General features: G+C 56.6%; 5 protein-coding genes across 5 annotated transcripts; 4 read left to right on the top strand and 1 right to left on the bottom strand.

Annotated features, from left to right (window-relative positions):
- The first annotated feature begins 31,515 nt into the window (after positions 1 to 31,515).
- LOC142821176 (olfactory receptor 11H6-like) lies at positions 31,516 to 33,871 on the top strand. Its single transcript, XM_075911991.1, has 2 exons — positions 31,516 to 31,779; positions 32,303 to 33,871. The coding sequence occupies exons 1-2, from the start codon at positions 31,534 to 31,536 to the stop codon at positions 33,245 to 33,247; spliced, it is 1,191 nt and encodes a 396-aa protein (XP_075768106.1). The 5' UTR covers positions 31,516 to 31,533; the 3' UTR covers positions 33,248 to 33,871.
- Positions 33,872 to 39,640: 5,769 nt separating this feature from the next.
- LOC102461101 (olfactory receptor 11G2-like) lies at positions 39,641 to 40,573 on the top strand. Its single transcript, XM_006110221.2, has one exon. It carries the CDS (start codon positions 39,641 to 39,643, stop codon positions 40,571 to 40,573), a length of 933 nt encoding a protein of 310 aa, XP_006110283.2.
- A 6,242-nt stretch (positions 40,574 to 46,815) lies between these two features.
- Positions 46,816 to 47,745, bottom strand: LOC102461340 (olfactory receptor 13G1-like). Its single transcript, XM_006110222.2, has one exon. It carries the CDS (start codon positions 47,743 to 47,745, stop codon positions 46,816 to 46,818), a length of 930 nt encoding a protein of 309 aa, XP_006110284.2.
- A 6,557-nt stretch (positions 47,746 to 54,302) lies between these two features.
- On the top strand, positions 54,303 to 55,238 carry LOC102460853 (olfactory receptor 13G1-like). Its single transcript, XM_014571057.3, has one exon. The coding sequence runs from the start codon at positions 54,303 to 54,305 to the stop codon at positions 55,236 to 55,238; it is 936 nt and encodes a 311-aa protein (XP_014426543.3).
- Positions 55,239 to 67,891: 12,653 nt separating this feature from the next.
- LOC102461581 (olfactory receptor 13G1-like) lies at positions 67,892 to 68,823 on the top strand. The gene has a single exon (XM_075912277.1). It carries the CDS (start codon positions 67,897 to 67,899, stop codon positions 68,821 to 68,823), a length of 927 nt encoding a protein of 308 aa, XP_075768392.1. The 5' UTR covers positions 67,892 to 67,896.
- Positions 68,824 to 69,165: the final 342 nt, after the last annotated feature.

Genomic DNA, 69,165 nt, shown 5'->3' with positions numbered 1-69,165 from the left:
AGTGCCAATAGAGGGGAATAACCACTTCCCAAGATCTGCTGGCAATGCTACACTCTAAGGGTATGTCTACACTACCCTCCTAGTTCGAACTAGCGGGGTAATGTATGCATACCGCACTTGCTAATGAAGCCTGGGATTTGAATTTCCCGGGCTTCATTAGCATAAGTGGGGAGCCGCCATTTTTAAAACCCCGCTGGTTCGAACCCCGTGCAGCGCGGGGTGTGTTTCTCTGCACCCTTCTGCAGGTCGTCCACGCCATCGACGACGTCCTGCTCCCGAGAGTCATCCGCCTCCATGACTTAGATGCTGCGGTGGCCGGCTTCACTGCCCTCGGGTTCCCCAACTGCAGGGGAGCCCTGTATGCAACCCACATCCCCGTCCGGGCCCCGGAGCATCGAGCGGCCCATTTTGTGAACAGCAAGGGGTACTGCTCTATCGTACTCCAGGCCCTTGTGGACCACCGTGGCTGCTTCCTGGATGTTTATGCGGGCTGGTCTGGCAGGGCACATGACTCCAGCATCCTATGCAACTCTGGCCTGTTTCACAGGCTGGAGGTGGGCACTGACTTCCCCCGGCGGGAGTTGACTGTCGGGGATGTGCCGATGCCCATCTGCGTCATGGGGGACGCGGCCTCCCCCCTGCTGACCTGGCTAATGCGGCCCTACACGGGGCAGCCGGACCAGAACCTGGCCCAGTTCAACGACCACCTCAACCGGGCCTGCAACCAAGTGGAGTGCGCCCTTGGCAGCTTGAAAGCCTGGTTCCGTTGTTTGCTCACCCGTCTGGAGATGGGTGAGCGGAATGTCCCGGAGGTACTGGCCGCGTGCTGCGTGCTCTACAATCTTGTGGAGCGGAGCGGGGAGGCCTTCCTCTCCGCATGGATGGCAGGTGAGGGCCAGGACTACCAACAGCCCAGCACAGCTGCCATCCACCAGGCACACCAGGATGGGGTGTGCATCCGGGAGGCCCTGACCGACATGTTCTCCCAGGCCCCATAGTAGGGTCACCTCGGTCTCCCTTTACAACTCCCTCCCCTCCCCTCCCCTTCCCTCCCCTCCCCTCCCCTTCCCTCCCCTCCCCTCGCAATAAACCACAAACGCAGTTTTTTCTTGAACACAAAAACTTGTACTTTTTATTTACAATGGGGAGAGGGGAGATCTAGGATGGGAGGGGAAGGAGACCTTGAACGGGGAGGGGAGGAGCTACACCTGGGAGGGGTGGCCCCTGCGACTGCTCCTGCAGGGGCGGACCTGCACATAGGGGACAGGCCGCGTTGGGGCAGGCAACACGGAGAGGTGGGCAGGAGGGGCAGGGACAGGAGCAGGAGGGGCCATTGCAGGAGAGGGCAGGGGCAGTGCTAGGGGAGGGATGGTGGGTGCACGGGGCAAGGCCGTGCCATAGTGGATGACATGGCTAATGTGTGCAGTGAGAGTGGCTATTGAATCCGCCATGTGGACGCACTGGGCCTGGAAGGCGCCCCAGGCCTCCTGGTGCCAATGCAGGTCCGCCTGCACGCGCCGAGTGCTGGCTGCCTCGATGCGCTCAACGGCCTGCACATGGTGCCGAAGGAGCTGGTCCCGGTGGCGGAGCTGTCGGCTTGGGGGTTGGGCGGCTGGGGGTGCTGCCGCTGCTGCAGGGCTAGAGGGACCCGGCTTGAGCTTGGTCCTGCTACAGGGAAGAGAAGAAAGGGTGGGTCAGTCAGGCAGGCCGGCCATTGTCCCCACACCTCATGCCCCCACCCATGAGCCAGGTGACACCACAGTTGTGTGGCTTGGGCCCACTTGGTAACCCCCCTCCCTCCCATGTTGTATGTTTGCATACAGGACTGCCCTTAGAGTAGGGTCCTCCTCCATGTATTGGAACCACCGGTCTGTGTCCTGGCCCCGTGGAGGCGGGAGGGTGCTTGTGTTGTGTTAACCTGTGGAACTCCCTGCTGGTGGAGGCTGTGAGGCTTTGGGCTAATCACTGGTGTTAGACAGGGAGCGAGATGAATCCCCACACAGTGCCTGGGAGCGCATCTGGCAGACGTGGTCTGGGCTCTCAGATCGCCTCGCGTGGGATATCTCCTGGACGGAACCAGGAGAGTGACTGGGGAGTGTCCCATCCTTGCAGCAAAACTCAAGTGGCCCTAGGGCCGGCCAGAGCGCTTCCCCCCTCCCCCTCCCACTAGCCCTCACACACGTAGCCCAGGGATATGTGTGGCCGCAGTGGGGACTTCCCTCAGGGAGCCAGCCAAGGCACCGGGAGCAGGCGAGGGGCTCGGTGGGGGCCACGCTCACGGGCTGTGATGCTGTGGTTTTCCCAGGAGCAGCTGGCTGTGCCTCACACCAGGCATGGGACAGTGTGCCGTTCTGTGTGCCTCACACCAGGCATGGGACAGTGTGCCGTTCTGTGTGCCGCACACCAGGCATGGGACAGTGTGCCGTTCTGTGTGCCGCACACCAGGCATGGGACAGTGTGCCGTTCTGTGTGCCTCACACCAGGCATGGGACAGTGTGCCGTTCTGTGTGCCGCACAGCCAGGCATGGGACAGTGTGCCGTTCTGTGTGCCTCACACCAGGCATGGGACAGTGTGCCGTTCTGTGTGCCGCACAGCCAGGCATGGGACAGTGTGCCGTTCTGTGTGCCTCACACCAGGCATGGGACAGTGTGCCGTTCTGTGTGCCTCACACCAGGCATGGGACAGTGTGCCGTTCTGTGTGCCTCACAGCCAGGCATGGGACAGTGTGCCGTTCTGTGTGCCTCACAGCCAGGCATGGGACAGTTTGCCGTTCTGTGTGCCGCACACCAGGCATGGGACAGTGTGCCGTTCTGTGTGAAGCACACCAGGCATGGGACAGTGTGCCGTTCTGTGTGCCGCACAGAAAGGCATGGGACAGTTTGCCGTTCTGTGTGCCGCACACCAGGCATGGGACAGTGTGCCGTTCTGTGTGAAGCACACCAGGCATGGGACAGTGTGCCGTTCTGTGTGTCGCACACCAGGCATGGGACAGTGTGCCGTTCTGTGTGCCGCACACCAGGCATGGGACAGTGTGCCGTTCTGTGTGCCGCACACCAGGCATGGGACAGTGTGCCGTTCTGTGTGCCTCACAGCCAGGCATGGGACAGTGTGCCGTTCTGTGTGCCGCACACCAGGCATGGGACAGTGTGCCATTCTGTGTGAAGCACACCAGGCATGGGACAGTGTACCGTTCTGTGTGCCGCACACCAGGCATGGGACAGTGTGCCGTTCTGTGTGCCGCACACCAGGCATGGGACAGTGTGCCATTCTGTGTGAAGCACACCAGGCATGGGACAGTGTACCGTTCTGTGTGCCGCACACCAGGCATGGGACAGTGTACCGTTCTGTGTGCCGCACACCAGGCATGGGACAGTGTGCCGTTCTGTGTGCCGCACACCAGGCATGGGACACTGTGCCATTCTGTGTGAAGCACACCAGGCATGGGACAGTGTACCGTTCTGTGTGCCGCACACCAGGCATGGGACAGTGTGCCGTTCTGTGTGCCGCACACCAGGCATGGGACAGTGTGCCGTTCTGTGTGAAGCACACCAGGCATGGGACAGTGTGCCATTCTGTGTGCCGCACACCAGGCATGGGACAGTGTGCCGTTCTGTTTGCCGCACACCAGGCATGGGACAGTGTGCCGTTCTGTGTGCCGCACACCAGGCATGAGACAGTGTGCCATTCTGTGTGCCGCACACCAGGCATGGGACAGTGTGCCGTTCTGTGTGCCTCACACCAGGCATGGGACAGTGTGACGTTCTGTGTGCCTCACAGCCAGGCATGGGACAGTGTGCCGTTCTGTGTGCCTCACACCAGGCATGGGACAGTGTGCCGTTCTGTGTGCCTCACACCAGGCATGGGACAGTGTGCCGTTCTGTGTGCCGCACAGCCAGGCATGGGACAGTGTGCCGTTCTGTGTGCCTCACACCAGGCATGGGACAGTGTGCCGTTCTGTGTGCCGCACAGCCAGGCATGGGACAGTGTGCCGTTCTATGTGCCGCATACCAGGCATGGGACAGTGTGCCGTTCTGTGTGCCTCACACCAGACATGGGACAGTGTGCCGTTCTGTGTGCCGCACACCAGGCATGGGACAGTGTGCCGTTCTGTGTGCCTCACAGCCAGGCATGGGACAGTGTGCCGTTCTGTGTGCCGCACACCAGGCATGGGACAGTGTGCCGTTCTGTGTGCCGCACACCAGGCATGGGACAGTGTGCCGTTCTGTGTGCCTCACAGCCAGGCATGGGACAGTGTGCCGTTCTGTGTGCCGCACAGCCAGGCATGGGACAGTGTGCCGTTCTGTGTGCCTCACAGCCAGGCATGGGTCAGTGTGCCGTTCTGTGTGCCGCACACCAGGCATGGGACTGTGTGCCGTTCTGTGTGCCTCACACCAGGCATGGGGCAGTGTGCCGTTCTGTGTGCCTCACACCAGGCATGGGACAGTGTGCCGTTCTGTGTGCCGCACACCAGGCATGGGACAGTGTGCCGTTGTGTGAAGCACACCAGGCATGGGACAGTGTGCCATTCTGTGTGCCGCACACCAGGCATGGGACAGTGTGCCGTTCTGTGTGCCGCACACCAGGCATGGGACAGTGTGCCGTTCTGTGTGCCGCACACCAGGCATGGGACAGTGTGCCGTTCTGTGTGCCTCACAGCCAGGCATGGGACAGTGTGCCGTTCTGTGTGCCTCACACCAGGCATGGGACAGTGTGCCGTTCTGTGTGCCGCACACCAGGCATGGGACAGTGTGCCGTTCTGTGTGCCTCACAGCCAGGCATGGGACAGTGTGCCGTTCTGTGTGCCGCACACCAGGCATGGGACAGTGTGCCGTTCTGTGTGCCTCACAGCCAGGCATGGGACAGTGTGCCGTTCTGTGTGCCTCACACCAGACATGGGACAGTGTGCCGTTCTGTGTGCCGCACACCAGGCATGGGACAGTGTGCCGTTCTGTGTGCCTCACAGCCAGGCATGGGACAGTGTGCCGTTCTGTGTGCCGCACACCAGGCATGGGACAGTGTGCCGTTCTGTGTGCCGCACACCAGGCATGGGACAGTGTGCCGTTCTGTGTGCCTCACACCAGACATGGGACAGTGTGCCGTTCTGTGTGCCGCACACCAGGCATGGGACAGTGTGCCGTTCTGTGTGCCGCACACCAGGCATGGGACTGTGTGCCGTTCTGTGTGCCTCACACCAGGCATGGGGCAGTGTGCCGTTCTGTGTGCCTCACACCAGGCATGGGACAGTGTGCCGTTCTGTGTGCCGCACACCAGGCATGGGACAGTGTGCCGTTGTGTGAAGCACACCAGGCATGGGACAGTGTGCCATTCTGTGTGCCGCACACCAGGCATGGGACAGTGTGCCGTTCTGTGTGCCGCACACCAGGCATGGGACAGTCTGCCGTTCTGTGTGCCGCACACCAGGCATGGGACAGTGTGCCGTTCTGTGTGCCTCACAGCCAGGCATGGGACAGTGTGCCGTTCTGTGTGCCTCACACCAGGCATGGGACAGTGTGCCGTTCTGTGTGCCTCACAGCCAGGCATGGGACAGTGTGCCGTTCTGTGTGCCTCACACCAGACATGGGACAGTGTGCCGTTCTGTGTGCCGCACACCAGGCATGGGACAGTGTGCCGTTCTGTGTGCCTCACAGCCAGGCATGGGACAGTGTGCCGTTCTGTGTGCCGCACACCAGGCATGGGACAGTGTGCCGTTCTGTGTGCCGCACACCAGGCATGGGACAGTGTGCCGTTCTGTGTGCCTCACACCAGACATGGGACAGTGTGCCGTTCTGTGTGCCGCACACCAGGCATGGGACAGTGTGCCGTTCTGTGTGCCTCACAGCCAGGCATGGGACAGTGTGCCGTTCTGTGTGCCGCACACCAGGCATGGGACAGTGTGCCGTTCTGTGTGCCGCACACCAGGCATGGGACAGTGTGCCGTTCTGTGTGCCTCACAGCCAGGCATGGGACAGTGTGCCGTTCTGTGTGCCGCACAGCTAGGCATGGGACAGTGTGCCGTTCTGTGTGCCTCACACCAGGCATGGGACAGTGTGCCGTTCTGTGTGCCGCACAGCTAGGCATGGGACAGTGTGCCGTTCTGTGTGCCTCACAGCCAGGCATGGGACAGTGTGCCGTTCTGTGTGCCTCACACCAGGCATGGGACAGTGTGCCGTTCTGTGTGCCGCACAGCTAGGCATGGGACAGTGTGCCGTTCTGTGTGCCGCACACCAGGCATGGGACAGTGTGCCGTTCTGTGTGCCTCACAGCCAGGCATGGGACAGTGTGCCGTTCTGTGTGCCTCACAGCCAGGCATGGGACAGTGTGCCATTCTGTGTGCCTCACACCAGGCATGGGACAGTGTGCCGTTCTGTGTGCCTCACACCAGGCATGGGACAGTGTGCCGTTCTGTGTGCCGCACACCAGGCATGGGACAGTGTGCCGTTCTGTGTGCCGCACAGCCAGGCATGGGACAGTGTGCCGTTCTGTGTGCCGCACACCAGGCATGGGACAGTGTGCCGTTCTGTGTGCCGCACACCAGGCATGGGACAGTGTGCCGTTCTGTGTGCCGCACAGCTAGGCATGGGACAGTGTGCCGTTCTGTGTGCCGCACACCAGGCATGGGACAGTGTGCCGTTCTGTGTGCCGCACACCAGGCATGGGACAGTGTGCCGTTCTGTGTGCCGCACACCAGGCATGGGACAGTGTGCCGTTCTGTGTGCCTCACAGCCAGGCATGGGACAGTGTGCCGTTCTGTGTGCCTCACACCAGGCATGGGACAGTGTGCCGTTCTGTGTGCCTCACACCAGGCATGGGACAGTGTGCCGTTCTGTGTGCCGCACACCAGGCATGGGACAGTGTGCCGTTCTGTGTGCCTCACAGCCAGGCATGGGACAGTGTGCCGTTCTGTGTGCCTCACAGCCAGGCATGGGACAGTGTGCCGTTCTGTGTGCCTCACAGCCAGGCATGGGACAGTGTGCCGTTCTGTGTGCCTCACACTAGGCATGGGACAGTGTGCCGTTCTGTGTGCCGCACACCAGGCATGGGACAGTGTGCCGTTCTGTGTGCCTCACACCAGGCATGGGACAGTGTGCCGTTCTGTGTGCCTCACACCAGGCATGGGACAGTGTGCCGTTCTGTGTGCCTCACAGCCAGGCATGGGACAGTGTGCCGTTCTGTGTGCCTCACACCAGACATGGGACAGTGTTCCGTTCTGTGTGCCTCACAGCCAGGCATGGGACAGTGTGCCGTTCTGTGTGCCTCACAGCCAGGCATGGGACAGTGTGCCGTTCTGTGTGCCGCACACCAGGCATGGGACAGTGTGCCGTTCTGTGTGCCTCACACCAGGCATGGGACAGTGTGTCGTTCTGTGTGCCGCACACCAGGCATGGGACAGTGTGCCGTTCTGTGTGCCTCACACCAGGCATGGGACAGTGTGCCGTTCTGTGTGCCTCACACCAGGCATGGGACAGTGTGCCGTTCTGTGTGCCTCACAGCCAGGCATGGGACAGTGTGCCGTTCTGTGTGCCTCACAGCCAGGCATGGGACAGTGTGCCGTTCTGTGTGCCTCACAGCCAGGCATGGGACAGTGTGCCGTTCTGTGTGCCTCACAGCCAGGCATGGGACAGTGTGCCGTTCTGTGTGCCGCACACCAGGCATGGGACAGTGTGCCGTTCTGTGTGCCTCACACCAGGCATGGGGCAGTGTGCCGTTCTGTGTGCCTCACACTAGGCATGGGACAGTGTGCCGTTCTGTGTGCCTCACAGCCAGGCATGGGACAGTGTGCCGTTCTGTGTGCCGCACACCAGGCATGGGACAGTGTGTCGTTCTGTGTGCCGCACACCAGGCATGGGACAGTGTGCCGTTCTGTGTGCCTCACACCAGGCATGGGGCAGTGTGCCGTTCTGTGTGCCGCACACCAGGCATGGGACAGTGTGCCGTTCTGTGTGCCTCACACCAGGCATGGGACAGTGTGCCGTTCTGTGTGCCTCACACCAGGCATGGGACAGTGTGCCGTTCTGTGTGCCGCACACCAGGCATGGGACAGTGTGCCGTTCTGTGTGCCTCACACCAGGCATGGGACAGTGTGCCGTTCTGTGTGCCTCACACCAGGCATGGGGCAGTGTGCCGTTCTGTGTGCCGCACACCAGGCATGGGGCAGTGTGCCGTTCTGTGTGCCTCACACTAGGCATGGGACAGTGTGCCGTTCTGTGTGCCTCACACTAGGCATGGGACAGTGTGCCGTTCTCCGTGCTTCACCCTTGCGGAGCTGTGGGCTCTGGGCTGAGTCCCTGGGGCCCTGGCCGGTTCCAGCCGGCATCCACCCTTCCCCCTGGTCCCGCCGGATGTGTGTGAGCAGCACGGTCCCAGGCGTGCCCTGGAGCTGCCTGCCGCAGCCACGTGGTTGCACGTGCTGCATAGTGCATAATGCTACACAGCCCGTGCAGCTCACGTGGCCTGAGTGACCTGCTCTCCCCCTCAGCGCTGGCCTCGTCCTCTGACCCGCTGCTGCTGTCTCCGTCCCCCACCTCGGTGGTCCTGGTGACAGGGGGGCGCATGCACGTGTCCACAGGGACGGCCGGTCCCTGCGGTGCTGGCTGGCCCAGGGTGGTGTGGAGCCTTCGGTAGCGGGGGCAGGTGTCGGCTCCTGCCCCCTGGCCCTCACTGGCTCGGACATAGCCCAGGCGCAGCTCTTTCACTGTAGCCCCGACTTGCTCCAGGGTCCGGGCTGGATGTCCCTGCTGGGCAGGTGCCTGGGCAAGTCGGCATTCCGGCACCGGGAGCGGGTGACGTGCAGGGCCTCCTCCTCCCAGAGGTCCAGCTCCCCCGAGGACCAGGATGTGTGTGTATTGTGGTATGGCCATGGGGGGTGCTGCCTGTGGCGGGGTGTGTGTGTATTGTGATAGGGCCATGAGGGGGCTCTGTGTGGTGTGTGTGTATTGTGATGGGGTCGGGGGGGCTATATGTGATGGGTGTGTGTGTGTGTATTGTGGTATGGCCATGGGGGGTGCTGCCTGTGGCGGGGCGTGTGTGTATTGTGGTATGGCCATGGGGGGTGCTGCCTGTGGCGGGGCGTGCGTGTATTGTCATAGGGCCATGGGGGGTGCTGCCTGTGGCAGGGGCGTCTGTGTATTGTGATAGGGCCATGGGGGGGTGCTGCCTGTGGCGGGGCGTGCGTGTATTGTGATAGGGCCATGGGGGGTGCTGCCTGTGGCGGGGCGTGCGTGTATTGTGATAGGGCCATGGGGGGTGCTGCCTGTGGCGGGGCGTGTGTGTATTGTGATAGGGCCATGGGGGTTGCTGCCTGTGGCGGGGCGTGCGTGTATTGTGATAGGGCCATGGGGGGGTGCTGCCTGTGGCGGGGCGTGCGTGTATTGTGATAGGGCCATGGGGGGTGCTGCCTGTGGCGGGGCGTGTGTGTATTGTGATAGGGCCATGGGGGGTGCTGCCTGTGGCAGGGGCGTGTGTGTATTGTGGTATGGCCATGGGGGGTGCTGCCTGTGGCGGGGCGTGTGTGTATTGTGATAGGGCCATGGGGGGTGCTGCCTGTGGCAGGGGTGTGTGTATTGTGATAGGGCCATGGGGGGTGCTGCCTGTGGCGGGGCGTGTGTGTATTGTGATAGGGCCATGGGGGGTGCTGCCTGTGGTGGGGCGTGCGTGTATTGTGGTATGGCCATGGGGGGTGCTGCCTGTGGCGGGGCGTGTGTGTATTGTGATAGGGCCATGGGGGGTGCTGCCTGTGGCGGGGCGTGCGTGTATTGTGGTATGGCCATGGGGGGTGCTGCCTGTGGCGGGGCGTGCGTGTATTGTGATAGGGCCATGGGGGGTGCTGCCTGTGGCGGGGCGTGCGTGTATTGTGGTATGGCCATGGGGGGTGCTGCCTGTGGCGGGGCGTGCGTGTATTGTCATAGGGCCATGGGGGGTGCTGCCTGTGGCGGGGCGTGCGTGTATTGTGATAGGGCCATGGGGGGTGCTGCCTGTGGCGGGGCGTGCGTGTATTGTCATAGGGCCATGGGGGGTGCTGCCTGTGGCGGGGCGTGTGTGTATTGTCATAGGGCCATGGGGGGTGCTGCCTGTGGCGGGGCGTGTGTGTATTGTGATAGGGCCATGGGGGGTGCTGCCTGTGGCAGGGGTGTGTGTATTGTGATAGGGCCATGGGGGGTGCTGCCTGTGGCGGGGCGTGTGTGTATTGTCATAGGGCCATGGGGGGTGCTGCCTGTGGCGGGGCGTGTGTGTATTGTGATAGGGCCATGGGGGGTGCTGCCTGTGGCGGGGCGTGTGTGTATTGTGATAGGGCCATGGGGGTGCTGCCTGTGGCGGGGCGTGTGTGTATTGTCATAGGGCCATGGGGGGTGCTGCCTGTGGCGGGGCGTGTGTGTATTGTGATAGGGCCATGGGGGGTGCTGCCTGTGGCGGGGCGTGCGTGTATTGTCATAGGGCCATGGGGGGTGCTGCCTGTGGCGGGGCGTGCGTGTATTGTCATAGGGCCATGGGGGGTGCTGCCTGTGGCGGGGCGTGCGTGTATTGTGATAGGGCCATGGGGGGTGCTGCCTGTGGCGGGGCGTGCGTGTATTGTGATAGGGCCATGGGGGGTGCTGCCTGTGGCGGGGCGTGCGTGTATTGTCATAGGGCCATGGGGGGTGCTGCCTGTGGCGGGGCGTGTGTGTATTGTGATAGGGCCATGGGGGGTGCTGCCTGTGGCGGGGCGTGCGTGTATTGTCATAGGGCCATGGGGGGTGCTGCCTGTGGCGGGGTGTGTGTGTATTGTGATAGGGCCATGGGGGGTGCTGCCTGTGGCGGGGCGTGTGTGTATTGTGATAGGGCCATGGGGGGTGCTGCCTGTGGCGGGGCGTGTGTGTATTGTGATAGGGCCATGGGGGGTGCTGCCTGTGGCGGGGCGTGCGTGTATTGTGATAGGGCCATGGGGGGTGCTGCCTGTGGCGGGGCGTGTGTGTATTGTGATAGGGCCATGGGGGGTGCTGCCTGTGGCGGGGCGTGCGTGTATTGTGATAGGGCCATGGGGGGTGCTGCCTGTGGCGGGGCGTGCGTGTATTGTGATAGGGCCATGGCGGGTGCTGCCTGTGGCGGGGCGTGCGTGTATTGTGATAGGGCCATGGGGGGTGCTGCCTGTGGCGGGGCGTGTGTGTATTGTGATAGGGCCATGGGGGGTGCTGCCTGTGGCGGGGCGTGCGTGTATTGTGATAGGGCCATGGGGGGTGCTGCCTGTGGCGGGGCGTGCGTGTATTGTGATAGGGCCATGGGGGGTGCTGCCTGTGGCGGGGCGTGTGTGTATTGTCATAGGGCCATGGGGGGTGCTGCCTGTGGCGGGGCGTGCGTGTATTGTGATAGGGCCATGGGGGGTGCTGCCTGTGGCGGGGCGTGTGTGTATTGTCATAGGGCCATGGGGGGTGCTGCCTGTGGCGGGGCGTGCGTGTATTGTGATAGGGCCATGGGGGGTGCTGCCTGTGGCGGGGCGTGTGTGTATTGTGATAGGGCCATGGGGGGTGCTGCCTGTGGCGGGGCGTGCGTGTATTGTGATAGGGCCATGGGGGGTGCTGCCTGTGGCGGGGCGTGCGTGTATTGTGATAGGGCCATGGGGGGTGCTGCCTGTGGCGGGGCGTGTGTGTATTGTCATAGGGCCATGGGGGGTGCTGCCTGTGGCGGGGCGTGCGTGTATTGTGATAGGGCCATGGGGGGTGCTGCCTGTGGCGGGGCGTGTGTGTATTGTCATAGGGCCATGGGGGGTGCTGCCTGTGGCGGGGCGTGCGTGTATTGTGATAGGGCCATGGGGGGTGCTGCCTGTGGCGGGGCGTGCGTGTATTGTGATAGGGCCATGGGGGGTGCTGCCTGTGGCAGGGGTGTGTGTATTGTGATAGGGCCATGGGGGGTGCTGCCTGTGGCGGGGCGTGCGTGTATTGTGATAGGGCCATGGGGGGTGCTGCCTGTGGCGGGGCGTGTGTGTATTGTCATAGGGCCATGGGGGGTGCTGCCTGTGGCAGGGGTGTGTGTATTGTCATAGGGCCATGGGGGGTGCTGCCTGTGGCAGGGGTGTGTGTGTATTGTGATAGGGCCATGGGGGGTGCTGCCTGTGGCGGGGCGTGCGTGTATTGTGATAGGGCCATGGGGGGTGCTGCCTGTGGCGGGGCGTGTGTGTATTGTCATAGGGCCATGGGGGGTGCTGCCTGTGGCGGGGCGTGCGTGTATTGTCATAGGGCCATGGGGGGTGCTGCCTGTGGCGGGGCGTGCGTGTATTGTCATAGGGCCATGGGGGGTGCTGCCTGTGGCGGGGCGTGCGTGTATTGTCATAGGGCCATGGGGGGTGCTGCCTGTGGCGGGGCGTGCGTGTATTGTGATAGGGCCATGGGGGGTGCTGCCTGTGGCGGGGCGTGTGTGTATTGTCATAGGGCCATGGGGGGTGCTGCCTGTGGCGGGGCGTGTGTGTATTGTGATAGGGCCATGGGGGGTGCTGCCTGTGGCGGGGCGTGTGTGTATTGTCATAGGGCCATGGGGGGTGCTGCCTGTGGCGGGGCGTGTGTGTATTGTCATAGGGCCATGGGGGGTGCTGCCTGTGGCGGGGCGTGCGTGTATTGTGATAGGGCCATGGGGGGTGCTGCCTGTGGCGGGGCGTGTGTGTATTGTGATAGGGCCATGGGGGGTGCTGCCTGTGGCGGGGCGTGTGTGTATTGTCATAGGGCCATGGGGGGTGCTGCCTGTGGCAGGGGTGTGTGTATTGTGATAGGGCCATGGGGGGTGCTGCCTGTGGCGGGGCGTGTGTGTATTGTGATAGGGCCATGGGGGGTGCTGCCTGTGGCAGGGGTGTGTGTATTGTGATAGGGCCATGGGGGGTGCTGCCTGTGGCAGGGGTGTGTGTATTGTGATAGGGCCATGGGGGGTGCTGCCTGTGGCGGGGCGTGTGTGTATTGTGATAGGGCCATGGGGGGTGCTGCCTGTGGCGGGGCGTGCGTGTATTGTCATAGGGCCATGGGGGGTGCTGCCTGTGGCGGGGCGTGCGTGTATTGTGATAGGGCCATGGGGGGTGCTGCCTGTGGCGGGGCGTGTGTGTATTGTGATAGGGCCATGGGGGGTGCTGCCTGTGGCGGGGCGTGCGTGTATTGTCATAGGGCCATGGGGGGTGCTGCCTGTGGCGGGGCGTGTGTGTATTGTCATAGGGCCATGGGGGGTGCTGCCTGTGGCGGGGCGTGCGTGTATTGTGATAGGGCCATGGGGGGTGCTGCCTGTGGCGGGGCGTGCGTGTATTGTCATAGGGCCATGGGGGGTGCTGCCTGTGGCGGGGCGTGCGTGTATTGTGATAGGGCCATGGGGGGTGCTGCCTGTGGCGGGGCGTGTGTGTATTGTGATAGGGCCATGGGGGGTGCTGCCTGTGGCGGGGCGTGCGTGTATTGTCATAGGGCCATGGGGGGTGCTGCCTGTGGCGGGGCGTGTGTGTATTGTCATAGGGCCATGGGGGGTGCTGCCTGTGGCGGGGCGTGTGTGTATTGTGATAGGGCCATGGGGGGTGCTGCCTGTGGCGGGGCGTGCGTGTATTGTCATAGGGCCATGGGGGGTGCTGCCTGTGGCGGGGCGTGCGTGTATTGTGATAGGGCCATGGGGGGTGCTGCCTGTGGCAGGGGTGTGCGTGTATTGTCATAGGGCCATGGGGGGTGCTGCCTGTGGCGGGGCGTGCGTGTATTGTGATAGGGCCATGGGGGGTGCTGCCTGTGGCGGGGCGTGTGTGTATTGTCATAGGGCCATGGGGGGTGCTGCCTGTGGCGGGGCGTGCGTGTATTGTGATAGGGCCATGGGGGGTGCTGCCTGTGGCGGGGCGTGTGTGTATTGTGATAGGGCCATGGGGGGTGCTGCCTGTGGCAGGGGTGTGTGTATTGTGATAGGGCCATGGGGGGTGCTGCCTGTGGCGGGGCGTGTGTGTATTGTGATAGGGCCATGGGGGGTGCTGCCTGTGGCGGGGCGTGCGTGTATTGTGATAGGGCCATGGGGGGTGCTGCCTGTGGCGGGGCGTGCGTGTATTGTGATAGGGCCATGGGGGGTGCTGCCTGTGGCGGGGCGTGTGTGTATTGTGATAGGGCCATGGGGGGTGCTGCCTGTGGCAGGGGTGTGTGTATTGTCATAGGGCCATGGGGGGTGCTGCCTGTGGCGGGGCGTGCGTGTATTGTCATAGGGCCATGGGGGGTGCTGCCTGTGGCGGGGCGTGTGTGTATTGTCATAGGGCCATGGGGGGTGCTGCCTGTGGCGGGGCGTGTGTGTATTGTGATAGGGCCATGGGGGGTGCTGCCTGTGGCGGGGCGTGTGTGTATTGTGATAGGGCCATGGGGGGTGCTGCCTGTGGCGGGGCGTGCGTGTATTGTCATAGGGCCATGGGGGGTGCTGCCTGTGGCGGGGCGTGTGTGTATTGTCATAGGGCCATGGGGGGTGCTGCCTGTGGCGGGGCGTGTGTGTATTGTCATAGGGCCATGGGGGGTGCTGCCTGTGGCGGGGCGTGTGTGTATTGTGATAGGGCCATGGGGGGTGCTGCCTGTGGCAGGGGTGTGTGTATTGTGATAGGGCCATGGGGGGTGCTGCCTGTGGCAGGGGTGTGTGTATTGTGATAGGGCCATGGGGGGTGCTGCCTGTGGCGGGGGTGTGTGTATTGTGATAGGGCCATGGGGGGTGCTGCCTGTGGCAGGGGTGTGTGTATTGTGATAGGGCCATGGGGGGTGCTGCCTGTGGCAGGGGTGTGTGTGTATTGTGATAGGGCCATGGGGGGTGCTGCCTGTGGCGGGGCGTGTGTGTATTGTGATAGGGCCATGGGGGGTGCTGCCTGTGGCGGGGCGTGTGTGTATTGTGATAGGGCCATGGGGGGTGCTGCCTGTGGCGGGGCGTGTGTGTATTGTGATAGGGCCATGGGGGGTGCTGCCTGTGGCGGGGCGTGTGTGTATTGTCATAGGGCCATGGGGGGTGCTGCCTGTGGCGGGTCGTGCGTGTATTGTGATAGGGCCATGGGGGGTGCTGCCTGTGGCGGGGCGTGTGTGTATTGTGATAGGGCCATGGGGGGTGCTGCCTGTGGCGGGGCGTGCGTGTATTGTGATAGGGCCATGGGGGGTGCTGCCTGTGGCGGGGCGTGTGTGTATTGTGATAGGGCCATGGGGGGTGCTGCCTGTGGCGGGGCGTGTGTGTATTGTCATAGGGCCATGGGGGGTGCTGCCTGTGGCGGGGCGTGCGTGTATTGTGATAGGGCCATGGGGGGTGCTGCCTGTGGCGGGGCGTGTGTGTATTGTGATAGGGCCATGGGGGGTGCTGCCTGTGGCGGGGCGTGCGTGTATTGTGATAGGGCCATGGGGGGTGCTGCCTGTGGCGGGGCGTGTGTGTATTGTGATAGGGCCATGGGGGGTGCTGCCTGTGGCGGGGCGTGCGTGTATTGTGATAGGGCCATGGGGGGTGCTGCCTGTGGCGGGGCGTGTGTGTATTGTGATAGGGCCATGGGGGGTGCTGCCTGTGGCGGGGCGTGCGTGTATTGTCATAGGGCCATGGGGGGTGCTGCCTGTGGCGGGGCGTGTGTGTATTGTGATAGGGCCATGGGGGGTGCTGCCTGTGGCGGGGCGTGTGTGTATTGTGATAGGGCCATGGGGGGTGCTGCCTGTGGCGGGGCGTGTGTGTATTGTCATAGGGCCATGGGGGGTGCTGCCTGTGGCGGGGCGTGTGTGTATTGTGATAGGGCCATGGGGGGTGCTGCCTGTGGCGGGGCGTGCGTGTATTGTCATAGGGCCATGGGGGGTGCTGCCTGTGGCGGGGCGTGCGTGTATTGTGATAGGGCCATGGGGGGTGCTGCCTGTGGCGGGGCGTGCGTGTATTGTGATAGGGCCATGGGGGTGCTGCCTGTGGCGGGGCGTGCGTGTATTGTCATAGGGCCATGGGGGGTGCTGCCTGTGGCGGGGCGTGTGTGTATTGTGATAGGGCCATGGGGGGTGCTGCCTGTGGCGGGGCGTGTGTGTATTGTCATAGGGCCATGGGGGGTGCTGCCTGTGGCGGGGCGTGTGTGTATTGTGATAGGGCCATGGGGGGTGCTGCCTGTGGCGGGGCGTGCGTGTATTGTCATAGGGCCATGGGGGGTGCTGCCTGTGGCGGGGCGTGTGTGTATTGTCATAGGGCCATGGGGGGTGCTGCCTGTGGCGGGGCGTGTGTGTATTGTGATAGGGCCATGGGGGGTGCTGCCTGTGGCGGGGCGTGCGTGTATTGTCATAGGGCCATGGGGGGTGCTGCCTGTGGTGGGGCGTGCGTGTATTGTGATAGGGCCATGGGGGGTGCTGCCTGTGGCGGGTCGTGCGTGTATTGTGATAGGGCCATGGGGGGTGCTGCCTGTGGCGGGGCGTGCGTGTATTGTGATAGGGCCATGGGGGGTGCTGCCTGTGGCGGGGCGTGTGTGTATTGTGATAGGGCCATGGGGGGTGCTGCCTGTGGCGGGGCGTGTGTGTATTGTGATAGGGCCATGGGGGGTGCTGCCTGTGGCGGGGCGTGTGTGTATTGTCATAGGGCCATGGGGGGTGCTGCCTGTGGCAGGGGTGTGTGTATTGTGATAGGGCCATGGGGGGTGCTGCCTGTGGCAGGGGTGTGTGTATTGTGATAGGGCCATGGGGGGTGCTGCCTGTGGCGGGGCGTGTGTGTATTGTGATAGGGCCATGGGGGGTGCTGCCTGTGGCGGGGCGTGCGTGTATTGTGATAGGGCCATGGGGGGTGCTGCCTGTGGCAGGGGTGTTTGTATTGTGATAGGGCCATGGGGGGTGCTGCCTGTGGCGGGGCGTGTGTGTATTGTCATAGGCCCATGGGGGGTGCTGCCTGTGGCGGGGCGTGTGTGTATTGTCATAGGGCCATGGGGGGTGCTGCCTGTGGCGGGGCGTGCGTGTATTGTGATAGGGCCATGGGGGGTGCTGCCTGTGGCGGGGCGTGTGTGTATTGTGATAGGGCCATGGGGGGTGCTGCCTGTGGCGGGGCGTGTGTGTATTGTGATAGGGCCATGGGGGGTGCTGCCTGTGGCAGGGGTGTGTGTGTATTGTCATAGGGCCATGGGGGGTGCTGCCTGTGGCGGGGCGTGTGTGTATTGTGATAGGGCCATGGGGGGTGCTGCCTGTGGCGGGGCGTGCGTGTATTGTGATAGGGCCATGGGGGGTGCTGCCTGTGGCGGGGCGTGTGTGTATTGTGATAGGGCCATGGGGGGTGCTGCCTGTGGCGGGGCGTGCGTGTATTGTGATAGGGCCATGGGGGGTGCTGCCTGTGGCGGGGCGTGTGTGTATTGTGATAGGGCCATGGGGGGTGCTGCCTGTGGCGGGGCGTGTGTGTATTGTGATAGGGCCATGGGGGGTGCTGCCTGTGGCGGGGCGTGCGTGTATTGTCATAGGGCCATGGGGGGTGCTGCCTGTGGCGGGGCGTGTGTGTATTGTCATAGGGCCATGGGGGGTGCTGCCTGTGGCGGGGCGTGCGTGTATTGTGATAGGGCCATGTGGGGTGCTGCCTGTGGCGGGGCGTGTGTGTATTGTGATAGGGCCATGGGGGGTGCTGCCTGTGGCGGGGCGTGTGTGTATTGTGATAGGGCCATGTGGGGTGCTGCCTGTGGCGGGGCGAGTGTGTATTGTGATAGGGCCATGGGGGGTGCTGCCTGTGGCGGGGCGAGTGTGTATTGTGATAGGGCCATGGGGGGTGCTGCCTGTGGCGGGGCGTGCGTGTATTGTGATAGGGCCATGGGGGGTGCTGCCTGTGGCAGGGGTGTGTGTATTGTGATAGGGCCATGGGGGGTGCTGCCTGTGGCGGGGCGTGCGTGTATTGTGATAGGGCCATGGGGGGTGCTGCCTGTGGCGGGGCGTGTGTGTATTGTGATAGGGCCATGGGGGGTGCTGCCTGTGGCGGGGCGTGTGTGTATTGTGATAGGGCCATGGGGGGTGCTGCCTGTGGCAGGGGTGTGTGTGTATTGTGATAGGGCCATGGGGGGTGCTGCCTGTGGCGGGGCGTGTGTGTATTGTGATAGGGCCATGGGGGGTGCTGCCTGTGGCGGGTCGTGCGTGTATTGTGATAGGGCCATGGGGGGTGCTGCCTGTGGCGGGGCGTGTGTGTATTGTCATAGGGCCATGGGGGGTGCTGCCTGTGGCGGGGCGTGTGTGTATTGTGATAGGGCCATGGGGGGTGCTGCCTGTGGCGGGGCGTGTGTGTATTGTGATAGGGCCATGGGGGGTGCTGCCTGTGGCGGGGCGTGCGTGTATTGTGATAGGGCCATGGGGGGTGCTGCCTGTGGCGGGGCGAGTGTGTATTGTGATAGGGCCATGGGGGGTGCTGCCTGTGGCGGGGCGTGTGTGTATTGTGATAGGGCCATGGGGGGTGCTGCCTGTGGCGGGGCGTGTGTGTATTGTGATAGGGCCATGGGGGGTGCTGCCTGTGGCGGGGCGTGTGTGTATTGTGATAGGGCCATGGGGGGTGCTGCCTGTTGCAGGGGTGTGTGTGTATTGTGATAGGGCCATGGGGGGTGCTGCCTGTGGCGGGGCGTGTGTGTATTGTGATAGGGCCATGGGGGGTGCTGCCTGTGGCGGGGCGTGTGTGTATTGTGATAGGGCCATGGGGGGTGCTGCCTGTGGCAGGGGTGTGTGTGTATTGTGATAGGGCCATGGGGGGTGCTGCCTGTGGCGGGGCGTGTGTGTATTGTGATAGGGCCATGGGGGGTGCTGCCTGTGGCGGGGCGTGTGTGTATTGTGATAGGGCCATGGGGGGTGCTGCCTGTGGCAGGGGTGTGTGTATTGTGATAGGGCCATGGGGGGTGCTGCCTGTGGCGGGGCGTGTGTGTATTGTGATAGGGCCATGGGGGGTGCTGCCTGTGGCGGGGCGTGTGTGTATTGTGATAGGGCCATGGGGGGTGCTGCCTGTGGCAGGGGTGTGTGTATTGTGATAGGGCCATGGGGGGTGCTGCCTGTGGCGGGGCGTGCGTGTATTGTCATAGGGCCATGGGGGGTGCTGCCTGTGGCGGGGCGTGTGTGTATTGTGATAGGGCCATGGGGGGTGCTGCCTGTGGCGGGGCATGTGTGTATTGTGATAGGGCCATGGGGGGTGCTGCCTGTGGCGGGGCATGTGTGTATTGTGATAGGGCCATGGGGGGTGCTGCCTGTGGCGGGGCATGTGTGTATTGTGATAGGGCCATGGGGGGTGCTGCCTGTGGCGGGGCGTGCGTGTATTGTCATAGGGCCATGGGGGGTGCTGCCTGTGGCGGGGCGTGTGTGTATTGTCATAGGGCCATGGGGGGTGCTGCCTGTGGCGGGGCGTGTGTGTATTGTCATAGGGCCATGGGGGGTGCTGCCTGTGGCGGGGCGTGTGTGTATTGTGATAGGGCCATGGGGGGTGCTGCCTGTGGCGGGGCGTGCGTGTATTGTGATAGGGCCATGGGGGGTGCTGCCTGTGGCGGGGCGTGTGTGTATTGTGATAGGGCCATGGGGGGTGCTGCCTGTGGCAGGGGTGTGTGTATTGTGATAGGGCCATGGGGGGTGCTGCCTGTGGCGGGGCATGTGTGTATTGTGATAGGGCAATGGGGGGTGCTGCCTGTGGCAGGGCGTGTGTGTATTGTCATAGGGCCATGGGGGGTGCTGCCTGTGGCGGGGCGTGCGTGTATTGTGATAGGGCCATGGGGGGTGCTGCCTGTGGCGGGGCGTGCGTGTATTGTGATAGGGCCATGGGGGGTGCTGCCTGTGGCGGGGCGTGTGTGTATTGTGATAGGGCCATGGGGGGTGCTGCCTGTGGCGGGGCGTGTGTGTATTGTCATAGGGCCATGGGGGGTGCTGCCTGTGGCGGGGCGTGCGTGTATTGTGATAGGGCCATGGGGGGTGCTGCCTGTGGCGGGGCGTGTGTGTATTGTGATAGGGCCATGGGGGGTGCTGCCTGTGGCGGGGCGTGCGTGTATTGTGATAGGGCCATGGGGGGTGCTGCCTGTGGCGGGGCGTGTGTGTATTGTGATAGGGCCATGGGGGGTGCTGCCTGTGGCGGGGCGTGTGTGTATTGTGATAGGGCCATGGGGGGTGCTGCCTGTGGCAGGGGTGTGTGTATTGTGATAGGGCCATGGGGGGTGCTGCCTGTGGCGGGGCGTGTGTGTATTGTGATAGGGCCATGGGGGGTGCTGCCTGTGGCGGGGCGTGTGTGTATTGTCATAGGGCCATGGGGGGTGCTGCCTGTGGCGGGGCGTGTGTGTATTGTGATAGGGCCATGGGGGGTGCTGCCTGTGGCGGGGCGTGTGTGTATTGTCATAGGGCCATGGGGGGTGCTGCCTGTGGCGGGGCGTGTGTGTATTGTCATAGGGCCATGGGGGGTGCTGCCTGTGGCGGGGCGTGCGTGTATTGTCATAGGGCCATGGGGGGTGCTGCCTGTGGCGGGGCGTGTGTGTATTGTGATAGGGCCATGGGGGGTGCTGCCTGTGGCGGGTCGTGCGTGTATTGTGATAGGGCCATGGGGGGTGCTGCCTGTGGCGGGGCGTGCGTGTATTGTGATAGGGCCATGGGGGGTGCTGCCTGTGGCGGGGCGTGTGTGTATTGTGATAGGGCCATGGGGGGTGCTGCCTGTGGCGGGGCGTGTGTGTATTGTGATAGGGCCATGGGGGGTGCTGCCTGTGGCGGGGCGTGCGTGTATTGTGATAGGGCCATGGGGGGTGCTGCCTGTGGCGGGGCGTGTGTGTATTGTGATAGGGCCATGTGGGGTGCTGCCTGTGGCGGGGCGAGTGTGTATTGTGATAGGGCCATCGGGGGTGCTGCCTGTGGCGGGGCGAGTGTGTATTGTGATAGGGCCATGGGGGGTGCTGCCTGTGGCGGGGCGTGTGTGTATTGTGATAGGGCCATGGGGGGTGCTGCCTGTGGCGGGGCGTGTGTGTATTGTGATAGGGCCATGGGGGGTGCTGCCTGTGGCGGGGCGTGTGTGTATTGTGATAGGGCCATGGGGGGTGTTGCCTGTGGCGGGGCGTGCGTGTATTGTGATAGGGCCATGGGGGGTGCTGCCTGTGGCAGGGGTGTGTGTATTGTGATAGGGCCATGGGGGGTGCTGCCTGTGGCGGGGCGTGTGTGTATTGTGATAGGGCCATGGGGGGTGCTGCCTGTGGCGGGGCGTGTGTGTATTGTGATAGGGCCATGGGGGGTGCTGCCTGTGGCAGGGGTGTGTGTGTATTGTGATAGGGCCATGGGGGGTGCTGCCTGTGGCGGGGCGTGTGTGTATTGTGATAGGGCCATGGGGGGTGCTGCCTGTGGCGGGTCGTGCGTGTATTGTGATAGGGCCATGGGGGGTGCTGCCTGTGGCGGGGCGTGTGTGTATTGTCATAGGGCCATGGGGGGTGCTGCCTGTGGCGGGGCGTGTGTGTATTGTGATAGGGCCATGGGGGGTGCTGCCTGTGGCGGGGCGTGTGTGTATTGTGATAGGGCCATGGGGGGTGCTGCCTGTGGCGGGGCGTGTGTGTATTGTGATAGGGCCATGGGGGGTGCTGCCTGTGGCGGGGCGTGTGTGTATTGTGATAGGGCCATGGGGGGTGCTGCCTGTGGCGGGGCGTGTGTGTATTGTCATAGGGCCATGGGGGGTGCTGCCTGTGGCGGGGCGTGTGTGTATTGTGATAGGGCCATGGGGGGTGCTGCCTGTGGCGGGGCGTGTGTGTATTGTGATAGGGCCATGGGGGGTGCTGCCTGTGGCGGGGCGTGTGTGTATTGTGATAGGGCCATGGGGGGTGCTGCCTGTTGCAGGGGTGTGTGTGTATTGTGATAGGGCCATGGGGGGTGCTGCCTGTGGCGGGGCGTGCGTGTATTGTGATAGGGCCATGGGGGGTGCTGCCTGTGGCAGGGGTGTGTGTGTATTGTGATAGGGCCATGGGGGGTGCTGCCTGTGGCGGGGCGTGTGTGTATTGTGATAGGGCCATGGGGGGTGCTGCCTGTGGCGGGGCGTGTGTGTATTGTGATAGGGCCATGGGGGGTGCTGCCTGTGGCAGGGGTGTGTGTATTGTGATAGGGCCATGGGGGGTGCTGCCTGTGGCGGGGCGTGCGTGTATTGTGATAGGGCCATGGGGGGTGCTGCCTGTGGCGGGGCGTGCGTGTATTGTGATAGGGCCATGGGGGGTGCTGCCTGTGGCGGGGCGTGTGTGTATTGTGATAGGGCCATGGGGGGTGCTGCCTGTGGCAGGGGTGTGTGTATTGTGATAGGGCCATGGGGGGTGCTGCCTGTGGCGGGGCATGTGTGTATTGTGATAGGGCCATGGGGGGTGCTGCCTGTGGCGGGGCGTGCGTGTATTGTGATAGGGCCATGGGGGGTGCTGCCTGTGGCGGGGCGTGCGTGTATTGTGATAGGGCCATGGGGGGTGCTGCCTGTGGCAGGGGCGTGTGTGTATTGTGATAGGGCCATGGGGGGTGCTGCCTGTGGCGGGGCGTGCGTGTATTGTGATAGGGCCATGGGGGGTGCTGCCTGTGGCGGGGCGTGCGTGTATTGTGATAGGGCCATGGGGGGTGCTGCCTGTGGCGGGGCGTGTGTGTATTGTGATAGGGCCATGGGGGGTGCTGCCTGTGGCGGGGCGTGCGTGTATTGTGATAGGGCCATGGGGGGTGCTGCCTGTGGCGGGGCGTGTGTGTATTGTGATAGGGCCATGGGGGGTGCTGCCTGTGGCGGGGCGTGCGTGTATTGTGATAGGGCCATGGGGGGTGCTGCCTGTGGCAGGGGTGTGTGTATTGTGATAGGGCCATGGGGGGTGCTGCCTGTGGCGGGGCGTGTGTGTATTGTGATAGGGCCATGGGGGGTGCTGCCTGTGGCGGGGCGTGTGTGTATTGTCATAGGGCCATGGGGGGTGCTGCCTGTGGCGGGGCGTGTGTGTATTGTGATAGGGCCATGGGGGGTGCTGCCTGTGGCGGGGCGTGTGTGTATTGTCATAGGGCCATGGGGGGTGCTGCCTGTGGCGGGGCGTGCGTGTATTGTCATAGGGCCATGGGGGGTGCTGCCTGTGGCGGGGCGTGTGTGTATTGTCATAGGGCCATGGGGGGTGCTGCCTGTGGCGGGGCGTGCGTGTATTGTGATAGGGCCATGGGGGGTGCTGCCTGTGGCGGGTCGTGCGTGTATTGTGATAGGGCCATGGGGGGTGCTGCCTGTGGCGGGGCGTGCGTGTATTGTGATAGGGCCATGGGGGGTGCTGCCTGTGGCGGGGCGTGCGTGTATTGTGATAGGGCCATGGGGGGTGCTGCCTGTGGCGGGGCGTGTGTGTATTGTCATAGGGCCATGGGGGGTGCTGCCTGTGGCGGGGCGTGTGTGTATTGTGATAGGGCCATGGGGGGTGCTGCCTGTGGCGGGGCGTGTGTGTATTGTGATAGGGCCATGGGGGGTGCTGCCTGTGGCGGGGCGTGTGTGTATTGTGATAGGGCCATGGGGGGTGCTGCCTGTGGCGGGGCGTGTGTGTATTGTGATAGGGCCATGGGGGGTGCTGCCTGTGGCGGGGCGTGTGTGTATTGTGATAGGGCCATGGGGGGTGCTGCCTGTGGCGGGGCGTGTGTGTATTGTGATAGGGCCATGGGGGGTGCTGCCTGTGGCGGGGCGTGCGTGTATTGTGATAGGGCCATGGGGGGTGCTGCCTGTGGCAGGGGTGTGTGTGTATTGTCATAGGGCCATGGGGGGTGCTGCCTGTGGCGGGGCGTGTGTGTATTGTGATAGGGCCATGGGGGGTGCTGCCTGTGGCGGGGCGTGTGTGTATTGTGATAGGGCCATGGGGGGTGCTGCCTGTGGCGGGGCGTGTGTGTATTGTGATAGGGCCATGGGGGGTGCTGCCTGTGGCGGGGCGTGCGTGTATTGTGATAGGGCCATGGGGGGTGCTGCCTGTGGCGGGGCGTGCGTGTATTGTGATAGGGCCATGGGGGGTGCTGCCTGTGGCGGGGCGTGCGTGTATTGTGATAGGGCCATGGGGGGTGCTGCCTGTGGCGGGGCGTGTGTGTATTGTCATAGGGCCATGGGGGGTGCTGCCTGTGGCGGGGCGTGTGTGTATTGTCATAGGGCCATGGGGGGTGCTGCCTGTGGCGGGGCGTGTGTGTATTGTGATAGGGCCATGGGGGGTGCTGCCTGTGGCGGGGCGTGCGTGTATTGTGATAGGGCCATGGGGGGTGCTGCCTGTGGCGGGGTGTGCGTGTATTGTCATAGGGCCATGGGGGGTGCTGCCTGTGGCGGGGCGTGCGTGTATTGTGATAGGGCCATGGGGGGTGCTGCCTGTGGCGGGGCGTGTGTGTATTGTGATAGGGCCATGGGGGGTGCTGCCTGTGGCGGGGCGTGTGTGTATTGTGATAGGGCCATGGGGGGTGCTGCCTGTGGCGGGGCGTGCGTGTATTGTGATAGGGCCATGGGGGGTGCTGCCTGTGGCGGGGTGTGCGTGTATTGTGATAGGGCCATGGGGGGTGCTGCCTGTGGCGGGGCGTGCGTGTATTGTGATAGGGCCATGGGGGGTGCTGCCTGTGGCGGGGCGTGTGTGTATTGTGATAGGGCCATGGGGGGTGCTGCCTGTGGCGGGGCGTGTGTGTATTGTGATAGGGCCATGGGGGGTGCTGCCTGTGGCGGGGCGTGCGTGTATTGTGATAGGGCCATGGGGGGTGCTGCCTGTGGCGGGGCGTGTGTGTATTGTGATAGGGCCATGGGGGGTGCTGCCTGTGGCGGGGCGTGCGTGTATTGTGATAGGGCCATGGGGGGTGCTGCCTGTGGCAGGGGTGTGTGTATTGTGATAGGGCCATGGGGGGTGCTGCCTGTGGCGGGGCGTGTGTGTATTGTGATAGGGCCATGGGGGGTGCTGCCTGTGGCGGGGCGTGTGTGTATTGTCATAGGGCCATGGGGGGTGCTGCCTGTGGCGGGGCGTGTGTGTATTGTGATAGGGCCATGGGGGGTGCTGCCTGTGGCGGGGCGTGCGTGTATTGTGATAGGGCCATGGGGGGTGCTGCCTGTGGCGGGGCGTGCGTGTATTGTGATAGGGCCATGGGGGGTGCTGCCTGTGGCGGGGCGTGCGTGTATTGTGATAGGGCCATGGGGGGTGCTGCCTGTGGCGGGGCGTGCGTGTATTGTGATAGGGCCATGGGGGGTGCTGCCTGTGGCGGGGCGTGTGTGTATTGTGATAGGGCCATGGGGGGTGCTGCCTGTGGCGGGGCGTGTGTGTATTGTGATAGGGCCATGGGGGGTGCTGCCTGTGGCGGGGCGTGCGTGTATTGTGATAGGGCCATGGGGGGTGCTGCCTGTGGCGGGGCGTGTGTGTATTGTGATAGGGCCATGAGGGGTGCTGCCTGTGGCAGGGCGTGCGTGTATTGTGATAGGGCCATGGGGGGTGCTGCCTGTGGCGGGGCGTGTGTGTATTGTGATAGGGCCATGGGGGGTGCTGCCTGTGGCGGGGCGTGCGTGTATTGTGATAGGGCCATGGGGGGTGCTGCCTGTGGCGGGGCGTGTGTGTATTGTGATAGGGCCATGGGGGGTGCTGCCTGTGGCGGGGCGTGCGTGTATTGTGATAGGGCCATGGGGGGTGCTGCCTGTGGCAGGGGTGTGTGTGTATTGTGAGGGGGCCAGAGAGGGAGTGTTGTGGCAGGGGTGTGTGTGTAGTTTAATAATGTCTTCACTTTTTTCATTGTATCCTTTGGTATATATGGTTGTGCCAAATCCCTTCCTGAATATGATCTGAGGAAGTGGGTCTGGCCCACGAAAGCTCATCACCTAATAAACCATCTTGTTAGTCTTTATAGTCCTGCCTTTTGTTTAAGCGGGGGATTCGGAGTGTATTGTAGTAGGGCCCTGTGGTAGGGGTGGTGTGTGGCGGGGGGCCCTGAGCGTATTGTGATGGTGCTGGGGGGTGTGGGGAGGGCTGTGTGGCAGGGTGTGTGTGTATTGTGAAGGGGTCAGGGTGCGCTGTGTTGTGGTGGGGGGATTGTGTGTATTGTGGTAGGACCATGGGGAGGCTGTGTGTGTGATGGGGGGGACCTGCGCATATTGTGAGGGGGCCGCGGGGAGGGCTGTGTGTGTGGCAGGGTGTGTGTATTGTGATGGGGCCGGGGGGGGCTGTGTGTGTGGCAGGGTGTGTGTATTGTGATGGGGCCGGGGGGGCTGTGTGTGGTGGGGGGGGGGTGTACTGTGATAGGGCCATGGGGGCCTGTGTGGGTGGCAGGGTGTGTGTATTGTGATGGGGCCGGAGGGGGCTGTGTGTGTGGTGGGGGGGTGTACTGTGATAGGGCCATGGGGGCCTGTGTGTGTGGCAGGGTGTGTGTATTGTGATGGGGCCGGGGGGGGGGCTGTGTGTGTGGTGGGGGGGTGTACTGTGATAGGGCCATGGGGGCCTGTGTGTGTGGCAGGGTGTGTGTATTGTGATGGGGCCGGGGGGGCTGTGTGTGTGGTGGGGGGTGTACTGTGATGGGGCCGGGGGGGGCTGTGTGTGTGGCAGGGTGTGTGTATTGTGATGGGGCCGGGGGGGCTGTGTGTGTGGCGGGGGGGTGTACTGTGATAGGGCCGGGGGGGCTGTGTGTGGCAGGGGGGTGTACTGTGATGGGGCCGGGGGGGCTGTGTGTGTGGCAGGGGGGTGTACTGTGATGGGGCCGGGGGGGGCTGTGTGTGGTGGGGGGTGTACTGTGATGGGGCTGGGGGGGCTGTGTGTGGCAGGGGGGTGTACTGTGATAGGGCCATGGGGGCCTGTGTGTGTGGCAGGGTGTGTGTATTGTGATGGGGCCGGGGGGGGCTGTGTGTGTGGCAGGGGGGTGTACTGTGATGGGGCCGGGGGGGCTGTGTGTGTGGCGGGGGGTGTACTGTGATGGGGCCGGGGGGGGCTGTGTGTGTGGCAGGGGGGTGTACTGTGATGGGGCCGGGGGGCCTGTGTGTGTGGCGGGGGGGTGTACTGTGATAGGGCCATGGGGGCCTGTGTGTGTGGTGGGGGGTGTACTGTGATGGGGCCGGGGGGGCTGTGTGTGTGGCGGGGGGTGTACTGTGATAGGGCCATGGGGGCCTGTGTGTGTGGCGGGGGGTGTACTGTGATGGGGCCGGGGGGGCTGTGTGTGTGGTGGGGGGTGTACTGTGATGGGGCCGGGGGGCCTGTGTGTGTGGCGGGGGGTGTACTGTGATGGGGCCGGGGGGCCTGTGTGTGTGGCGGGGGGTGTACTGTGATGGGGCCGGGGGGGGCTGTGTGTGTGGCGGGGGGTGTACTGTGATGGGGCCGGGGGGGCTGTGTGTGTGGCGGGGGGTGTACTGTGATAGGGCCGGGGGGGCTGTGTGTGTGGTGGGGGGTGTACTGTGATGGGGCTGGGGGGGCTGTGTGTGTGGCGGGGGGTGTACTGTGATGGGGCTGGGGGGGCTGTGTGTGTGGCGGGGGGTGTACTGTGATGGGGCTGGGGGGGCTGTGTGTGTGGCGGGGGGTGTACTGTGATAGGGCCGGGGGGGCTGTGTGTGTGGCGGGGGGGTGTACTGTGATAGGGCCGGGGGGGCTGTGTGTGTGGCGGGGGGGTGTACTCTGATGGGGCCGGGGGGGGCTGTGTGTGGCGGGGGGTGTACTGTGATGGGGCCGGGGGGCCTGTGTGTGTGGCAGGGGGGTGTACTGTGATAGGGCCGGGGGGGCTGTGTGTGTGGCGGGGGGGTGTACTGTGATAGGGCCGGGGGGGCTGTGTGTGTGGCGGGGGGTGTGTATTGTGATAGGGCCGGGGGGGCTGTGTGTGTGGCGGGTGGTGTACTGTGATAGGGCCGGGGGGGCTGTGTGTGGTGGGGGGTGTACTGTGATGGGGCTGGGGGGGCTGTGTGTGTGGCAGGGGGGTGTACTGTGATAGGGCCGGGGGGGCTGTGTGTGTGGCGGGGGGTGTACTGTGATAGGGCCGGGGGGGCTGTGTGTGTGGCGGGGGGTGTACTGTGATGGGGCCGGGGGGGCTGTGTGTGTGGCGGGGGGTGTACTGTGATAGGGCCGGGGGGGCTGTGTGTGTGGCGGGGGGTGTACTGTGATAGGGCCGGGGGGGCTGTGTGTGGTGGGGGGTGTACTGTGATAGGGCCGGGGGGGCTGTGTGTGGTGGGGGGTGTACTGTGATGGGGCTGGGGGGGCTGTGTGTGGCAGGGGGGTGTACTGTGATAGGGCCATGGGGGCCTGTGTGTGTGGCAGGGTGTGTGTATTGTGATGGGGCCGGGGGGGGCTGTGTGTGTGGCAGGGGGGTGTACTGTGATGGGGCCGGGGGGGCTGTGTGTGTGGCGGGGGGGTGTACTGTGATAGGGCCGGGGGGGCTGTGTGTGGCAGGGGGGTGTACTGTGATGGGGCCGGGGGGGCTGTGTGTGTGGCAGGGGGGTGTACTGTGATGGGGCCGGGGGGGGCTGTGTGTGGTGGGGGGTGTACTGTGATGGGGCTGGGGGGGCTGTGTGTGGCAGGGGGGTGTACTGTGATAGGGCCATGGGGGCCTGTGTGTGTGGCAGGGTGTGTGTATTGTGATGGGGCCGGGGGGGGCTGTGTGTGTGGCAGGGGGGTGTACTGTGATGGGGCCGGGGGGGCTGTGTGTGTGGCGGGGGGTGTACTGTGATGGGGCCGGGGGGCCTGTGTGTGTGGCGGGGGGGTGTACTGTGATAGGGCCATGGGGGCCTGTGTGTGTGGCGGGGGGTGTACTGTGATGGGGCCGGGGGGGCTGTGTGTGTGGTGGGGGGTGTACTGTGATGGGGCCGGGGGGCCTGTGTGTGTGGCGGGGGGTGTACTGTGATGGGGCCGGGGGGCCTGTGTGTGTGGCGGGGGGGGGTACTGTGATGGGGCCGGGGGGGGCTGTGTGTGTGGCGGGGGGTGTACTGTGATGGGGCCGGGGGGGCTGTGTGTGTGGCGGGGGGTGTACTGTGATAGGGCCGGGGGGGCTGTGTGTGTGGTGGGGGGTGTACTGTGATGGGGCTGGGGGGGCTGTGTGTGTGGCGGGGGGTGTACTGTGATGGGGCTGGGGGGGCTGTGTGTGTGGCGGGGGGTGTACTGTGATAGGGCCGGGGGGGCTGTGTGTGTGGCGGGGGGGTGTACTGTGATAGGGCCGGGGGGGCTGTGTGTGTGGCGGGGGGGTGTACTCTGATGGGGCCGGGGGGGGCTGTGTGTGGCGGGGGGTGTACTGTGATGGGGCCGGGGGGCCTGTGTGTGTGGCAGGGGGGTGTACTGTGATAGGGCTGGGGGGGCTGTGTGTGGCAGGGGGGTGTACTGTGATAGGGCCATGGGGGCCTGTGTGTGTGGCAGGGTGTGTGTATTGTGATGGGGCCGGGGGGGGCTGTGTGTGTGGCAGGGGGGTGTACTGTGATGGGGCCGGGGGGGCTGTGTGTGTGGCGGGGGGGTGTACTGTGATAGGGCCGGGGGGGCTGTGTGTGGCAGGGGGGTGTACTGTGATGGGGCCGGGGGGGCTGTGTGTGTGGCAGGGGGGTGTACTGTGATGGGGCCGGGGGGGGCTGTGTGTGGTGGGGGGTGTACTGTGATGGGGCTGGGGGGGCTGTGTGTGGCAGGGGGGTGTACTGTGATAGGGCCATGGGGGCCTGTGTGTGTGGCAGGGTGTGTGTATTGTGATGGGGCCGGGGGGGGCTGTGTGTGTGGCAGGGGGGTGTACTGTGATGGGGCCGGGGGGGCTGTGTGTGTGGCGGGGGGTGTACTGTGATGGGGCCGGGGGGCCTGTGTGTGTGGCGGGGGGGTGTACTGTGATAGGGCCATGGGGGCCTGTGTGTGTGGCGGGGGGTGTACTGTGATGGGGCCGGGGGGGCTGTGTGTGTGGTGGGGGGTGTACTGTGATGGGGCCGGGGGGCCTGTGTGTGTGGCGGGGGGTGTACTGTGATGGGGCCGGGGGGCCTGTGTGTGTGGCGGGGGGTGTACTGTGATGGGGCCGGGGGGGGCTGTGTGTGTGGCGGGGGGTGTACTGTGATGGGGCCGGGGGGGCTGTGTGTGTGGCGGGGGGTGTACTGTGATAGGGCCGGGGGGGCTGTGTGTGTGGTGGGGGGTGTACTGTGATGGGGCTGGGCGGGCTGTGTGTGTGGCGGGGGGTGTACTGTGATGGGGCTGGGGGGGCTGTGTGTGTGGCGGGGGGTGTACTGTGATAGGGCCGGGGGGGCTGTGTGTGTGGCGGGGGGGTGTACTGTGATAGGGCCGGGGGGGCTGTGTGTGTGGCGGGGGGTGTACTGTGATAGGGCCGGGGGGGCTGTGTGTGTGGCGGGGGGTGTACTGTGATAGGGCCGGGGGGGCTGTGTGTGGTGGGGGGTGTACTGTGATAGGGCCGGGGGGGCTGTGTGTGTGGCGGGGGGTGTACTGTGATAGGGCCGGGGGGGCTGTGTGTGTGGCGGGGGGGTGTACTGTGATAGGGCCGGGGGGGCTGTGTGTGTGGCGGGGGGTGTACTGTGATAGGGCCGGGGGGGCTGTGTGTGTGGCGGGGGGTGTACTGTGATAGGGCCGGGGGGGCTGTGTGTGGTGGGGGGTGTACTGTGATAGGGCCGGGGGGGCTGTGTGTGTGGCGGGGGGTGTATTGTGATAGGGCCGGGGGGGCTGTGTGTGTGGCGGGTGGTGTACTGTGATAGGGCCGGGGGGGCTGTGTGTGGTGGGGGGTGTACTGTGATAGGGCCGGGGGGGCTGTGTGTGTGGCGGGGGGTGTACTGTGATAGGGCCGGGGGGGCTGTGTGTGTGGCGGGGGGTGTACTGTGATGGGGCCGGGGGGGCTGTGTGTGTGGCGGGGGGTGTACTGTGATAGGGCCGGGGGGGCTGTGTGTGTGGCGGGGGGTGTACTGTGATAGGGCCGGGGGGGCTGTGTGTGGTGGGGGGTGTACTGTGATAGGGCCGGGGGGGCTGTGTGTGGTGGGGGGTGTACTGTGATAGGGCCGGGGGGGGCTGTGTGTGTGGTGGGGGGTGTACTGTGATGGGGCCGGGGGGGGGGCTGTGTGTGGTGGGGGGTGTACTGTGATAGGGCCGGGGGGGGCTGTGTGTGTGGTGGGGGGTGTACTGTGATGGGGCCGGGGGGGGGGGGCTGTGTGTGGTGGGGGGTGTACTGTGATAGGGCCATGGGGGCTGTGTGTGGTGGGGGGTGTACTGTGATAGGGCCGGGGGGGGGCTGTGTGTGGTGGGGGGTGTACTGTGATAGGGCCGGGGGGGGCTGTGTGTGTGGTGGGGGGTGTACTGTGATAGGGCCATGGGGGCTGTGTGTGGCGGGGGGGTGTACTGTGATGGGGCCGGGGGGGCTGTGTGTGTGGCGGGGGGGTGTACTGTGATGGGGCCGGGGGGGGGGCTGTGTGTGGTGGGGGGTGTACTGTGATAGGGCCATGGGGGCTGTGTGTGTGGCAGGGGGGTGTACTGTGATGGGGCCGGGGGGGGGCTGTGTGTGGTGGGGGGTGTACTGTGATAGGGCCATGGGGGCTGTGTGTGGTGGGGGGTGTACTGTGATAGGGCCGGGGGGGGCTGTGTGTGTGGCAGGGGGGTGTACTGTGATGGGGCCGGGGGGGGGCTGTGTGTGGTGGGGGGTGTACTGTGATAGGGCCATGGGGGCTGTGTGTGGTGGGGGGGTGTACTGTGATAGGGCCGGGGGGGCCTGTGTGTGTGGTGGAGGGTCCTGCGCATGTTGGGACAGGCCTGGGGGGTGGGGCAGGGGCCGTGGGGCGCAGCGCGTGAGGAAATCCCCTGGGCCGTGGGAGCTGTGTGGAGAGTCGGGGTGTCTCCCTCGCCCGCCTGCAGGACACAGTCCAGGCCTGGCTGCTCCGATACCCCAGGGACCAGGTCCCAGGCCCCAGTGGCAGGGCAGATATCACCCCGCGCCCCGCGCCCAGCGCCCGCACAGCAGAGCAGGGAGCGACCTCGCAGCCAGGTGGGTTCCCTCACAGCCTCCCTCTTCCCTGGCTGCTGCTGTCCTGCCCCCGCCCCGCCAGGCAGCGACTAGGCTGGAAATGAGCAGGGGGCTCTAACCCGCGGGGGTGGGGGCTCTGCAGCAGCCCGTCTGCAGTGACCTGGGGGAGAATGACGCTTTCGGGGTGAGCTGGACCAACCTGGGGGGGCTGCCTGTGACGGTGGGGCCAGGGCGCGGCAGAGCCGGGCTCCCTTCCAGCGAGTGTGCGGTGTCCCTACAGCTCCGGCTTCCCAGCTCGCCCCCCGGCCGTGCTCAGGGGGGGATTTGCACCGGGTTTGTCTGTGGCTCGGGTCGCTCCTCTCAAGCAGTGGGCGATGCCCTTGGCCGGCAGTGCACGCTGGGGGTGTCCCGGCTCAGAGGTGGAGTTTGGGACGTGGGATGCATGAATGAGACTGATTCACTGTGCGCGAGTCCCTCCTGCTGTAACCGCTGCACCCCGCTCCCCTCCCAGATCTCTGGGCAGAACCTTGCGATGCTCTTTCAGCTCCGGGCTTCCCCGATGAATCCGGCCAATGGCACCACCCCAGTGACCCACTTCATCCTGCTGGGTTTCCCCTCCCTGAGCGGGCAGAGCCGCAATCTGCTGTGTGCCGCTTTCTCCTCCGTCTACGCCGGGACGCTGGCCGGCAACCTGTGCATCGTGTGGGCTGTGGCACGGGACCCCCGCCTCCAGCGCCTGCCCATGTACATCCTGCTGGGGAACTTCTCCTGGCTGGAGACCTGCTACGTCACCACCACCATGCCCCGCTTGCTGTCCGACCTGCTGCACCCCGGCCTCCCCATCTCCTTCCACGCCTGCATCGTGCAGTTCTACATCTTCTTCTGCATGGGCACCACCGAGTGCTGCTTCCTCGCGGCCATGGGCCTGGACCGGTACCTGGCCATCTGCCAGCCCCTGCGCTACCCCGTCCTCATGTCCCCCCGCCGATGCTGGGTGCTGGCGGCCTCCTGCTGGCTCACCGGCTTCCTGTGGTTTGTGCTGCCCGTCGTCCTCATCTCCCAGCTCTCCTTCTGCGTCCTCACCCTGGACCACTTCGTCTGCGACCCGGGCCCGCTGCTGGCCGCCTCCTGCGCCCCCGCGCCCCAGGCTGAGCTGAGCTGCTACGTGCTCAGCTCCCTCATCATCTTCGGCGCCGCCCTGTTCACCCTGGCCTCCTACGGGCTCATCGTGCGGGCCGTGCTGAGGCTGCCCGCCGGGGCCGGGCGGCACAAGGCCTTCTCCACCTGCTCCTCCCACCTGGCCGTCATCACCCTCTTCTGGGGCTCCGGCATGGTCACCTACATCACCCCCTCCGCCGCGGGGGGCAGCGGGAAGATGGCCACCCTCTTCTACGCCGTGGCCACCCCGCTGCTCAACCCCCTGATCTACAGCCTGCGCAACAAGGAGATGAAGGAGGCGCTGAGGAGGACCCTGCTGGGCAAGGTGTAGGAGGCTCTGCTCAGGCTGTGGGGCCGGCCGGGCGGCAGTAGGGGGTGAGTCCTGGTCCCTCCGCTTGGGGGGAGCACACACGGCCTGGGGCAGAGGCCCCTGAGTCGCTCCCATGGCAGAGACCTGCTTTGGTGCTGTTCCCGTAGCACGGCGGGGCGTTGGGCCGGGGGAGGAAAGAGTGTGTGTGTGTGTGTGTGTGTGTGTGTGTGTGTGTGTGTGTGTGTGTGTGTGTGCATCTCTTCCCTGTTTGTGTGGCTGTGTTCCCCAGATCAGTGTGCGCCCCCTCAGAGCCAGAGAGGAAAAGCTTGTTCCTGTGCTCAGCGAGGAGCAGCAGCAAGAGCGTGACCGCTGGGCCCGGAAGCCCTGTTTGTGATGGACCACACTCCCCGTTCCCAGCCAGGACTGACCCGGGGTCCGCACCACGATCTCACCCCCCGGCCCCGCCCCACCCCCCCAGCCAGGGGCAGCCAGGAGACGACTCTCTCCAGGAGGGGTGTCTGGTTCCGGAGCGGCCACCGAACAGGAGACCCGGGTGTGCCCTCATCTTCGCGCACCAGGCCTGGCTGGACAAGTCGAGGCGCGGGATTGTCCGCTGGCGTCTCTGGCGATGGGGGGAGCCATTAAAGGCCCTTTGAATTCCTGTCTGAAGTCGTCAAAGCTTCTGCTTCTGGGGCCCAGCTGGGCAGCGGGAGGGGTCAGGCCGGGGATCCTGCGAAGCTGGGCGGAGAGGGAGGGTGGCCAGGGCAGAGAGCCGCTCGCCGGGCCGGTTCTTGCTCAGGTGTCTGGGGCTCACTGGTGACTGGCTCTGCCGTGGGAAGGGCTGGCAGGGACCGCGGCAGCCGGCTGGGTCTTCCTCCTCCAGGCTCTGCCCTGCCTGTGCAGGCCCATGGGGACTGACACTCGCTCGTCTCTGCTCTTCTCTCCCGTCTCCTTTCAGTGGCCGGGGGCCTGGGGTCTGGTCCCCCCACTCGGGGATCTGGTGGCCTCCTCTGGCTTTAAACGCTAACCCAGAAATCCACTCCCCATCCCTGCTCTAACCGCTGCTCCCCACTGCCCTCAGAGAGACCCCGGCGCCCCGGCTCCCGGTCTAGCTGGCGGGCCGCTGCCCTGCCTGGGCTGTGCCAGCTCTGGGCGCGAGTGCAGCCTGTCCGGCTCGGAGGCGGGGCTGCCAGCCACGCGGCGAATGGCACCGAGCAGGGTGCCAGGCCTGGGGGAAGGCGTCTCGCTCTGGGCGCTGGCCAGTTGGGCGCTGGCGAGGCCGATGAAGGAGCTGAGCTGAGGTGCGTCATGGTGCTTTTTCGAAATTATGCAAATGAAGTGTGGGAAATTCAAATCCCGGCTTCATTTGCAATTTTCAAGTGCCTAATTTACATCCCTCTGTCGAAAGAGGGATGGAGTCGAGACACACCCCTGCCAACCCTAGTCAGTTTCTTGGGGTGTCTGGGGGCAGGGCCGGGGGGTGGGACCAGCTTAAGCTGAGGGCGAGGGACACAGAGGGCTCTGCCCTGCTTCATCTCAAGGAGGCCCCTGTGTGCACCCCACACCCGACCCCACCAACCTCTGTGCCCTTAGCTCCCAATGCAGCCCTCACCCCGAGGTTCCTGAGCCCTTCTCTGTAGGTGGGTCGCCATGTTCGGACCTCTCCTGCCCTCCAGTGGCTGCAGTCTTCACCGCCCCCAGCCTGGCCCTGCCCTGCCAGACACCCCCACGACCCCCGTAGCCCACCGTGCACTGCCACCACAACCAGACCCCTCCAGTACTTCCAGCCCCGCATGCTCCTGCCAGGCCCCACCTCGGCCCAGGACCCAGGGAGGTGGGGAAACGAGCAACCCGCCAGTGCATTACTGACAATGGTTAACAAGGTGCTGGCTGAGTCTAGGGCCCACACGCTGGGATCCCTTCTTGGGCTCTGCTCTTCGCTTGCATTAGCAAAGAAGAAACACAAAATCCACCCCGAGAGTGAGGGTGGCAGGTGGCCTGTGATCATCGAACATTTCACCCTTCCACTCCCTGGGTACGACATGCAGCGAGCTCTTGGGAGAGGTTGCGGTGTAACAGCTGCACGGTGAGGTGGCTGCCAGGCGCTGGGATGCAGCCAACTCTGGGGAGGGGTCACTGTGTAACAGCTGCACGGTGAGGTGGCCACCAGGTGCTGAAATGCAGCCAGCTCTGGGGAGGAGTCACTGTGTAACAGCCACACAGTGAGGTGGCTGCTGGGCGGTGAGATGCAGCCAGCTCTTGGGAGGGGTTACGGTGTAACAGCTGCACAGTGAGGTGGCTGCCAGGCGCTGAAATGCAGCCAGCTCTGGGGAGAGGTCACTGTGTAACAGCTGCACGGTGAGGTGGCTGCCAGGCGCTGGGATGCAGCCAGCTCTGGGGAGGGGTCACTGTGTAACAGCCACACAGTGAGGTGGCTGCTGGGTGGTGAGATGCAGCCAGCTCTGGGGAGGGGCGCCAGGGAGCAGTGCAAGGGGAAGGCCCGTCCGGCGCTGCTGGAGGGAATGAAGGTTGCGAGACTGCCCGGTACGTCCCAGGGGACAGACGCTGCCTCCACATTGCCGGCCCCGGCTGTGATTGGCCTGTGTGGAGGGGCTGGCCTTGCTCCTTGGTGCTCCTCTGGGTGCTCACAAACCTCTTGGCTTCCCGCCCTGCTCTGGCTGCCCCCTCGCTCCCGAGCCCGGGTCCCAGAGCCCCAGTGCTGGAGAGCAGATATCAGCCCCTGGCCCAGCCCCTCCCAGCAGAGATGCAGAGCGACCTCCCAGCCAGGTGGGTTCACACGCAGCGGCCCCGGCTCTGTCCTGCCCCTGCCCCAACCCGGCAGGCACATGGCCCGGCTGGGGACGGGCTGGAGGTCTCTGGCCGTCCGAGGTCACAGGGTGCTATTTGTTTGCAGAGCCAGGCTGCTGGGGCTGGCGGGCGGCAGGGCCCAGCCCCCGGACTCCTGGCCAGTTCCATGGGCCATGTTCCTATGCGCATGCTTCAGGGTGCAGCCCCGTCGGCAGGGACGTCCCTTCGCCAGCCCCTGAGTTTTAACCTCCTCCCTCCAAGGCCCTTGCGGGTGGGTGAGCCAGAGGGGAGACCCTGTCTCCTGCTCGTCTGTCAGGGGCCTCCGCATGGGCCCCGAGTCTCAGGGGGACCTGGGCTGGGGCAGGAATTTCCCCCAGTTCAGACAGGCAGTGAGCTTGGGGGGGCGGGTTTCACCGTCCCCTGCAGCGTGTGGGGCTGGCCCCCCACCAAGCTGAGCTGGGAGCATCTTCCAAACCTTCTCTCTGCCTCGCGGGGGTCTCGGCCCCCCTCTTCCCTGCCTGGGGCCAGCGGAAGCCATGTTCCCTGTGGGCTGGGACCTGCTCCTCCTTTGGGTGGGATGGGCAGTGAGCAAAGCTGGGGGGCATCGTGGGCTGTGCTGGACGGCCGGGGATCTCGCCTGGCCTCCGGTTCTGTGGTTCCCTTCCACCGCCCCCCGTCCTCATGCCAGGAATAGAACCCAGATGTCCTGAGTCCCAGGGCTCTGTGCCCCCAAACCACCAGCCCCTGCCCCTTGGAGCCAAGCCTAGAGCTGAGCAGTCCTGAGCCCAGCCCCACGCTTTACCCCACTGGCTCCTTCACCTCCCAGAGCCAGGGAGCGAGCCCAGCAGTGCTGGCTGCCAGCCCCACACTCGCACCAGAGCGCCTGGCTCCAGCCCGGGCCCAGAGGGGGGACTCGGCCTGTGTCAGTGTCATGGAGAGAACAAGGCTACACCACACTTCGGGGGCACTGGCCTTGGGAAGCAAGGAGCACAAAGCCCTTGGCAACACCTGTGCGGGTCAGCGCCACCAAGAGACTCGGGGTGCCCTGTCTCTGCCCTGCGATGCTCAGACCGGACTGCCCCAGGGTTGTCTGCAGCCCACAATGCGAGTGGGGCCAGGGCAGTCACCTCCGGAAACACAGACACTGGCTGCAGATTTAGCGTTCCCAGAATCCCAGGGTGGGCAGAGACCTCAGGAGTCAACAAGTCCAGCTCCTGGCCCAAGGCAGGACCAACCCAACTAAATCAACCCAGCCAGGGCTTGGTCAAGCCAGGACTTAAACACCTCTAGGGATGGAGACTCCACCCCTCCCTCGGGAACCCATCCCAGCGCTTCCCCACCCGCCATGGGAAATAGTTTTTCCTAATATCCAACCCAGACCTCCCTCCGTGCAAAGTGAGCTCATTGCTCCTTGTTCTGTCATTTGCCACCACTGAGAACAGCCTCTCTCCAGCCTCTTTGGAACCCTCCTTCTCAGGAAGTTGCAGGCTGCTCTCAAATCCCCCCTCACTCTGCTCTTCTGCAAATCCCTCAGTCTCCCCTTGAAGGTCATGCGCTCCATCCCCCTCATCATTTTCAGAGTTTCTACTGGACACAGCCCAAGTGTCCATGTCCTTTCTGTAATGGGAGGCCTAGAATTGGACACACTCCAGATGTGGCCTCACCAGAGCCAAATAAAGTGAAACAATCACTACTCTAGATCTGCTGGCAATACTCCTCTTAATGCAACCCAGTATTCCTATCCCCTTCTTGGCTACAAGGGCACACTGTTGACTCATCTCCAGCTTCTCATCCACTGTAACCCCCAGGTCCTTTTCTGCAGAACTGATACTTAGCCAGTCAGTCCCCAGCCTGTACCAATGTTTGGGATTCTTCCGTCCCATGTGCAGGACTCTGCACTTGTCCTTGTTGAACCTCGTCAGATTTCTTTTGGCCCAACCCTCCAATGTGTCTAGGTCACCCTGTACCCTATCCCTGCCCTCCAGTGTATCTACCTCTCCCCGCAGCTTAGTGTTATCTGCAAACTTGCTGAGGGTGCAATCCATCCCCTCCTCCAGGGCATTAATAAAGATGTTGAACAAACCGGCCCCAGGACAGACCTTGGGTGCATTTCCCTTCATACCAGCTACCAACTGGAATCAAGTCTCCCTTTTTGAATCTTACAAATTGATTGTAAACCAGAAATAAGTACAACACACTGCTCTGAGCTTGATATTTAACCAAGTCTTGAAATTTAATTGGTGTAGAACTGTTCGCTCAATATTTCAGCTGGTGCTCGATGTAAAAACACAATAGAACCAGGAATGTAATATTTTAACCAAATCTAAAAATATGTCGAGTTATTAATTGAATGTTTAATGAAATGAAGACATTTGTATACATATCAGCTTAATATTTCAGCCATCTCTAGGAAATACAGTATATCGTTACGAAGTTAGGATATTTATCTAATCCTGAAAATATTACAAAATGTGGTCATTCATTTAATATTTTAATCAAATGTGGACAAAAGTAATATTGAATTCCCAATTTCCTTTGACAATGAAAAACAGGACTGTATTGTCATTAATTATTGCAAGCATGCTAGGAATTCATATGCTATGTAGTTATGAATGTAACATTTCTAACGAAACTGGAGACCAGCTTCATATGTACTTAGTTAAGGTTTTGATCTAATCGAGGAATTAACATTAGACTATAGTAATTTAACGTGTACAGTGATGAGGACACTGGGGGAAAACCTATATTATCTGCACCAACTGTTAATGTCTAACTTATTAGTATTAAAATCTCCGAGGGATAGCCTTGTTAGTCTGTTACCGAAACAAACTTAAAAAATAACAAATTGTCCCGCAGCACCTTAGAGACTAACAAACATTGTCTAAATTGTATCAAGAGCTTTCTTGGGCACCCACAAAGGCTCATGATATTATCTTCATTTTCTCTTAGCCTCTAAGGTGCTTCAGGACCATTTGTGTTTTTTATTAGTATCAGTAGGTAAATGTTTCCACTGGACATTGCAATGAATGTAATATCAAATTCTTCGCTTATTATTTTATTCACAACTGATATTAAAATAAAATGTAATTATCTATTTGTGGGTTTTTGTTTGTTTAAATTGAAGCTAGAATGGATAGCACAGGCAGTTATTAATTCATTTTAATTAAAATGATGAATTGCTCTCTTAGGTAGCTTTTTATATTAATAGAAATTATAAGATAGTTATGAACGCCACATGCCAAACCTATCTAGGAATTTGTACAGAATGAAATGAGCAATTTTAAGTTCTGAGTCTGACACTCAATGGGAACTGGGACTCAATGTCTCATTTTAATCAGTTTGGAAAATATAGGGGATAAGGCGGATAGGCCAAGCTATAGCTTTTCCCTCTGTGTCTGTGCAACACGTGGCACCATGAGGTTCTGGGGTGTGATGGGGGCTCCCGGAGGTCACCTCACTAATAGAAAACAAAATAATAAATAAATACTATAATTACCCACTGACTCAAACATCCATTTCCCATGTAACAATGGTTTGTAGAGTTGAATCCTACCACAGTACTAATGCCGTCCTGTTGATTGTTTCGATCACCTCCAAGGTCCTCTGATGCATCCGACCAACAGCACCACCCCAGTGACCCACTTCATCCTGCTGGGTTTCCCCTCCCTGGGCCGGCAGAGCCGCACCCTCCTCTGTGCCCTGCTCTCCTTGGCCTACGCCGCCACGGTGGTGGGGAACTTCGGCATCGTGTGGGCCGTGCTGCGGGACCCCCGCCTCCAGCGCCTGCCCATGTACATCTTGCTGGGGAGCTTCTCCTGGCTGGAGATCTGCTACGTCACCGCCACCGCGCCCCGGATGCTCTGCGACCTGCTGCACCCCGGCCTCCCCATCTCCTTCCACGCCTGCTTCCTGCAGTTCTACTTCTTCTTCTCCACGGGGGCCACTGAATGCCTCTTCCTTGCAGCCATGGCTCTGGACCGGTACCTGGCCATCTGCCAGCCCCTGCGCTACCCCGTCCTCATGTCCCCCCCACTCTGCTGGACCTTGGTCGCCTCCTGCTGGCTTGTTGGCTTCCTGTGGTTCATAGCGCCCATCGGCCTCATCTCCCGGCTCTCCTTCTGCAGCCCCGACACCCTGGACCATTTTGTCTGTGACCCGGGCCCGTTGCTGGCTGCCTCCTGCTCCCCAGCTCACTGGGCCGGTCAGTTCTGTGCCAACATGGCCTCCCTCATGCTCTTCACCACCATCTCCTTCATCCTGGCCTCCTATGGGCTCGTTCTCAGGGCCGTGCTGAGGCTGCCCTCAGGGGCCGGGCGGCACAAGGCCTTCTCCACCTGCACCTCCCACCTGGTCATCGTGGGCCTGTACTACGGCTCCGTCATGGTGAACTACGCCATCCCCACGGCCTCCGGGACCAGCGGGAAGGTGGTGACGCTGTTCTACACGGTGGGGACCCCGCTGCTCAACCCGCTGATCTACAGCCTGAGGAACAAGGAGATGAAGGAGGCTCTGAGGAGGACCCTGCTGGGGGAGCGTTAGGGGGCTCTGCGGTGACCCCCGTCTGCCAGGACTGGCAGGGGCGACGGTGACATGGGGATGGGCCCTACTGCCATGGGGGCTCTTACACACACATGGCATTTTGTGTGAGCTGTTGTGGTCACTGTGACATGACCAGTTCCTGAGGCTCCAGCCCCTGCACAGAGGGGGTGTGTGTGTGTCCTTGCTGGGGCCAGGAGCCCAGCTCAGAGCGGGTTTGCAGGGGGCAGTGCACCAAGCCGAGTGCGTGTGCGGGGAGGCCAGCTTGCCCCCTGCCTGTTTTGTGCTGCTGTGTTTGCAGATGGTCCCTGGATCAGTGTGAGCTCCCCCCTTCCCTGCCGTCCAGCAACACCCACCCATGGGTGTGTAGGGACTGAGACGTGTGCAGCTGTGGGGGACGTTGTATTTGTGTGCTTGGACCCCCTGACTCTTCCACCACCAGGGCAGCACCAGCACCCCAGCTCCTGCCCCACGGACGCAGCCCGAAGGGGATGAGACAGTAGAGCTACTGCCCTGAGGCCGGCCGACGTGCAGGCCCCTGCTTGCTTTGAACTTGAACCCCGGTGTCCAGACACCCAACCCCACGGCTCCCACCCACTGGGTCCTACTTTGCCACATCCCCCCCAGAGCTGGGTCCCAGGGATCTGACAGCCCCTCCCTCCCTGCTCTAACCACTCCACCCCACTGCCCCTAGAGAGCTAATGAGCGAGAGCCCCACCTGCTGCAAATTGTCCATGGACTCATTGGAGTCACTGGGCCAGGGTCCCAGCTGGTGTAAATGAGCCATGGCCCCACTGGTGTGAAGGGGCCAGGACCCCACAAGTCATATAATCTGCCCTTTGCCTCAGTTTCCCCAGGTGTAAAACAGGCACAATGAGAGGCCCCGAGTTTCCCGCGTGCTGCACTGGGGCTTAGACAGGGGCCTTTGCGCCTGTGCCCTGGGAGTGAGGCTAAGGCACCTTCCCTCCCTGCCGTGCACAATGGGAACCGTGAACGTCCCCCTGGGCTGGAGCACAGGCGGACACTGCAGTGCTCACAGCGACCTGCATGGGCCCGGGCATCCCGCAAATGGGCCCCACACCTGACCCCCCAGGCGCTCAAAGCCTCACTCCCGCCATCCTCACAGCGACAGGGCGGGGGCCTGCCAGCCTATGGTGGATGTGCTAGCTCTAAGAAGGCAAATCCCCATGGGGCACCAGGATCCAGCCCGGGTGCTCCGGGGCTGGGTTTGGAGGCTTGGCTGCCCCGTGCTGTGTGAGAGGGCACTGAGAAGGGATGGAGCATGCAGGGTGATGGCAAAGGCATTGGCCCCCCCCATGGGGCACTGGAGAGCAGCAGAGGCGGGCGAGGGCCTGGAGAGGAGGAGAGTCATGGGTCTGGCTTTTCAGGCCCCGAAAGGGCCCTGTGGGTCTCTCTGTTCCACCGCTGTGAAGTCCCAGTTGTGCTTGAAGGCCGGCAGCTGGCCCCACGCGCACCGACCAGCGAGAGAAGCAAATTCTCACGTGGTGGCTGCTATGTGAAGTGACAGTGGAGCCCACACACCTCGGCTGTGTTGACGCTGGCGGCTTCTTGCGCAAGAGCATCTTGCACAGGGGTTCTTTTGTAAGAAGTCTTGCGCTAGAACACGTCCACACTGCCATGTGCGCGCTGTGCTTTTGCGCAAGAGCTCCCATGGCAGTGTGGATGCTCTCTTGCGCAAGAAAGCTCTGATGGCCATTTTAGCCATAGGGCTTTCTTGCAAGAAATCCCTGCCGAGCGTCCACACTGCCCTCTTGCGCAAGAGCTCCTGCACAAAAGGTCTTACACCTGATAAAAAAGAGTGTAACTCTTGCGCAAGGAGCCCTCTCTTACCACGCCGTACTGTAAATTTCCTTGCGCAAGAGTGGGCGGGCAGTGTGGATGCTCTGCAGATTCTTGCGTAAGAACGGCTGTACTTGCGCAAGAAGCCGCGAGTGTGGACATAGCCCTGGTGTGGTTACCATGCAGTGGCACCTAGACCACAGCAACAGTTAAGACCAAGAGACCTGTACAGGTAGCTGGCTTTTAGCTCAGAGGGTCGCAGCTTCTCTACTCAGCTCAAGAGGTCCTAGGTTCAAATCCACCCGGTGGTAGATACAACAGCAATGGAGAGGAATAAAACATATTGAGCCTCTTGCTATTCTGATGCTGATTCTTATGGGTATTCGGAGGACCGACCGGAGCGTGGGGCTATTTTGATTGAAGCACAGTGTAGAAAGAGCCCACGAGCCGGCCCTTCCACCACGGAGCTCACTAGCCAGAGAGAGAAGTCAGACAAAGGGTGGGGAGGGAAAACTGAGGCACAGGGCTGGGTGTCACTTGCTCAGGTTCATGCAGCAGGTCAGTGACACAGCCAGGAGCAGCACCCAGGACCGCCCCCCATTGACATTTTCGAGGAGAGAAGCTCAGGGCTTTGCGGAGGCCTGCAGTGAAAACTAGCCGGCAGCTTTATGTCTTCTGCCATCCTCGCTGTGCATCGCCGTAGCAACTGCCCGTCCACGGTGCCCTAGACAGCACAACACGGGGGCGGCTCAGAGCCAGGAACAGCACCTCTGTGGAGTTGTGTAAACCCAGGAGGGGTGATCCCAGCCTCGGGCAGCAACTGGAAAGGGGTGGCGGGGAGGGGTCCCTTGGGGGGCGTCTACACTGCACCATTAAGTCGAGATAACAAGCATCAATTCGAAATAACAATGGACGTGCCCACACCACCATTCCGTGACTTCAAAATAATTTCAAAATAACGGACGGCAGATTCCGAAATCTGTAAACCTCATTCCATGAGGCAGGGGCAGATGACTGTTTTGCTGGGCCCCGGGCAGCATAATTCCGCAGGGCCTCCCCTTTGCCATGGCGCATGCACGGGGCTTTCTGAAGCGTGGGGCCCGGGGCGGCCGCCCCGTTCGCCCTGCCCTATATCTGCCCCTGCCATGAGGGAGCTCGTCTATTCTAAAATAGCTATTTCGAAATAAGGCGTGTGTGGACCCCTCCCCACGGCCGTTCTACGTTACTCCTCCCCAGTGCCCCCTGGACCTCTAAATCGAGATAGCACGTCCACATTAGGTAAGCCGACCTTAGACTAATTTTGAGGCTTCCCAGCAGTGTAGACGTGCTATTTCAAAATAAGTTATTTCAGAATCACTAAGCATGCAGTGTAGACGTGCTATTTTGAACTAAGCGTGCAGTGCAGACGGGCTATTTCGAACTAAGCGTGCAGTGCAGACGGGCTATTTCGAACTAAGCGTGCAGTGCAGACGGGCTATTTCGAACTAAGCATGCAGTGCAGACGGGCTATTTCGAACTAAGCATGCAGTGCAGACGGGCTATTTCGAACTAAGCGTGCAGTGCAGACGGGCTATTTCGAACTAAGTGTGCAGTGTAGACATAGCTTTGATGATTCCCTGTTCTATTCCCTGCCCCGGGGCACCTGGGGCATTGTGGGCAGACAGGCCCTGGGCTAGATGGACCTTTGGCCTGACCCAGCCTGGCTGTGCCGATGTTCTTATGGAAATTCCCAGCTCTCTGGGCCAGAAGGGACATTTAGCCCTGGGTCCGGCATCTCACCAGCCGTTCTGAGCCGCCCCGATGGAGACTCTGGCCCCACGGATATTCCAGGAGACTATGAGGCCCCAGGGCCTGGCGTGCCCCTTGCCACCCTCCACCCTGCACGTAGGGACGGCTGTGCCGGCCAGAGCTGGCACCTCCACCAGCTCAGTCAGGGTGGCTGCCCCAGGCCACGTGCTTTGGGGGGCCCCGCAGCAGCTGCCTCAAGTGTCCTAGTGACAGGAGGCAGCTGGATGATTGGAGAGGACTTTCACTGTGCTGCCCTCCCCCAGAGGGCTGCTGTGAGTGCAGGGGGCAGGGGGACGGACCATGCTGCCACCTCATGCTGGGGCCCGTCTTCCCCCTGCTCATGGAGCACAGTTGGGAGCAGGGGCAAGGCTTGGGGATGGGGTGGGGTGGAGCAGAGGGAAGGAGGAAGCAGGGCCTGTGGCAGGGGCTGCCCTGTGTCCCCTCCATCCCCCCAGGGACGGCCCTGGTGTCAGTCAATTCCCTGACAGCACTGGCTGCAGGCCACACACGCCCTGCCTGACCAGCCCTCACTGTCCAACCTCTCCCTTGGTGTGTCCACAGGGCTACAGCTTCCTCACTACACCGTCTGGCCAACAGTGTGCCCAGCAGGCAGCACTGAGAGAGGCTGGTAGCGAAAACAACCCCCAGTCTGCTCATCAAAGTGCACAGATGCAAGTGATAGCCAGTAACCCTGGGAACAAATGGTTACATAGCACACCCAATCAAATCATAGCATGCATGCCAGAGCCAACCCTCCCTGAATTTCTTCGTCTCTTGTGTGAAGTTGTAAATAACATTTCCTCATTCACTTCCCGTAAGATTTTATAACCCTTTGTCATATCCCCCCTTTACACATCTCTTTTCCAAGCTGAAAAGTCCCAGGCTTGTTAATCTCTCCTCAGATGAAATCTGTTCCTTGCCCCCAATCATGCTTCTCTTCTCCCTTCTTGGTCGAATACTAATACATCTTTTCTGAAATTATTGGATGTGATATACCTTGACTTTAGCAAAGCATTTGATATAGTCTCCCACAACGTTCTAGCCAGCAAGTTAAGGAGGTATGGACTGGAAAATGGACTAGATGGATAGAAAGCTGGCTAGATTGTCGGGCCCAACAGGTAGTGATCAACAGCTCAATGTCAGGTTGTGGGGTGGTATCAAGTGGAGATCCTCAAGGGTCAGTTTTAGCAACAGTTTGGTTCATCATGTTTATTAATGACCTGGATGAGGGGATGGATTGCACCCTCAGCAAGTTTGCGGATGACACTATGCTAAGGGGAGAGGTAGATATGCTGGAGGGCAGGGATAGGGTCCAGAGTGACTTAGACAAATTGGAGGATTGGGCCAAAAGAAATCTGATGAGGTTCAACAAAGACAAGTGCAGCATCCTGCACTTGGGATGGAAGAATCCCAAGCATAGTTACAGGCTGTGGACCGAATGGCTAAGTAGCAGTTCTGTAGAAAAGGACCCATGGATTCCAGTGGATGAGAAGCTGGACATGAATCAACAGGGACCCTTGTAGCCAAGAAGGCGAATGGCATATTAGGTTGCATTAAGGAGGAACATTTCCAGCAGAACTACAGAAGTGATTATTCCCCTTTATTCAGCTCTGGTGAGGCCACATCTGGAGTATTGTGTCCCACTATAGAAAGGATGTGGACACATTGGAGAGGGTCCAGGAAAGGGTGACCAAGATGATGAGGGGGCTGGAGCACATGACTTCTGATGAGAGACTGAGGGATTTGGGTCTGTTTAGTCTGCAGAAGAGAAGAGTGAGGGGGGATTTGAGAGCAGCCTTCAACTACCTGAAGGGGGGTTCCAAAGATACTGGAGAGAGGCTGTTCTCAGTGGGGGCAGATGCCAGAAGAAGGACCAATGGTCTCAAGTTGCAGTGGGGGAGGTCTAGGTTGGATATTAGGAAAAATTATTTCCCTAGGAGAGTGGGGCAGCACTGGGATGGGTTCCCTAGTGGTGTTTTCAGTCCTGTCTTGACAAAGCCCTGGCTGGGATGATTGAGTTGGGGTTGGTCCTGCCTTGGGAAGGGGGCTGGACTCAATGACTCCTGAGGTTCCTTCCAGCCCTAGGATTCTGTGATTCTATGAAATGTGGTAACCAGGTCTGCATGCAGTATTGAAAACGTGGGTGTACCAAGGCATTCTAGTTGGGCATGATGATACTATCTATCCCTTTCCTACCATTCTATTAGCTTTTTTGACTGACACTGCACATTGAGTGGATGTTTTCAGAGAACTGAAGCTTTTGTCGATCTTGGAGTCCATGATGACTCCAAGGTATCTTTCTTACAGGGCTAATACTAAACTACCATTTTGTATGTATAGTTGGGATTATGTTTTCTACTCTGCATTTCTTTGTATTTGCGAGCCTTGAATGTAAACTTTCATTTTCTTGTTCAAGTCACCTAGTTTCCTGAGATCCTTTCGTTACCCTTCACAACCGGCTTTGGATTTAACTAATTTGTGTCATTTTGAATTGTCTGCAAACTTTTCCACCTCCCTTTTTACCTCTCTTTCCAAATCATGTATTAATATGTTGACCAGCACTAGATAGATAGATAGATAGATAGATAGATAGATAGATAGATAGATAGATAGATAGATAGATAGATAGATAGATAGATAGATAGATATTATTCTCGTCAATGTAGCTCAAGCCTTTTTATCAGTTTTGTGAGAGCCTCTTTGACCTCTTTGTTTCTCAGGGAGTATACAATGGGGTTGAGTGCTGGGGTTATAACTGAGTACAGGACAGCAATTGCCTTGTCTCTGTCCAGGGAGTGGGCCGCAGTGGGGTGTATGTAGCTGTAAACGGCGGTAGAGTAATACAGGCTGACCACTATGAGATGGGAGGAGCAGGTGGAGAAGGCTTTCTTCTTGCCTTCTCTGGAGCGGATCTTGAGGATGGTTCTCAGGATGAAGCAGTAGGATGTCAAAGTGACCACGCAGCTCCCCAGGCCGAAGACAGCATCAGACAGAAAAGTTAGGGCTTCGTTGAGGCTGGTGTCAGAGCAGGAGAGCTGTACCACAGGCAGCAGTTCACAGAAGAAATGGTTGATGATGTTCGAGCCACAGAAGGAGAGCTGGAGCACAAGGCCGGTGTGGACGGCCGAATTGGCCAGCCCAGCTGTCCACACACCAACGATTAACCCAACCCAAACCTCCTTCCTGATGATGAGGGTGTAATGCAGAGGATGGCAGACAGCAACGTAGCGGTCAAAGGCCATCGCAGCGAGGACCAGAGCTTCGCTTCCCAGCGTCCACGTGAAGAGGTAGATCTGGGCAATGCATCCTGCAAAGTCGATGGTCTTCCTCCCCTCTAGCAGGTTGTGCAGCAATTTGGGGATGGACACTGAGCTGGACAAGAGGTTGATCAAGGACAAGTTGATGAGCAAGAAATACATGGGGGTGTGAAGGTTGTGGCTGGTCATGACAGTGAGAACTATCAGGATGTTCCCAGCAAGGGAGGCCATGTAGAGAAAGATGAACACCACAAAGAGTAACATCTGGTGTTCAGGGAGGCTGGACAGACCCAGCAGGACGAACTCGGTAACAGAGGATCGGTTCTTCATTTCCAAATCTCTGCTACTCCTCACCAGTCAACAAAAGTCAGCTCACTCGGCCAGGCCTGCAGCGGATGGAACCTGGAGCAGTTCTAAGGAGTCTGGTCCATGGGCCTCCAATGAGGCTACGCCCGTGTGCCCCAGCAGGGGCTCTGACCGATGGATTCCAATCCCACGCACCACTTCATCACAGCTGGCCCAACTTGAGTTGGACTAAAGCACCTTCCCAACCAACAGGTGGATGGACTTCATAACAGCTGACCCATGGACTCTGCAGGACCTAGTGTAAACCAGAAAGTAACCACAGTGAGATGAATGTGACATCATCAGAGGGGAGATAAGAATGCGGCACATGACACCTGCATGTTTTAACAGTATACACGACACAATGAAGGGACTAGAGTGAATTTCAAGTAGCACTTTGTAGAGGAAGAAGAGCCAGAAGAGACCCAGGTGACCATGTGTCTGATCCCTTGTGTAACCCAAGAACTTCCCCCAAAATAATTTACCGGGACCAACTTTTAGGGAAAAGATAATCTTGAGTTAGAATTTACCACTGATAGAGATACTATCATGACACTTGCCAAATTGTCACTGTGCTTATTACCCTCCCAGGTTTAAAAAATACACCTTTCCTTCTGTGTTTTAAATCGATAATTTCCAGCCACTTCATTGTTGGTTAATTCATGCTTTACCCCTCCAGGGCAGTGAGCGGAAAATCAGACCCCATGTCACTGAGAAGGGAGAACAAAAATATTTCCTCTACATTGATCAAATATTGGAGCAAGTGATATAAGCTAGGATATCTCAGGGAGCCTAAGCAATTAGTCACCAAACCCCTTTGACAAGAAATCCCAGTCTGTACAAATTGACTCAGCATGTTGGCTGAGTCTTTCTGCTTTCCTGATCTATCTCTCTAGCCAGCTATTATGAATCTATAGAAGAGCTTTTATGTTTTAAAAAGAAATCATAATAAAGAGCATGATTTAGCTCTACGTATTGAAAGCTGAGTTAGCTATTTAAAAATACTTCAAACAAATAATTATAAATTCCACGGTATCTACATAACACGTCCAGAAATCCCAAAGCAAATCAATATAGGTAATATGTGTCTGTAGATACAACACAATATACATATTGCGTGATGACCATGCAGAAAGAAAGAGGGAGAGCAGTGTTAAGAAAGAAAGAAAGAAAGAAAGAAAGAAAGAAAGAAAGAAAGAAAGAAAGAAAGAAAGAAAGAAAGAGAAAGTCGGTCAATGAAGGGTAACCCTGCCCCCAAGGGGTCAAATGAAATATGTGGAAGAACATCCATCAGTTCATCTCTATTGCACAACATGCTATAATTGGAACGAAAGCTCAGTCCTAACACTTGGCTGGCCATCCAATGAATGATGGCGTGCAATTTACCTTTCATGCACTGGGAATGTGGAAAGGGCTCAGTCTCCTTAGCTCTTCTAGTATCTCACGCAGCACAAAATCGGCACAGCTGGGAGGAGCGCGCTTGTGCTCTTAGAAGGCTGCCGTCTGGAAATAAATATTTGTTGTTTCAGCCGGCCCAGCCCTTCAGACGCTCGAAGATGCCAGAGGAGCCATTACAATGGTCTTGCCTGACCCACAGAACATGGGCCGAAGAACATCTCCCCTACTGCTGGGAAGGACCCCATCCACTCCCTCAGTGAACGATCCGCACCACAGTCCTTAAATAACCCCCCATTCCTGCCACCGGGGGAAGCACCTGATAGCTCCTTTAGACCTTCCTTATCTAAAGGAGGTGCTGCTCCTGTGTTTTAATTGCTTGTGTCAGCTTCAGTATCATGAACAGGATGCCAGAGTCCTTGGAGAGACACTGAAATAATGAGGGGAGAGAGAGAGATGGATGGATGGATGGATGGATGGATGGATGGATGGATGAATGGATGGATAGAAAAAGAAACAGACAGATGACAGACACACAGACAGATAAATACATAAATAGATAAATAGAGGAGTTGTATGGGGATAGATAGATAGATAGATAGATAGATAGATAGATAGATAGATAGATAGATAGATAGATAGATAGATAGATAGATAGGGTATGTGGACAGACAGATATGTGGGAATAGATAGATGATAGGACATAGGTTTCAAAGAAAATAGTAGAGAAGTCTCATTTTTTATTGACGATCGGTTTTGTGCAGTAGAAAGGAGATCCCCTGAAGCATGAGGCCCAGTGAAAGAGGCCTGGACAGTAAGGAGATCAAAGTGGCCATCAGCAAAAACTTTCCTTTCCCCACACAATAGGGATTTCCCAGAGTTCTCCTGGTTCTCACCTCCATGGCTTCCTCTACACCCGGCCCCCAGGGCAAACATTTTGGCAGATCTGTGCACATCACAAGACATGCATTGATATTGTGGCACATGAACTTCAATGGCAGGGTGACATTTCGTAGTAGCAGGAACGTATCTCCTGGACACTGCTGATTGATGGTAATGGGATCAGGACCCATTGACAACAGTTGTGATCTGTTGACACTTAAAAACCAATGAAGAGTCTTGCAGCACCTTGAAGACTAACAAAACACGTAGGTGGTATCAAGAGTTTTTGTGGGCACAACCCACTTCTTCTGATGTTATTCTAGTTGGACTAAGGTACCTTGGGTCAAATGTTTCACGGAATTCAGGTTCCTAGTGGGATTTCTTGAAATCAACTAACTATGTACCCAGCACTCGTTGGTTTCAATGGCCTTCGATGTCTAGAAGTTCGCGAGAAACACATTTTAGGTGCCCAAATGTGGAGGAGGAGGCCTGAGCTAAAATAGCTGTCAGGCCCTGCATGTATAAAGAAAAGTTGGCCAAAGTGAGGCTGTGAGCAGAAGTCAAGCCCTGTGATAAAACATGCTTGTAAGTTCACAGAACCTGGAAAGAGCTGGGCCGTTGTGGCAGAAAGACGCCCATTCCTCAGGCAGTCCCACAAACACATCCCGGGGGATGGTACTAGAATGATGTGGTACAGTGATATTGTGAAAAAACACACTTCCCAAAGATAGTAGGGACCCCTCCTAAAGACAAGGTCAGGATGGCAGTGTGATGGAAAGAGATGGTTTCTTCAAGCCATCATGGAGAAGTTCAAGAGTAGTAACTTGCTACTTCAGAGGGGCATTGCATAGCTTATGTAAGAAACTTGTGTAACTTGTATAAGAAAGAAGGGTCACAGAGGGTGTGTCTCTACATACACAAAGGGTTTCCCTAAGCATAATGACACCACAACTGTAGATCACACTTAAGGCCCTGATCCAAGAATTTATCTGCTTCTCTTTAAGCACATGAATGGTCTACTGAAGTCAAGGAGTTTACTCATAACCTATGGCCTTGTTGTCTATACTACTGGCAGTACATTGACCAAAATTATGCTACTCCAGTTACATGAATAACGTAACTGGAGTGGACGTAGCTTAGGTTGACTTACTGTGCTTTGTCATTGGGAGATGCTCTCTACTTGCCCTCCCTGACTCTTTTGGGGCACATGGAATATTGGAAAGTGCTGTCCCATTGATATAGCAGGTCTTAATTAGCCCCACTAAATTAACTGCTGCTTCATCAACTGCAGCAGCGCCAATAGATAGGTCAGTGTAGTCGTGGTCTCCACATGTCTTGAAGTGATCGATGGTAAATGGAGCCTTTTCAAGTTCAGAGATTCCCCCTTTGTCATTGGTACCTCTGGAAAATTCAATCTGATCTGGATCTCAATAGGGCTTGTCTGTCCTACACAGGATTTCTGTGTCAACCAAACCTGGCTCTCATTCATATCTCAACAGCCACATTAGCTTCAGGCTTTGCACACAGGGACACCAGCACATCTCTCTGGCTACTGTTGTGCAACTGAGCCAAATTAACAAAGCATTGTTGGGCTGTTCCATTGGTTTTGAAGGTGCTGTGTGAACTGATGCCTCTTGGCAATCTGGCCTGGGGACTTTGATGGAATGAAGCACATTTCCACCAGCTTGCCATCTGCCCTACTGACTGCACAGGGCTGGTGGAGAAAGAAGACAACACTCAGTGCCATCAGAAGTTGTCCTTTCTGTTGTATTAGCAAAGATGCATAGAGGAATCTATGTCTACATCAAGAGGAATGTTGTCAGCTTCATTTAAAAGTTGTATTTGTGCTGATTTAGTTTACGTCCATTTACCTTCTCCTTAGAGGCTTTGCGTGAGAGTTAGCTCTTGCCCCGATTCACAAGGGATGGAAGATCTCCCTACAGAAGGCTGCTGTATATGAAGAACAGTTGTCTTTGGTGATTCATAAGGCATTCAGGGTCTGTTCTGAAATTACAGCTTCCTTTCTGGTACTGGAAGATTGAATGAGAGGTAAGAACACTCCTCTTGCTTGCTTGCTTTCTCAACCATTCTGCTTGTAAATGGAATGTTCTGGCTTTTTTAGGATGGTATTTCAACATTTCTAAGAGTTAGGCACTAACATCTAGTGACATTAGTTGATAACGAAGTGATTATTTCCTCTCTATTCTTGTCAAAATGAAGCCAAATTTCATTTCTGTGATTCGTTGTGTTTTTTGCAGTTTTGTTAACTGTGTTTTGAAGGAATACTCATATCCACAACTGTTTTTATGAATCTTACACTATATTTTGACCAATGCAAATCTAATGTATATTTACATACATCGGTGGGATTGCTTTTAATTTAATTTCCACTGAGTCTAAACTCAATGGAGCTATAATATCATACAATGGGTGTGAAAGGAAAGATTCCCCACCTATTTTTTCAACCCTGAAAAGTTGTCAATCAAATCTGAAATGTGATGCAAAGTGTAACAATTTATTTTAAAATATTCTAATCTGAAATAAGAAAAATGACTCTGCTATGATTTCATGATAAGATTGATTTCTTTTCCCTGATAGTCTTCTCGTTATCATCATTTCTACAATTCAGTCACACCTTTGTCTTCAAAAGGGATAACCCTCATTTTCTGAAACAGGAGCAAAAGAAAAATCAGCCAAAGCCATAAAGTTATAATAGGACTAAGCATGAGGGCAAAGAGAGACATATATAATACACAATAGAGGGCTTATCAAACTCTGTGCATGCTATTCCTAACAATGAAGCAACATGTTGCTAAGTGGTTTATCATAAAAAAATGAAAATCAAATTTTGTAGGTCCTAATTAACATTAGTTGCATAGCAGATCAAATGAGAGTCATTCACCAATATCATTCATTATACTGAAGTTTGACACAAGGAACCCTGAAAGGCAAATTAAGTCCATTTTAGTGCACCTTATTATATAGAAATATATTCATTATTATGCCTTGTTCATATACTTGGTATAAGTCACATACAATAACCGTCTACTATATTGAATCCAATCTTTGAGACATTCACTTATAAAGTAGAATCTTAGTTTAGATCAGATTTTTAGTTTACAAACGATAGTGAAGATTATAGTGTGAATTTATGCCGTTTATGTCAATATTCCCAATGGCTTCACACACCTCTATTTAAAAATATGAAAGGGGTTTATTTTTTCTTTCCTCCCTCAAATATTAGGATAATGTAGATTTAGTAGCTTTAAGACATATTATTGTGCTAATATATTTTAATGTCACGAAGTTCATTCATATGCTTTGTGGAATATCTAGAGTAAAACAAGATTATCTATCTATCTATCTATCTATCTATCTATCTATCTATCTATCTATCTATCTATCTATCTATCTATCTATCTATCGTACAGACATGGTTGCCTCATCTCAAAAAAGATATATCAGCATTGGAAAATGTTTAGAAAAGGTCAACAAAAATGATTTGGGGTTTGGAATGGATCCCATATGAAGAGAGATTAAAAAGACTTGGACTTTTCAGCTTGGAAAAGAGGAGACTAAGGGGGATATGATAGAGGTTTATAAAATCATGACTGGTGTGGAAAAAGTGAATAAGGAAAAATTATTTACTTATTCCTACAATATAAGAACTAGGGGTCACCAAATGAAATTAATAGGCAACAGGATTAAAACAAAACAAAAGGAAGTTTTTCTTCACTCAGGGCACAGTCATCCTGTGGAACTCCTTGCCAGAGGATGTAGGTAAGACTAGGACCTTAACAGGTTTCAAAAAAGAGCTAGATAGATTCATGGAGGTTAGGTCCATCAATGGCTATTAGCCAGGATGGGTAGGAATGGTGTCCCTAGCCTCTGTTTGTCTGGAAATGGATGACAGGGGAGGGATCATGTGAGGATTACCTGTTGTTCCCTCCCTCTGGGGTATCTGGCTTTGGCCACAGTCAGCAGACAGGATATTGGGCTAGATGGACCTTTGGTCTGACCCAGAATGGCTGTTCTTATGTTCCTATCTATCTATCTATCTATCTATCTATCTATCTATCTATCTATCTATCTATCTATCTATCTATCTATCTATCTATCTATCTATCTATCTGTGTTGTCTCCGTCTATCTCTCTGTCTCTCTATCTCTCTTGGTAATTGTAGATGCTTTGGTTGCCACAATGCTGTAGTTTCTGATACAATACCTGACAGTAACTCTTTTGCCAACAGAAGGCACACTCAAGAAATGGAACCCAGCAACCACACCAGAGTGACCGAATTCATCATGTTGGGCCTTTTTGACCATCCTCGCCATCAGGGCCTGTTTTTTGCGCTCTTCTTGGGCATTTATATAGTTGTCCTCATGGGCAATTCTTTGATCATTGTGGCTGTGGTCCTCCACCCACCACTGCACACCCCCATGTACTTCCTCATCGCCAATTTAGCTACAGTCGACATTCTGTGCACTTCCTCGGTTCTGCCCCAAATGCTGAAAAACCTGATGCAGGAGACGCAAACTATCTCCTTTGGGGGCTGCATTGCCCAGCTCTTTTTCTTCACTTTCTCTGCCGGGACGGAACTTGTATTGCTCACTGTCATGTCATATGACCGGTACGTAGCCATCTGCCACCCCTTGCGCTATGCCCTCCTGATGAGCAAGAGAATTAGCATCAACTTAGCAGCAGGTGTCTGGATGCTGGGTGTCTTCAATTCGCTGGTGAACACCCTACTTGTGTTACGCTTAGATTTCTGTGGACCCAACCTGATCCAGCACTTCTTTTGTGAATTCCCAACCACGCTGGCACTTTCCTGCAGTTCCACCTACCTCAATGAAATTATGGTCTACATGGCTGACATCTGCCTGGCCATGGGGAACTTCTTGCTGACCGTCCTGTCCTACAGCTTCATCATCATCACCATCCTGAAAATCCAGAGTGCCAAAGGGAAGCAGAAAGCCTTCTCCACCTGCTCCTCCCACCTGCTCGTGGTCACCTTGTACTACTCCTCCATCTTCTACACCTACATCCAGCCGACCTCCAGTAACACTCTGGATAACAACAGGACGGCGGCCGTCATGTACACGCTGGTGACTCCCACCCTGAACCCCCTCATCTACAGTCTGCGCAATAAGCAGGTTAAAGTGGGTGTCCGGAAAATCTTTCCTTTCACCCCGACACAATAATTATGCACAGGGTTCACCTGATTCTTACCTCTCTTGCTCCTTCCAAGCCAACTCAATGTGTGTGGGGGGTGTATTGTTGCAGAACTATGGACTTCAACAAACGTGAATTATATGACGGTACATTCACTTCTATGTATCTACAACATTTCACAGCAGCAGGAATGTGTATTATCGACACTGCTGTATCACACTGACCAGAGATCGGGCGCTATTAACAGGAGTGGAACTGCGCTAAGTCGTGCTAGGTGGACTAATGCACATTGGAACCATATATTAAAGATATTTATGTACCTACTGAGATTCGAAATAATCACCCATGCTCTTAAAAATCATGGATTTCAATCGGCATCTGGAGTCCCGGTGCTTTTGAAAATAAAACCAGCCACCTAAATATACAAAAATAGCAGGCCCATTTTGTAGCAAGTTGCTTTGCATGCTGTCTCATCGAATCAGACTCTACAGATCTATTCCTTAATCAGTAAGCAGGGTAACAGAATAGATCTGGCCTTCTCGCTTTTCTTGAACTTCCTTCAAGACATTAAAATCCCCAAACTTTCCAGTCAGAATGGTTGAGATGTGGACAGATCCTGTTCCATGCATCATTGATTCGGCTTAAAAAATAACAACAATTTAAGAGAATACAGTTTTATCTAATTATAAAGATAGGTATTCAACATTGGAATGTAGGTGGTTGGAGTCTTTTGTCTTCAAAAGACCTGTTCTGTGGACATGGACTAACCTAACCCAGTAATCTAATCCAAGTAATAAATATTGATTAAACTATAGTTTGCTGTTACAATAATATACAGGAGAATGAGGATGGATTTTTATTTTCAGTTATTGTAGCTGAGTCCTTTGATAACCACCATCACTACATATCAATTTAACCTTTTATTAAATTCCAAGAGAAAAGGCACAGACAAACAAAATCAATCAACAGAAATATTGAACACTAGAACTGGAAGGGACCTCAAGAGGTCATTGAGTTTAGTCCTCTGCCCTCATGGCAGGACCAAGCAGCATCTAGAGCATCCCTGATAGATGTCTATCTAAGGGTATGTCTACACTACAGAGTTAGTTCGAACTAACTTAGTTCGAATTAGTTAATTCGAACTAAGCTAATTCGAACTAACGCGTCTAGAACTAAAAACTAGTTCGAATTAGCGTTTTGCTAATTCGAACTAGCAAGTCCACATTGAGTGGACCCTGAACAGGGCTTAAGGATGGCCGGAAGCAGTGCCGGCAGGGCATCAGAGGAGGACTTAGAGCGTGGAGATGCTGTCTCAGGCTAGCCGAGGGCTGCGCTTAAAGGGACCCGACCCCCACCCCGGACAGACAGTTCTCAGGGGTGCCCCGCTTGCAAAGCAGTCCTGGCTTGGAGTGCCCGGAGTGCCCACACTGGGCACATCACAGCACTCGGCCATCAGCCCGGCTGCACTTGCCGCAGGCTGCCATCTGCGGAGAGGGGACAATTGGGGGGCTGCAGGAGAGCTTCCATCCCCAGAAGCCCGCAGAGCCAGCCCAGTCCTCCCCATCGGGGGCTCGTACCCCATTCCTCCCTCACCTCCTTCCACTTACCCTTCCCTAGCCCCCCTTCCTGATGTACAAAATAAAGATAACGTTTCTTCCAACACTGACTCTGTCTTTATTGAACAAAACTAGGGGAGACTGGGAAAAGGAGGCGGGAGAGGGGAAGAGAAAGGATGGAAGAGGGGAGGGCAACTAACATGATCAGGGGTTGGGAACAGGTCCCAGATGAAGAGAGGCTACAGAGACTGGGACTGTTCAGCTTAGAAAAGAGGAGATGGAGCGGGGACAGGATAGAGATCTCTAAAAGCAGGGGTTGGGTGGAGAGGGTGCATAAAGAAAAGTTCTTCATGAGTTCCCATAAAGAAGGACTAGAGGACACCAAAGGAAAGGAATGGGTAGCAAGCTTCAAACTAGTAAGAGAAAGTTGTTCTTCACAAAGCAAAGAGTCAACCTGTGGAACTCCTTGCTGCAGGAGGCTGTGAAGGCTAGAACTAGAACAGAGTTTAAAGGGAAGTGAGATCAAGTCATGGAGGTTGGGTCCATGGAGTAGTCTTAGCCAGGGGGTAGGAGTGGTGTCCCTGCCCAAAATTTGTGGAAGGCTGGAGAGGGATGGCACGAGACAAATGGCTTGGTCACTGTCTTCGGTCCATCCCCTCCAGGGTCCCTAGGGTTGGCCACTGTTGGCAGACAGGCTACTGGGCTAGATGGACCTTTGGTCTGACCCAGGACGGCCATTGTAAGCTCAGGGCTCAGTGTCGGGGGTCTCAGTGGACCCCCTTGATTTTCATGCACACCTGTTCCTGGGTGGCCAGGCTGGCAGCTCTCCTGCCCTAGACGGCCACTTTCCTGTGCCTAGTGCGGAGATCGTGGACGAGATCCACGATGTCTGCACTAGCCCAGGAAGGTGCCTGCCTCTTGCGGTCCAGGGCAAGCTCCCGGGAGCCGCCAGCCTGGTCCCGGGAAGAGGGGGTGGGCTGGGGGACATCGGGTGGGTAGCTCTGTGCCGTGCCAGGTGCAGGGTCTGCTGGCTGGGTGCTGGCAGGCTTGCACCTGGCACGGGCACTGTAGCCAGCCCGTGCTCCTTTAAGGGGTCCGGGGCCGGGAGGGGGGCATAGAGTTTCCCTGGTGTTGGCCAGAGTGGCCACCAGGGAAACCTGGGGAGGGCTAGCCTCCCACTAGTTCGAATTAAGGGGCTACACACCCCTTAATTCGAACTAGTAAGTTCGGACTAGGCTTAATCCTCATAAAATGAGGTTTTCCTAGTTCGAACTAAGCGCTCCGCTAGTTTGATTCAAATTCGAACTAGCGGAGCGCTAGTGTAGCGCCTATGAATGTTAGTTCGAACTAACGTCCGTTAGTTCGAACTAACATTGTAGTGCAGACATACCCCATGTGTGTTAGTTTCCTTATAGATACATAATGACACTGACCATCCGTAATAACACTAGTTGAGCTCTGTGGACGAAAAGCCCTCTCCTAAAGCTAGTGATTATTAATAGTCGCTTTTTGAAAGAATGATGTCCCCAATAAACATACATACAGAACGTTTCAGTAAGATTTGGTGATCTTTGCAATAAGCAAAAGGGCCATTTCTGTGCGTATCTGTTTGTTTTTCCTGCACAGCCCACATTGGAGTAATTATTCTGAATTGCTCTGGGGAAACACAGCCCCATGGCAATCTGTATATTAGGCTGGAAACTCATCTTAGCATAACCCCTCTTACGCACTCAGCAGATGAACTGTGATTGCCGTAAGGGATGCGTACAGGATGTGGAGACTGTGGTAGAGTGGGAAACACCCCAAGTACTGTTACACAGCAGATCCATAATTTCACAAGATTTCTAAGCAGAATCTTCCTCTAGCAAGAGGGCGTTGGAGAAGAGGAGCAGCAGCCAGACCCAGCATGTGAGCATGTACGTAGCTGCCAAAACTGTTAGCTACTTAATGTGTTGAAACAACAATAAGTCCTGTGACACCTTATAGACTTAACAGATTTGTTGGAGCATAAGCTTTTGTGGGCAAAGACTCAGTTTGTCAGATGCATGTCGTGGCAATTCCAGAGGCAGGTGTAAATATACAGGCACATGAAAAGAAGGGAGTACCAATCAAGAGGAAGGCCGGAGATAAAGAGGTCAATTCAGCCAGGGAGGATGTGTCCCACTTCCAGCAGCTGATGTGGTGGCGTGAACACGGAGAGAAGAGAAACTGCTTTTGTAGCTGGCTGGCCATTCACAGTCTTTGTTCAATCCTAAATTGATTGTGTCAAATTTGCAAATGAATTGTAGCTCTGTGGTTTCTCTGTGAAGTCTTTTAATGTGCTAAGCAAGGAACTGAAGGAGATGTGCCAGTGCTAGTGAAGCCAATGAAACAAATTGCCCTTCAATTCTACTATAACCCATTTGTCCCCTTACGGAGCAGTTAGCTCATTCAGGTTGCCTCTTCTTTTTTTAATTTATTTTGATTACACTCAGAAAGGAACCTCTGCTTTGCCTGGCACTGCACTGAGACAGCCATGTAGTGATGTAGAAGGGTTCTGCTTTACATTTGAAAAATATTTTTTCCTATTGACAAGTTTCAATATAGATAGACAGAGAGACAGACAGACAAGGTGTGGGGATGGAGAGAGCGAGCGAATGAACGATATGGATGGATGGGTGGATAGATGGATAGGTAGACAGACAGACAGACAGATAGATGCAATGTTGCATTCTTGCAGTGCCCAATGCCTGCTATTTAAAATGAAATCAAAATATCTTAATTGCCTGTAGTGCATGTGGTATAATGGAGAGACACACAGTCTGTGTTCCAGTTGTCAAGATGCTAGTTTTCATAGACCTACTACGTGCTGAGAAGGACGAATTCTGCCAGTGTGTTTTTCACATGCCCCATGTGTGTATGAAGATGGGAATACAATCTTCAGTAACCGTTACATTTTGGAAGGAGGACCATTTGATCGGGCATGGTGAAAGGAACATTGGCTTAGATCCTCCCATTGTATAAATTATTGTAACTTCAAATACGTCAACTGCGAGATTGTAATTTACATAAATCGTAGAGCTGTCCCCTGGCTGTTTACTGTAATACCTAGCACCTCTACCAGTTCCTTTCCCAGCATAGTGTCACCCTTTAAGAATACTTTAAAGGAGAGAATTTGAAAGTCCCAAGGAAAACGTAGGTATCCAACTTCAGCTGGAGTCAGCGGAAGTCGGGCATCTAACCCTGCGTCTTTCAAAATCGCCCTCGATTTCCTTCTAGACACAGTTAAAAGCATTTTTATCAGCTATTATGATTGAATCCTGGATCTACCATTATTCGGTGTTTTCCTGATGCTGCAGCTCATAGAGTCATAACAATAGGGTTTCCATTGGAGGGGGAAAAAGTTTTTTCTAGCTTCACAGTTTCACAGAAAAAGCTGGAAAGTGTGACAGCAGTGTAATGCAAATACTCAACCCCTCTCCCCAATGCCCCCCCCCCTCCCGAGGGCAAGGAAACAGATCTTAAGATGTGTTAATCTAAAGAGTTTGGTAAGTCTTGGGGAGCCGACTGGTGATTGTTTCTGTTTTTGAGGTGGGTGCTGCTGTAGTTGTCACCCCTGTTTAACCCCCACTGGTTTGGAAATTAGTTTGAGAACCATTGTCTGGTTGTGGACTGGCTTGTTTGACATAGGCAAATGACTGAGATAATCCCACTTGCAGTTGCTGTAAGTGACAGTGCTTCCCAGGGAGTGGGTCTCTGCATGGGCAGTGCCCTTCTTGCCTGGCATGTTGAAGGCAGCTGGAATTTCATCATTTATTTTAATGTGACCACAAAGACCTCCTTAGATCAGGTCAGATTGTTTCTCTTCAGAAAATATTGACAAAGCAATTTAAAAAAACACTGTTTCTGTTTCTGTGGAGATTTTCCACTGAACATTTTGAATTTTCTTCCAAAACAAAATCAAATTCTGAAATATTTCTGCCAAACATTGAAATATTTTGATTAAAAACTGAGAATGCTTCTGAAATGTCATCCATGTGCCTTGTGGAAGTTGTAGTTTGATGGCCTCTTTCTCTTCGGTAGGCTGGACTCCCTGAAAGGACAGGGAGTGGTCCTGTAGCACCTTAGGGTATGTCTACACTACCCTCCTAGTTCGAACTAGGAGGGTAATGTATGCATACCGCACTTGCTAATGAAGCCCGGGATTTGAATTTCCCGGGCTTCATTAGCATAAGCGGGGAGCCGCCATTTTTAAATCCCCGCTGCTTCGAACCCCGTGTAGCGCGGCTACACGGGGCTCGAACTAGGTAGTTCGGACTAGGGTGCCTATTCCGAACTACCGGTACACCTCGTTTCACAAGTCCTGTGGCACCATAAAGACTAACACATTTGTTTGGGTAGAAGTGTTGGTGGGCTGGAACCCCCTGCATTAGACGAAGGGCTGCTCAGTTAGTTAACTAAAAACACCAAGAATTTGGTTTGTGCCAAACACTAGAGAGGGCACACGAGTACTGCACCTTTTGTGAGCGGTGGTCGGGAGGAAGAATATTTAGTTTCAAAACATGGCTGTGTTTTTGAGACAAAAACTTCGACACAAATATTTTTATTTTATTTTGTACTAGCAGAAATACCCTGCTTCGCCCAGGGAAAATATAGTAAAAGGTGTGGTAAATGAACTACATAAATTACTGTAACATCACATACTTTATTGGAAATACTTTTTCTTTTATCATACTACTTTAAAAAATTAACATAGCTAGTGCTGTGCTTGCAAAACGCATTGCCTAGTGGAGAACACATGAAGTACTTAGTTCGTAACCATAGGGAAAGGATCTCATAGTTACCGTTTATGTGACACGCCTAACAGAAGAGTCAGCAAATGCCTATGATCAGGCGCTACTAAAAGCTAATTATTGGTGGACCCAATTGGGGCTCTGGGGGAGCCGGGGGACTGATTTTGAGATATAACCAATCCAGTTATTTAAGTTAGGAAATCAGTAATATCTGTTCAAAATTTCGTGTTTCCCAGGACATGCCTATGATCAGGTGCTACTAAAAGCTAACTAGTGGCCCAATTGGGGCCCTGGAAGACCTGATTTCGAGATATAACCAATCCAGGTATTGAAGTTAGGAAATCAGTAGAATCTGTGCAAAATTTTGTGTTTCTATGATCAGGTGCTAGTAAAAGCTAATTATCAATGGGCCCAATTGGGATTCTGGGGGAACCGGGGGAACCTATTTCGAGATATAACCAATCCAGCTATTCAAGTCAGGAAATCAGTAGTATCCTTTCAAAATGTGGTGTTTCTAGCTCTGACCATTTCAGAGATCTTTCTGGACAAACAAACAAACGTATGGAAATATTTATAAGATTATTTGGGCGCATCTTTTGCTTTTGTTTCAATTCGTCAGAGAGAGAAAAAATAGCCCATTTTTTCCTTGTGGAAAATGGGGTGGGGGGGCAGTGAAAAATAACCTCAGTCACCCCCAAAATCAATCATTTATTTCTCTCCACCAAAAAAACCAACAAAACCGTACTTTTAAAACTTGCAGGTTGTGTCTATACTGTCAAGTTTTTCTGCAAAATCATCTGCTTTTGCGGAAAAACTTGCCAGCTGTCAACACTGGCCGCTTGAATTTCCTCAAAAGCACTGACGATCTCATGTAAGATTGTCAGTGTTCTTGCGGAAATACTATGCTGCTCCCGTTCGGGCAAAAGTCTTTTTCTGAAAAACTTTTGCACAAAAGGGCCAGTGTAGACAGCAGAGATTTGTTTTCCACAAAAAAAGCCCCGATTGCAAAAAGTGCTTTTGCGGAAAAGCGTCCTGCCAATCTAAAAATGCTTTTAACGGAAAAGTTTTCTGTTAAAAGCATTTCCGGAAAATCATGGCAGTGTAGACGTAGCCGCAGAGTATATCTATAAACACACACACACACCATTTTGGTCAGCTCTAATCATTGCTATCAAAAGAAAGTGTGATCCCTACTAATGACCATTTGAGTTAATGGGGACTGAGGGTATTAGGGCTAGAGAGGTGCACATAACAGATAGGGGAGCACAGCCATAAAATAAAATAAAATAAAATAGTTTAACCCTAATTGCAAATGACTTTTTCAGAATGTCTGGCACATTAGAAACATTAGGGAAAAATCATTTTGGGGTGGTGCTATGAGCTTTTTTGTTTATTTCCTGAACTGTTTAATTCTGCACATTTTTAATAAAAACAAAGGAATCATAGAACCATAGAATACCAGAACTGGAAGGGACCTTGAGAGGTCATCGGGTCCAGTCCCCTGCCCTTACGGCAGCACCAAACACTGTCTAGACCATCCCTGACCGAGGTCTGTCTATTAGATCTATTCCTCCAACATATCGCACATACAGCGGCTTCCCCGATAGTATCAGTTGCCTTTGAAATTAGACATTCAATTTTTTTTCTGTTTCTTTGGGTTTTCGCTCCACAGATCTCTTGCCTCCGTTCATTTCCCATTGGAATTAATTGTTTACCCTGAATTCTCCTTTGGGCTGGTAATAAGACTGTTCCAATAGCTTTGTGGGTCCCCCCCCCCCTTTTGAAACATAGAATCCTAGAACACTAGGACTGGAAGGGACTTCAAGAGGTCATGGAGTCCAGTCCCCTGCCCTCATGGCAGGACCCAGCACTGTCTAACTCATCCCAGACAGGTGTCTGTCCAACCTGCTCTTAAATATCTTCAGTGATGGAGATTCCACAACCTGCCTAGGCAATTTATTCTGGTGTTTAACCACCCTGACAGGTAGGAACTTTTTCCTAATGTCCAACCTCAACCTCCCTTGGTGCAGTTTAAGTCCATTGCTTCTTGTCTTACCCTCAGAGGCCAAGGAGAACCATTTTTCTCCCTCTTCCTTGTAACACCTTATTAGGTGGTTAAAACCCCCTATTGTGTCCCCGCTCAGTCTTCTCTTTTCTAAACTAAACAAGCCCAATTCTTTCAGTCTTCCCTCATAGCTCATGTTCTCTAGACTTTTAATCATTCTTGTTGCTCTTCTCTGGACCCTCTCCAATTTCTCCACATATTTCTTGAAATGCGGTGCCCGGAACTGGATACAATACTCCAACTGAGGCCTAATCAGTGCAGAGTAGAGCGGAAGAATGACTCCTCGTGTCTTGCTCACAGCACTCCTGTTAATGCGCCCCAGAGTCATGTTTATTTGGGTTTTTTGTCGGTGGTGGGTTTTTTGCAAAAGTGTCACATGGTTGACTCAGATTTGGGGAAATGAATGTCTGGATTAGAGCTCAGACTGATGTCGAAGGTGTGTCCCATCGATTCCCAGCCATCTCGTGGGTGATGCGTGAGACCCACACATGATTCCCCACAGTGGAGTAGAGACTGAATCAGTGAGCAACTGTTTATCCGCACGTGTCCTTCCTCTGGCATTATTGTTGCTGCTGATCTATTTTGTCTAGATCTACTCTATGCCTGAGAGTGCCCATCAAATGAAGAAGTGGGTTTCACCCACCAAAACTCCTTATCCTATATATTTATTTTTGTTAGTCTCTAAGGGTACGTCTACACTAGCCCCCTAGTTCGAACTAGGGAGGCTAATGAGGATAAATCCCTTAGTTCGAATTAACAGTTAAACCTCATGAGGTTTAAACCTAATGAGGTTTAACTGTTAATTCGAACTAAGGGGTTTATCTCAGAATCGTGCTTCTCTGCCGCGTGTAGACGCGGGCAGTTACTTCGGGCTAGTCAATTTCCAGAATGACGACCGGCCAGGAACATGCTAATCAAGTGAGGGATATTTAAATCCCACACTTCATTAGCAATTTCTGTCACCCTCATTAGCCTCCCTAGTTCAAACTAGGGCACTAGTGTAAACGTACCCTTAGGTGCCACAGGACCACGCGTTTTTTTTTATATATTTGAGAGAGTTTGTGAGGGAGCGACTCTGTTCATCCATCTGTTTGTTCAAGAACTCCTCCTGAATGGTACGAGGTAGGCCCACTGAATCAGAAGCTTCCTCTTCTCCAAACTTAAAGCACGGTCAGAGTTTGGTTGTATCGGGACAATGGGACACGCCTGGAATCCAACTGTTTTTCAGAACATGGAAAGGGAGGGGGTGCCCACAGGGGGGCAGCACGGGTGTCAGAAATGGGGACCGGGAGAGCTATAACCCCATTGGCACAGCGGGATGGAGGTAAGCTTCCTGCACACTGCTCTGTGAAGCAAGGTCCCTACCACAGGCAGAACCAGGGAGCTGTCCTCTGGCCAGTGCAGCTCCCGATGCATCCAGCCCTGAGACGTCTGCCACCCAGGGAGTGCGGCCTTCACCACAGGGAGCCACCACTCAGGAAGTGCTGCCCTAACCAGCTCCTCCACCCCTGCCCCCGCACACCAAGACCCCAGCCCTGAGCCCTTCCTCACCAGCAAATCTTCTCTTCAGCCCCTCCACACATGGCAACCCCCTGCCCTGAGTTCCTCTGTACCCCCAATCCTGAGTTCTGCACCCCCCCATCCTCAGTCCCCTGCCTGGATCCCTCTTCAACACCCAAAACCTGATTCCAACACCTCACCCCAACCCTGACTCCTTTACCCCATACACCCCAGCCCTGCCTCCCCCACAAATCCTGCCTCCTGCTCCTACACACAACCCCAAGCCCTGACCCCCTCCACACCCCATCCCTCTCTTCTGTACCCCCCTCCCCCACACCCTCATTCCCCTGCCCTTAAGGACCCAAGCAATGCTGGGTAACTGTTCTAGTAATTAAATATGCACGGGGCAAGGACTCTGGGTGTCCCCATCTATGTGTCCTCCACACATACCATATTCTTCCTCTGGCCCAGTGACCAGTAAAGTGGAACAGCTTCCACAGGGGAGACAGTGAAAGCACCACCCCAACACCCCATAGCCTGGCGGTTGGGGAACTTGTGGAGGAAGGAAGCCGTGCTGGAGGTCTGATCATGAGTCTTCTCTATTTCAGTTGGGTGCTCTGTGTAGAAGTGCCTACCCCACTACCTCTGGCTCTCCAGCTTTGTGAATGGAGCCAGTATCTGTCCCACAATATTAGCATGTGTATAGTCAGAACTGGTCAAATGAACCATTTAGAAGTGTCCCCAGTTTATTTTATTTTCAATTAGAACAATCAGCCTAAAGTGTGAACTACTTTGGTTGACCCAAATCTGAACTTTTTCAGTTAAAAAAAAAAAGTTTGGATCATAAAATTCCACCCAGCTCTATTCAGGACTTAAAGACCTGGTATCTCATGGGTCGGTGTGTGTCCTGTATCATTCTCAATAACTGAGCCATAAATGATAAGGCTGAGAGTTTCAAAGGCCTCTCGGTTGAGCTATTTCAAATTTTTCAGATAAAACATTTTCCTATTGAAATAAAATTAGGGATGTCAAATTATTAAAAGATTCATCATAATAAATAATTAGATTAAAATATAATCACAATTAATCAGTGTTACAATCAGACTAATAATACAATGCCATTTGTTTAAATATTTTGGATGTTTTCTACATTTTCAAATATACTGATTTTAATTACAACACAGAGTACAAAGTGCTTAGTACGTTATTATTTTTATTACAAATTTTTGCACTGAAAAGGTAAACCAAATAAATTGCATTTTTCAATTAACCTTATACAAGTAAACAATGTAAAATATAAAACAATGTACAGGAAGTCCCCGGGTTACGTACAAGATAGGGACTGTAGGTTTGTTCTTAAGTTGAATCTGTATGTAAGTCGGAACTGGCGTCCAGATTCAGCCGCTGCTGAAACTGACCGCCAGTTCTGACTTACATACAGATTCAACTTAAGAACTCCAAGCTTCCCCAAGTCAGCTGCTGCTGAAACTGATCAGCGGCTGATTCCAGGAAGCCTGGGGCAGAGCAACTCTGCCTCGGGCTTCCTGTAGTCAGCGCTGGTCAGTTTCAGCAGCGGCTGACTTGGGGACGCCTGGGGCAGAGCAGCTGCGGTGCTGCTGGGTTGCTCCAGTAGCACCGCTCCTCGGCGCTACTGGACCAACCCAGCAGCACCCCAGCTGCTCTGCCCCAGGCGTCCTGATTCAGCCACTGCTGAAACTGACCAGCAGCGGCTGAATCAGGACCTGGGGCAGAGCAGCTGGGGTGCTGCTGGGTTGGTCCAGTAGTGCCCAGAGCGGCCCTGCAGGACCAATCGGCAGCGCCCCAGCTGCTCTGCCCCAGGGTCCAAAACAAAAGCCTGGTCTGCTGGGGGGGGGGCACACTAGCTGCGTCCCCCCCCAGCAGACCAGGGACACGGGGAGCAGAGCCGCAGTGGCAGCGGGGTGCCGCGCCTCTGAGGCTTTGCTCTGGCAAAGTCTCAGAGGCGCGGGACCCTGCCGCGACTGCAGCTTCAGTCCCAGTGCCTGTGGTCTGCTGGGGACGGTCCCCAGCAGACCACAGGCACCGGGACTGAAGCCGCAGCAGCGGCGGGTTTCCGTGCTTCTGAGGCTTTTCTCTGGCAAAGCCTCAGAAGCGCAGGAACCCGCCCGGTGCCCTTGGTCTGCTGGAGATGGTCTCCAGCAAACCAGGGGCGCCAGAGCAGCTTATGAACGGGGCTTTCTCGCCCCGGAGCTCGCAGGTAGCAATCCGCCATCTCGACCTCCGGGGCGAGAAAGCCCCGTTCGTAAGTGCGGATCCGACATAAGTCGGATCCGCGTAAGTTGGGGACTGCCTGTAAATCTGTATAGCCTACAAGTCCACTCAGTCCTATTTCTTGTTCGGCCAATTGCTCAGATGAGTTTGTTTACATTTGCGGGTGATAATGCTTAGCATATCTGGTATATAAATACCTGGCAATGCCAGCTACAAAAGTACCATTGAATGCCTCTTCTCACTTTCAGCTGACATGGTAAATAAGAAGCATATTGTATCATCTTAATGTCCTTTGAAGAAAAAAAAAGGTTCAGTCTGAGTAAAATTTGAGCTGTCAAAATATGTTTAAATAAAATTTGTTTTAGTTAGACACCCACACACAGAGGTTAAAATTGAAAAATGTCCAAACTTCACACAATAAATAGAGAAAATTAAAATTTCATTTTTCCATTTTAATTCAGGATTAAAACAAATGCCAAAACCACAGACTAGAGAAGTTGCAGCAACCAGACCTTCATCCTCAACAGTCTCCAGAGCTCCAGAAATGGAGAACCAAAGCGTTGTGACCACATTCATCATGGTAGGACTCTCCAGTGACACCCAACTGCAGGTCTTACTCTTCGTCCTTTTCCTCTCCATCTACATCATTGCTCTACTTGGCAATTTACTCATCATGGCTGCCGTCCTTTCCAGTTCTAAGCTGCAGAGACCCATGTACTTTTTCCTCTTCCATTTGGCCGTAGTGGACATCATCTGCACCTCCACCATCATCCCCCAAATGCTGGGGAACCTAGTGGTGGTCAGGAAATCTATCTCTTACCCAGGGTGTATGGCCCAGCTCTACTTCTTCACTTGGTGTTTGGGGGTAGAGATGGTGCTCTTCACTGTCATGGCTTACGACCGCTATGTGGCTGTTTGCCATCCTTTGCGCTACAGCATCATGATGAACAAGACCACGTGCATGGGCCTGTCTGCCCTCGTGATGGTCATTGCTGTGGTCAACGCTTTGGTGCACACGGGCCTCGTCCTGCAGCTGACCTTCTGCGGGCCCAACATTATTAACCATTTCTTCTGTGAGATCCCATCTCTGCTGGTTCTCTCCTGCACCTCGGTGCGGATAAATGAGGTCATGTTCTTCACAGCAGACATCTTCCTAGCTATGGGAGACTTCCTGCTGACCAGTGTCTCTTACTGCTTCATTGTCAGGGCCATCTTAAGGATCAAAACAACTGAAGGGAGGAGAAAAGCCTTCTCCACCTGCTCCTCCCACCTCATTGTGGTATCTCTTTATTACTCCGCTGTCATCTACACCTACATTCGCCCAGCCTCCAGTTACTCCTTCAACAAGGACAAGATCATTGCCACCCTGTACAGTCTGGTAACGCCGACTGTCAACCCTATCGTCTACACCCTTCGGAATAAAGATGTCAAGATGGCCATCAAGAAAATGCTTCCACACCTTGGGAAATAGGTCAGGGTGGGACAAACCTTGGCAGGTTCGGTGGCAAGTCAGGAGTTTCAGTGTTGGCTTCACTATGGAAAAAGGACTCAGAAGAAACTCATGTAGGTTTCAAGCGGGACTTTCTAACTGGTCAAATGCTGATTTCCTAAATGGCTGAAACTTTTGGAACTAATTGAAACTCTGTTTCAGATGAAAGAAAGAAAGAAAGAAAGAAAGAAAGAAAGAAAGAAAGAAAGAAAGAAAGAAAGAAAGAAAGAAAGAAAGAAAGAAAGAAAGAAAGAAAGAAAGAAAGAAAGAAAGAAAGAAAGAAAGAAAGAAAGGGTATGTCTAGACTACACCTCTCTGTCAACA

The sequence above is a fragment of the Pelodiscus sinensis genome, chromosome 30 (assembly GCF_049634645.1).
Source record: "Pelodiscus sinensis isolate JC-2024 chromosome 30, ASM4963464v1, whole genome shotgun sequence".
NCBI lineage: Eukaryota > Metazoa > Chordata > Testudines > Trionychidae > Pelodiscus > Pelodiscus sinensis.
The sequence above is the reverse complement of the archived record's forward strand: the minus strand, read 5'-3'. Positions and strand labels throughout refer to the sequence as shown.

Bases quoted from the DNA above. Each gene is read 5' to 3' on its own strand.
- LOC142821176 (XM_075911991.1), top strand. From the start codon at position 31,534: ATGTTGGGACAGGCCTGGGGGGTGGGGCAGGGGCCGTGGGGCGCAGCG. The intron at 31,780-32,302 runs GTGGGTTCCCTC...ATGCTCTTTCAG, and splicing joins GGGAGCGACCTCGCAGCCAG to CTCCGGGCTTCCCCGATGAA.
- LOC102461101 (XM_006110221.2), top strand. From the start codon at position 39,641: ATGCATCCGACCAACAGCACCACCCCAGTGACCCACTTCATCCTGCTG.
- LOC102461340 (XM_006110222.2), bottom strand. From the start codon at position 47,745: ATGAAGAACCGATCCTCTGTTACCGAGTTCGTCCTGCTGGGTCTGTCC.
- LOC102460853 (XM_014571057.3), top strand. From the start codon at position 54,303: ATGGAACCCAGCAACCACACCAGAGTGACCGAATTCATCATGTTGGGC.
- LOC102461581 (XM_075912277.1), top strand. From the start codon at position 67,897: ATGGAGAACCAAAGCGTTGTGACCACATTCATCATGGTAGGACTCTCC.